General features: G+C 37.9%; 2 protein-coding genes across 3 annotated transcripts; both read right to left on the bottom strand.

The window, feature by feature from the left end:
• Nucleotides 1-10,833: 10,833 nt before the first annotated feature.
• On the bottom strand, nt 10,834-19,453 carry LOC145136963 (uncharacterized). The gene is made up of 20 exons (XM_079071103.1): nt 19,308-19,453; nt 18,273-18,738; nt 18,118-18,195; nt 17,728-17,971; nt 17,100-17,261; nt 16,756-17,000; nt 16,457-16,660; nt 15,043-15,300; nt 14,742-14,957; nt 14,563-14,655; nt 14,363-14,479; nt 13,221-13,532; nt 13,064-13,142; nt 12,807-12,958; nt 12,365-12,732; nt 12,096-12,284; nt 11,894-12,001; nt 11,757-11,826; nt 11,583-11,681; nt 10,834-11,097 (listed from the first exon to the last, which is right to left on the bottom strand). Exons 2-20 carry the CDS (start codon nt 18,726-18,728, stop codon nt 11,005-11,007), a joined length of 3,543 nt encoding a protein of 1,180 aa, XP_078927229.1. The 5' UTR covers nt 18,729-18,738; nt 19,308-19,453; the 3' UTR covers nt 10,834-11,004.
• A 12,272-nt stretch (nt 19,454-31,725) lies between these two features.
• LOC145137368 (uncharacterized) lies at nt 31,726-36,887 on the bottom strand. Of its 2 annotated transcripts, none has more exons than XM_079071508.1 (13): nt 36,744-36,887; nt 35,803-36,298; nt 35,648-35,725; nt 35,328-35,571; nt 35,062-35,238; nt 34,526-34,732; nt 34,193-34,437; nt 33,874-34,077; nt 33,699-33,791; nt 33,506-33,613; nt 32,713-33,033; nt 32,073-32,156; nt 31,726-31,973 (listed from the first exon to the last, which is right to left on the bottom strand). In XM_079071508.1, the coding sequence occupies exons 2-13, from the start codon at nt 36,286-36,288 to the stop codon at nt 31,947-31,949; spliced, it is 2,274 nt and encodes a 757-aa protein (XP_078927634.1). In that variant the 5' UTR covers nt 36,289-36,298; nt 36,744-36,887; the 3' UTR covers nt 31,726-31,946. The 2 variants fall into 2 exon arrangements, with proteins under 2 accessions (XP_078927634.1, XP_078927633.1); XM_079071507.1 differs by having other exon boundaries at nt 35,062-35,247.
• Nucleotides 36,888-72,089: the final 35,202 nt, after the last annotated feature.

The raw sequence follows: 72,089 nt of genomic DNA on the forward strand, positions 1-72,089 counted from the left end.
GCTAACTATTAATTAAACATAATGATTTCTAATTAATATATTAATCCATTAACATATTAATAAATCATTTATATTAATTTATTAATCTTATAAATTAATATCTCTCCTTTCATAATTTCCTTGTCCAGTTGCTAGGTTGAGGGCAACCCAAAAGGACTGTGCTGCTATCAATTCAAGTACATACCAATTATAGTTATGGGCTTAGACACCTAATCCAACACATATTTCCATGGATTTTATCACCAAATTGCCAAGGACCGCGAGGGGTGTCGATGCGATTTGGGTGATTGTCGACCGGCTGACGAAGAGCGCTCACTTCCTTGCTATCAGTGAGAGCTCTTCTGCAAAGAGATTGGCAGAGTTGTATGTGAGGGAGGTGGTATCGCGGCATGGAGTACCGATCTTGATTGTGTCAGACCGAGATGTACGTTTCACTTCCAGGTTCTGGAAGAAGTTCCATGAGTAAAATGAAAGTGGCTACACACTCACCTGATTTAATGAAAATCGGGCAGCAATTCGTTTCCTAATACGATTGTTTCTAATAAAACCGGGAGTTTTATTGAGAAACCGGGCTCTGCGAGGGTCGGGCTTCGAAACCGAAAAGATAAATTTTCCGGGCTTCACGGGCACTTCATGGCGTATTCCGGGGGTTATAATCGATACCGGGGCTTCGGGGGATGTTAAGATGTAGAAAATATGAAGAAAGGGGCTAAATATGGCAAAATTCCAAATCTAACCAGGAAGGCTCGCATACCCCTTCTATTTATATGGGTCCGAAGTCGGTTCTGGTGGTAGGGTCCGCAGGCGAGGGTGCGCAGGTGGCTGCACATGCGAAGGGGCTGCTGGCAGCTCCTGATTGGACCGAGGTCTAGTGGTCCATCTGCGAGGCTCGGAGGCTAAGGCGGTGCGAGGCTCGGTCCAGCTGCAAGCTTCGGATTGGGCCTCCCTTCGGTCGAATCAGAATCCGACACACAGCTACTGTTCATGCGAGGGAAGGCGACACGTGGCTTCGCATGACTCACCAATTTCGGACACGTGGCACTCTTTCAGCGAAGGTGACGTGGCAAAAACGTGACTATGCGAATTTTCTCGGTTTTCGCGCCAAAACTTCTAAAATCCATAACTTTCGCATACGAGCTTCGTTTTTGACGTTCTTTATATGCACGCGTAGGTAAAATTACGCTCTACAACTTACGTTTAGAGTTTGTCGGCTAATTTTGACTTTAAGTTTTATATTATTATTTTTAACAGACCGGGACAGGAAATCCGTTAAAAATTCATAACTTCTTCATTCGACGTCCGTTTTCGTCAGACTCTTTACCGTTGTGCTACTAATGATGAGACCTTCGATTCTCGTTTAGGTCGTGTCGGCTAAAAATCACTCGATCTAAAATTCGAGTTTTTAGCTGTCTACTGCTAAGCTGAAACTTCGAAAAATCATAACTTCCTCATACGAAGTCAGATTTGGGCGTTCTTTTTATCGAACTTCTCGGTTTAGCGAATACTACGAGTTTCGTTTAGATCACTAAGGCTAAAAAGTAGTTTATCAAAAACTCACTTTTTACGACATTCGGCACCGTGCCGGTTTGTCGCGAAACTTCGACAGGTCATAACTTCTTCGTTATAACTCGGATTTCGGCATTCTTTATATATCCGTAATCCTTGTCACGACTACTACAACTTTGTCAATAAATATCGGCTTTATCTAATATTTATTTTCGACGCTCATTTTTAATCTTAATTAATTAAATCCTAATAATTAAGCATAAAACACATAAAACACATAATTTTCACATAATTCCTTTTCATTTCTCCAAAATGAGTCACAAAGGTTAACCTAGACTATCATGTCAATATTAATGCCTAGCCTAGAAACACGGGCATTACAATTCTCTCCCCCTTAGAATGATTTCGTCCCCGGAATCACACATCAGCAAACAAATACGGGTAGCGACTCATCATGTCACTCTCCGTTTTTCCCCAGGTGAGATTTGGCCCATTCTTATGTTTCCAACGCACAAGCACTAAATCGACCATCTGGCGTTACAACTTCTTAGTCTTACGGTCAACGATTGTCTCAGGTTCTTCAATTAACCTCTTGTTTTCATCCAACCTTAATTTAGAACTGGGAATTATGTCAGGCACATCTCCCGCGAACTTCCTCAAATAACACACATAAAAGGTGTTATGAATACCTTCCAGTTCTTCCGGTAATTCTAGCTTGTAAGCTTGATTCCCGATCCTCTGAAGAACTTTAAATGGTCCAATAAATCATGGACTCAACTTTCCCCTTCTACCAAATCTTATAAGTCCCTTCCATGGCGAGACTTTAAGTAAAACCGAATCTCCAACTTCGAATGATATCGGTTATCTTTTCTTGTCAGCATAGCTCTTTTAACGATCTTGAGCTGCTAACATCCTTTACTTCAATCCGGCTTAAGTCAACTACTACATCGAACTTGGTTCTCTGAACCACGTAACAAACTCATTGTAGTCGGACTCAATTTGATATGACCTCTAGGGTCGGAATAACAATCATCTTCTTAGTCATTACCAAAACGAAGGTAACGAAGTACTTGAACAATAACAGAATCAATTTCTAGCTTCTTGGTAACCTTGTGACTTTCCTTGATCCAAGTACGAGTCCTATGCTTCCGGTAGTATAGGCCTCTACTACCATTCACACCTACTCATACTCGTCCCAAGTATTGTCTCGCAGTTCTCCAAGTCACCATACAAGAATTTCACATAGTCATTCAATTCATCAGATGACAAAACCAGGGTTTATATTATTTCTTAAAATAATTACACAGAGGTTCGAGTTTACCCTATACTACGCCTCTAATAGGCTACACCACGAGTTATTAACTGCATTACTACTTTATGTCTTAGTTTTGGGAATATAAGGTCCTTACTCCTGATCTCTTATATTTCCATCTGCTTCATTAAGGATCATTTGGAATGCCTTTGGTTTTGGCAGTGTGTTTTTCTTTGGGCAGTCTCTAGAAATATGCCCTTCTTCGTTACATTCATAGCACACCTTTTTGTTAGATGCGCATTTGTTGGCGTAATGCCCTGTCTTCCCACATTTGTAGCAAGTCATCTCCTCGCTACACTTCCCGAAGTGTTTCTTGTTACACTTCTCACACCACTTAGCTTCATCTCTTCCTCCAGATTTTGAGAATTTGCTTTCTTTGATGATCTTCGAAGATCCCTCATGCTTCCTTTTCTCTCCAACTTCAGCTCTCTCCAAACCTTTCTCTCTTATCTGAGTCTCGACATTCTTAGCAGCCCAGATGGCGGCTTTCAGAGTGGCTGCTTGTTTGACTATCGGACCAAAGTCCGCTGGTAAACCGTGGGCAAACTTGTTGACCTTGGAGAGTTCAGTTGGAATTAGATAGGGAATAAGCTTCATCTTTTCTATAAAACTAGTAGCGTACTCGATGACACTCATTCTTCCCTTCTTCAGATTCTGGAACTCATTGTTGATTTCCAGAAGGTCCTGCTTAGAGCAGTATTGCATTTTCAGTTGCACCGCGAACTCTTCCCACGAAATCTTGCTAGCTTCCCCCTTGGGCATCGAATCAGCTAGTAACTTCCACCAGCTCAACACACCAGATTTCAACAGAGGAATTGCAAGTGCGGTCTTTTGTTTGTTGCTACACTCACAGCTTTCAAACATCGTCTCCATTTCGGAGATCCAATTCATGACTTCCACCGGTGTCGGACTCCCAGATAGACACGGTGGTTTAGATGCCATGAAATCTTTGTATTTGCACCCGCGTCCATCAACTTCTCCATCCTGGTTGTTTTGTCTAACTATCGGTGGGTTGGCTTGACCAAGAGTCCCACTGTAGTTCCCTCCTACTGATTGCCCTTCATTCAATACGGGCTGTTCAACAGGTATCGTAGTTTCTTCCCTATTCTGTTGTAGTAATCGCCTGGTCTCCTCCATTTGGCGATCTAACATCATCTGCATCATTGCTTGTACCCCAGCCATCGTCATTGGCTCAGGTGCAGCTCCTACAACAGGTACTTGCTCAACTACTTGAGGTTGAGGCTGTTGATCCCTGTTTCCGTTTGCATTTGCAACTCCACTACGAGTTCTTACCATTACAATCTATATACCGAATAAGGCGAATTTAGGTCTTTACCCTCGATAGGTATTTAAATTCCCTTATCACTCCGAAACGTTTACATGTTAGTTCTAATATCGTAATCGTACGCTTAGAATCCTACACACATAAGGTTTCCAGATCCGGTCGACAACAGACCATAGATCCGAACAATTAATGGCATATATGGCAAACATATAGCATTTAGCACATAAAAACATTTTAGGCATCTTTCCTAAAATAAACTAGTGCTCGTGTCTAAAATATGGTAGACACTCATCTCACAATCATCACTTAGCATTCTAAGTTTAAGTCTAGAAATCCTACAATTTCTTAGTTCGCTTAAACTAATGCTCTGATACCAACTGTGACATCCCCTAATTTCTCGGCCAGAAAAGACCGATTTCGTTTATGCTTTTTAAAATAAAATCAGAGTAATCCTTTTAAAAGGTGTTGCGGAATTTGTTCCCATAAAAACATGATAATTATATTATCAAATCATTTATGAAGAAATGTATTTTATTCACTTAAACCATTGGGATGTCATCGTCAATACAGAAACATAAGCATAAACAGAACTTACACTCACTTACACTAGTGATCTACATCTCTTTTAATCTCTGTGTGTAAAGTAACTTCGTATCGATACTTGTGATACAAACAAACTGAGTGGGTCAGGCTTGGGAGCCTGGTGAGCATATAGGGTTTTCAACCCACAATAAATAATTTATTATGCTTAAACATCAAACAATCAACCCAATTACCCAATCCCCATTATCTTATTTATTTCTTAAGGATTTACCCTAAGAATCAAATCTCACTCATTCCTAAGTATTCATCCTAAGGAATAGGCACGAAGTCCATCGCTGCCCAAGGTTCATACAACAGGCACTACGTCACATAGTCGTCGGGGTTTATACAATAGGCACTACGTCTCATAGTCGCTAAGGTTTATACAATAGGCACTACGTCTCATAGTCGCCAGGGTTTATACAATAGGCACTACGTCTCATAGTCGCCAGGGTTTATACAATAGGCACTACGTCTCATAGTCGCCAGGGTTTATCTAATAGGCACGAAGTCACATCGTCGCCAAGATTTATACAACATGCACTAAGTCCATAGCTGCCAACATACTAAATCCATAGCTACCAACGTACATCTATACTGTACAAAATTCATAGCTACCAACGTACATCTATACTGTACTTCTATCCCTCATACTTTATCTACCCATGTTTTACCCAACATATTCGAAGATAAAATATATATACATTTTAAATCATTTTAAACATGTATAAAACATTCATTCAACACCCATCTCGAATAAACAAACAACATATATACACATAGCACATATTTTATATAAAATACTTCATATCTATGTGTAAGATGAAAGTGACTACACACTCACCTGATTTAATGAAAATCGGGCAGCAATTCGTTTCCTAAAACGATCGTTTCTAATAAAACCGGGAGTTTTATTGAGAAACCGGGCTCTGCGAGGGTCGGGCTTCGAAACCTAAAAGATAAATTTTTCGGGCTTCACGGGCACTTCGTGGCATATTCCGGGGGTTATAATCGATACCGGGGCTTCGGGGGATGTTAAGATGTAGAAAATATGAAGAAAGGGGCTAAATATGGCAAAATTCCAAATCTAACCAGGAAGGCTCGCATACCCCTTCTAGTATAAGGGTCCGAAGTCGGTTCTGGTGGTGGGGTCCGCAGGCGAGGGTGCGCAGGTGGCTGCATGTGCGAAGGGGCTGCTGGCAGCTCCTGATTGGACCGAGGTCTAGTGGTCCATCTGCGAGGCTCGGAGGCTAAGGCGGTGCGAGGCTCGGTCCAGCTGCGAGCTTCGGATTGGGCCTCCCTTCGGTCGAATCAGAATCCGACACGCAACTACTGTTCATGCGAGGGAAGGCGACACGTGGCTTCGCATGACTCACCAATTTCGGACACGTGGCACTCTTTCAGCGAAGGTGACGTGGCAAAAACATGACTATGCGAATTTTCTCGGTTTTCGCGCCAAAACTTCTAAAATCCATAACTTTCGCATACGAGCTCCATTTTAGACGTTCTTTATATGCACGCGTAGGTAAAATTACGCTCTACAACTTTCGTTTGGACTTCGTCGGCTAATTTTGACTTTAATTTTTATATTATTATTTTTAACAGACCGGGACAGGAAATCCGTTAAAAATTCATAACTTCTTCATCCGACGTCCGTTTTCGTCAGACTTTTTACCGTTGTGCTACTAATGATAAGATCTTCGATTCTCGTTTAGGTCGTGTCGGCTAAAAATCACTCGATCTAAAATTCGAGTTTTTAGCTATCTACTACTAAGCTGAAACTTCGAAAAATCATAACTTCCTCATACGAAGTCAAATTTGGGCGTTCTTTTTATCGAACTTCTCGGTTTAGCGAATACTACGAGTTTCGTTTAGATCACTAAGGCTAAAAAGTAGTTTATCAAAAACTCACTTTTTACGACATTCGGCACCGTGCCGGTTTGTCGCGAAACTTCGACAGGTCATAACTTCTTCGTTATAACTCGGATTTCGGCATTCTTTATATATCCGTAATCCTTGTCACGACTACTACAACTTTGTCAATAAATATCGGCTTTATCTAATATTTATTTTCGACGCTCATTTTTAATCTTAATTAATTAAATCCTAATAATTAAGCATAAAACACATAATTTTCACATAATTCCTTTTCATTTCTCCAAAATGAGTCACAAAGGTTAACCTAGACTATCATGTCAATATTAATGTCTAGCCTAGAAACACGGGCATTACAACAACATCGGAAAGGGTCCGAGCTGACTTGGGAGCCGGAGTTGGAGATGCGCGAACATCATCCAGAGTTGTTTACTGAGCAAGACTTCGAGGGCGAAGTATGATTCTAGTGGGGGAGAAATGTAACATCTGGATTCCCAGGTATCTTATTTTTAAGTATTTACCTTGAGTTTTAGGGAGGGACTCGGCGAGTAGGCGCTCAGACTCGCCGAGTAGGATCGCGAATCCTTGTCTGGATTAATGAGGGACTCGACGAGTCGATGCGTGGACTCGGCGAGTCTGCGCTGTAAAGTGAAACCCTAAATCTCAGGGCCTGAGCCCTATTTAAAGGCCTTTATGGCCTCCATTTGCGGCTACCAGTCCAGAGAGAGATACCCTAGCGATTGTGAGCGAGTTGTGAGAGAGTTTGAGCCTTTTTGATCATTTTTGGTGTGATTTTGCAAAGGAGAAAGTGTTTCAAGCAAGGGGAGGTCAAGAGGATTGCATTTCAATGGGTTTTCGACTTGGATCTTCAAGTTTGAGGTAGCTATTTGATCCTATCCTTCTGTTTTGCTTAAGGGCATTGAATTTAGGGTTTTCTATACCCTTTTATGGCTTGTTTAGTTGTGTATAGTGTCCCATTGAGTGCTAAACTCTAGATCTGGACCTTTTGAGGTCCAGAGAGCCTGAACCATGCTGCTTTTTGTGGTTCTATGGAGTAATGGGACATAGGTTGCCATGTTAGAAGGGATTTCACCAAAATAAGCATTGGGAGCATTGCATGTGTAGCAAGATTCGACCTTTACGTGTTTATTGGTCATGGGGAAGTCAGATCTATAGATTAGAGAAGCAGATCTGACCTCAAGAGGTCAGATGAGTGTTGTCATGGGAGGAACTCGCCGAGCCCATAAGGGACTCGACGAGTCGAGTCGGGTTGCCCCGCAACTCGCGACCTGTGACGACCCGTGGGGTATAGGGTTGACTCAGCGAGTCAAGTGAGGACCAGGGGCGAAGAGGACAAGCATGTACTCGCCGAGTCACTCTAGTGCACTCGGCGAGTCCGGTCAATGTTGACCGTTGACTTTTGTTGACTTTTAGGGTTTAGTTAGTGTTTGGACTTATGAGCCATTAGAGGGGTAGAATGGTCTTTTACCCTTCTTAGAGAACTTATAGAGAAGGGTTGGCCTAGCCTTTAGAAGTTGTATTAATTAGAGTAATTATTTATATGATTAGGGGAAGGCTAGTGCAGTATTTCAGAGCTCGAGGTTTACCGAGTTACCCGAGGTGAGTCTTCTCACTGTACTTTACCTAGAGTGGTAATTAGAGTTATGTGACAGAGTATCTTGTATGCTATTTATGTGATTGTGATACACTGCATTATTTCTAAGTGATTCATGCCGTGTATGTTCCAGAGTTACAGAGTTAGAACCGGAAGGTCCACAGAGTTAGGACCGGAGGGTCCACAAAGTTAGGACCGGAGGGTCCACAGAGTTATAGCCTCGAGTGGCTAATATGTGTTATATGTGGTATTTTGGGGAACTCACTAAGCATTTATGTTTACAGTGTTTTGTGTTATGTGTTTCAGGTACCAGTGAGGATCGCGGGAAGGCGCCGGCATGATCAGTACACACTATTGGAGTTTTATACATTTTGATATTGGGATGTGTTTTTATGGATTTGATATGTGATACATTGAGATTTGAGAATATGTATGAATGAGATTATATTTTTTAAAAGTGAAAAATTGTTTGAAAAATTACGGTGTTACAACTACTCTTCCAACTGGATATACTACAATTAAATGCCATACCTATTTATTATTTGAGACATTAATTAATTTGAGTCAAGATTTTTTTTTCTGATTTACATATGCTACAAATTTTGAAATGATTCACGATATTTTTAAACCATAGATCGCTAACTTTACATATTAATCCCTCCTATAAAACAAAACAGAACACAAAGAACTATTATATTATACCATAACTCAAACAACTTTTGTTAATTAGAAGAGCAGAATCACAATCAAAACAACAAAATAGAGCAATGAGATAAATTATTTTGATGAGTTATAGAACCCTAGATCACAAATTAGAGGAATTCTCCCAAAACAACACACAAATGAACATATTTCAAACAGATTCAGGAGAAGTCTCATGAAGAAAAAATTTGTATCTTGTATATTAAAAACTAGTTGTTGAAAAATTCAAACCTCTGTTTGGCTGTTGAAGACGTCATTTCTTCTTGTTGTTCTTGATTATGACCAAAAACTCTCTGAATGCTCCAGTTATCCTATCGTATAGCCATAAAACAAGATGTGTTAAATGATATTAATTTCACAAATTTAGAATCAATACATGTGTTGATATAGTTAATTGACCACATAGAAGTTCTCGCTCTTTTGGAGCACCTTCTCTTCGCATAAATGTTCCTGGAATCACTCCTTGAGCAAATTGTTTCTCTTGATAATTGAACTAAATCAGAAATTAAAATGAAAGCCTCTGTCAAAAAGTTATACAATTGGAAAAAAGAATACAAACGAAATGGAATGAAATATACGTACAGTGAGAGACAAATTAAACGGAACTGTAGAATTTCATACCATAATTGCAGGTGAAGCAACGTGTTTACGGAGACAGATCCAATGGGAAAGCCGATAGAATTAAAGAATTACAGGCGAAAAGCATTTCTAAGTACAATATATGTCATCATGAAACACAAAATTGGTCATAGATCAACTGAAAATATAAAAAACCTAAACTCAACCGTATAGAAAAAAAATCAATTAAAAAGGAAAATAAAACCTGGAGAGAAAATAAAAGCTATATATTATAGAGATTAAGAGATAACGAAGAATACTTTAGAGGAATTAGTAGCGATCACAGAATCTGAGTGACTTCCGTTGGAATTTTCCTGATTTGTGTAATCTTCGTAAGAGCAAAGAATGTCGTCGGATGCAAAATCGAATCCCTTGGACGATCCAGAATCCATAAAGCAAAAAAAAAATCGGTTGAAATCGGCAATACGGAGTAAGATAATCGGGAGAAATGGATCTTTTTCAGGGTGAAGATTATACGGAAAATCAAAATAAAGGATTATGGTTTGTGTGTGTGTATGTATATATATATATATATATATATATATATATATATATATATATATATATATATATATATATATATATACAGAGAGAGAGAGAGAGAGAGAGAGAGAGAGAGAGAGAGAGAGAGAGAGAGAGAGAGAGAGAGAGAGAGAGAGAGAGACGTTCAACACCTTTAAGGTTTTAGTTCCAATAACACCCCTGCATCAAAGAAATGAAGATACCCCCGTGTGTTATTTTCTCATTTATTTACAAAACTGCCATAAGAGATCTCAGCCCTTTATTTTTTTAATCTTATGGTGTAGAATTAGTTCTTAGGTTCTCGAGAAACTATTAGTTCTCTCTCTCTCTCTCTCTCTCTCATATATATATATATATATATATATATATATATATATATATATATATATATATGATTTTATTATTTAAAAAATTATAAACTAATTCCCCTCCCCTCGCACCACCATCAGCTTGTCGCCTCCCTCCATCTATTATCACCATCATCGCTACCCTCTCCACCATCTTAACCCCACCTTCATCCACCTTAAACCCACCATAAGCAATACAACGAACACCCCATCCCACCCCTGTAAAACTGAAAAAAGTTCAAAAATTATACCTTACCTTATTAGACTTAACAAAAAAAAAGCTAAACAACTTAGAGTTAAGGACCATCCTTTAAAAGTTTTGAAACCATAAAAACCAATGTTGATGACCTAAAAAGTTAAAAGGATTAAACTCAAATTTTTTTGGAAACCATAGGAACCATTTTTGAAGATTTGTCTATTTCTAATAATAACAATAATAATAATAATAATAATAATACAACACCGAAAATCATTAAATACAAATTGTGTTTAAAAAAGTCAAATATTGACACACAAAATGTTTGTCATAATATTTAGTCATTATACAATAATCCATTGTACACAATAACATCATATGTCATACTAATTAAGAAACATTTCAAATTAAGTTATCAAAAATCTTGTTTGTCGACACAAAATATCACCGGAAAATAAAATTCGTCACAAAATACGCCCATTCTTCGCGAAGTTCATCAATATCAGCATCCGTGTACATATCCTTGCCGCCCCCAACCTGTAAACAAATCAAATTTGTATCTCACTGTAACGAGGGAATAGCATGCAAGACTATATATACTATTCATCAATTTGACAAAGTTTTTATACACTTAGTTTATTTTATTATGAATAACTCGTATATTTAACAAATAAACATAAAATGATCATTTCAATTCCTTTCTTATTAGAGCATCGTCATTTCAAATAAACGAAAGTACATTGTTGTTTCTTGCATGTATCCTAGTGTTTAGTAAGTAGGATGCTATATTCAACAAATAAACATAAAATGATCATTTCGATTCCGTTCTTATTAAAACATTATACTTTCAAATAAATGAAAATACATTGTTGTTTCTTGCATGTAACCTACTGTTTCAATTATAGCAGTGACAGTATGATGTTATAATTAACACATCATTATTTGCATTATAGCATATGTGTAAGTAGGATGCTATAATTAACAAATCAATAATTTAATAACGATACAAAAAGTTTACTTACATTTTTATTGATCAACACTTCAACTCCTTCCTCAACTATCTCTTTCATGAACTTTAACATATAGAAGCCACATTCAGTACCTCCCGGCTGACGAGGACACTACATAATTACATAATAAATGATGTGTCAAAATGAAGTTAAACCTGCAATTTCAATAATGACTTAAGTACTCACCGTAACATTGATCCAGTTGAGTTTAACCTTTTTATTGGATCCACTTTGTGTAGCGTACAAGACCATTGCCCTATAAAAAAAATGATGAAATATATCAAACAATATAATATAATGTTTCAATAATTTATATTACTTACGCTTCAATAATGTTCTTCAACTGCGAATTGACATTGTTGGGCCTCAGGGAATCAAGATAATAGCAAGTAGCTGTTTTCATGTCAAGTACGGCCAACACCCAATGTCTTCTATACAAACCAAAAACCAAATTAAGTAAAAAAGGTATTAGTTACTAAAATGGATTGGTAATTATTGTATTCATAATCAAATGGAAAACCAAACCCAGGATTGTAGGGCAATAGGATGAGGTCATTGTCCTTTCTTGTAGACAACCGATCTGCAACGCTTTTACTTGCATCAGCGATATTTTTCAATTTGTCTTTACGTGCGCGTGGCGAGATTGCAGTCGGGCTCACAAAACAAATTCCATGATCACTTTTTGGCCCATTCTTGATTTGCTCAAACAAGTACCTGTTAACGTACAAAAACAAAATTGATTAAAGTAAACTGTGTTATACGAAAAGTTATTTAAATTAAATTTAAGCACTTACATCATATAACAAGTAATAACAACACCGGTCAGCTCATCCAATGTAAAAACCACTTCAAAATCTTCATAAGATAAGTACGTGTAACTCTCGTATCCAAATAGATCGTCCTCACACTGCACTTTTATAGACTCTGCCTTTAAAACTTGTGCATCAACCATACGTGCAGTCATTTTCAAAACACGATTATTTTCAATTCTTATCCTTGTCCTCATCTGTGCTCTCGTCCTCCTCCTTGGCGAGATCTCCGTTTCTTTTCCTTTCTCCTTTACCTCATCTGACTCTCTTTGCCGTTTTTCTTCTTTTTTACCCTCTAATTCTTCTTTTACAAGTTTTCCATGTTTTTCCATTGGTTTCCCCACCACTTTTTCCTATAAAAAAAATATAAATAAATGCTTCAAATTAAACCCATATAAATACTTTAAATGAATGAAAATAATATTACCAAATCAGAGCATCGAATGACTAGATATCTCGGCCAGCTCAGTATGTGCCCAACTGCATCTTTGACCTTCACAATGAACTCCTCTTCCAGTGGAACCGGTAGTAAAGCTTCTCCTTGTACAGATGTTTCCATCATAACTTGAATGTTTTCATCTGTAATATGAATGAAGGTAAAACTAAGATCCAATTTTCTAAACAACGTAAAAATAAGAAAATAAACTAATAACTATAAAGCAAATATTTTTCGTAATGTAATACCCGAGACACTGTCCTTGGTTATGGTTCCTTTAGCAACTATATTTGTGGCAACATCAAGCGCAAGATAACAAGAATTATCCTACAAACATATAATATGTTAGTTGCAATTAAGTCTTAGTTTTAAAATATAAAGCAAGCAATTTAAAAAGAAACATACAAGTGGTTGGTCTTGTAAATCTTCATTGCCCCACATTTGGCGACTTGCGCCTTCAGAAACAGGATTGACACCTCTTTTTTTAAGTTTCTCTACCTCACCTTCAAGCTTGTTGAAGCGTTGATCCAACTTCTTGTTCTCAAGGTCCAAGTATTGCTTAACAGTTTTGGGTAATAAAAAATATTGGTGTGGTGCTACATATTTACCCATCCCACGTACACGCCCACGGTTTTCTTGAGTACCTAGTGCTTGTGTAAGCACATCATTTGTTCCATATGTAACCTCTCCACAACTTTCCGAATTCTGCAGCTTATCCTGTAATGTAATTCGGATACAATTAAAGATTATCATACTTTACAGTTTAAAACACATTCTAAAAAGAAAGGTGAAAGCTATCATACAATATACTTTTTATATATATCATCCACAGAATTTTTTTTGTAATAAATTGTTTCCTTGGAGAAGATGCTACAATCAGATCAAGTAAACAATTTTTTTTTTTTTTTTTTTAATATACAGGGATCAAAAATGTATTTTGCAACATAAAATCCCATTGCTAACAGGTTGGAGGGTAGAGGCATACAAACAAAGGTCAAGTATGTTGTTATTGCCTAAACTTTTAAATTTTAATGGGACAGATTATGAACTTTTGTTGCATGCTAATTTGCTATTGTTGATGATTCTGAGCTTTTAAAAGAAAATGGATAGATATTGAGTTTTACTGGAAACGTAAGTACATAGTATGGTGCTTATAAGACTCAAACTGTTGATTGATTCTATTTTGGCATTTTATATTGTATAGGGCATATAAAAAACCCTAGAAATAGGGGCCAAACTATTCCATCTTGCACCTAAACCAAAGAAAATCACCAACCTGACCAAACTAACAAGGTTTTTTAAAAATATTTAAATATGTTGTGTTGTGTTGTGTGTGTGATGCTTATAAGTAGGATGCTATAACTTTGATCTTTGCTGTGTGGACATGGATACAGTCCCTGTACACAACAAAAATAACAGAAATGGTCCAATTGTAGTTTTAAAGTGTCCTAAAACACCCTTGTGATTTTTTTCACTGTCTGGAGTAGGTGTATAAACAAATAGCATGATATACGAATGAATTTAAAATCTAAATAGAATAAACTTACCATTTTATCAACAATCACCTTGACGTCAGGGTCGTAACCTCCTTCTTTTGTTTCTCTTGCTTTTTTCCACAACATTGTTCTATCAATCTCCTCTTCTGTCTTCCCCGTTTGTTGCATCTAAATTATCAAGAATAACATATGATATGTGAATTAACATAAACAGATACAAGTATAAACTATTCGATTAATTTAATTCATACAATCTCAACAACGAGTCTGGCATATCCTTTTCTGCTCAAACGATGATTGTATTTATGATGTGCACGGACTTTTTTAGCGTCATTACTTTTTTCCTGCATTAGAAACATTAAAATTGTGATGCATGTTTTTAAAACTCAATGAACATTGGACAAATACAGACACAAAAAGTTTAACAAACCTCCCACTTGTCCGAAAGTCTTTGTTCTACAAAAAGTTTCCAGTCTTCTTTCTTCAAGAATGGATACTTATCGGGAGGATTGAGTAAATTCGCCTCAGGGTCATTTTTATATTCCTTAATGTATTTATCATATAGATGATGTTTGAAGTTTCTCCACTTTTTCCCAAGCGATTGGAGAGTGTGCTTCCGACTTTTTGGGTCAAGTACAAAATTCATCTGAAACATAAAACTTAAAACAATATTATTTTCAACAAAAAACAAGATAATTATAAGTCAAGATCAGATGCTATGTTAGACTTACCAAAACACATTGCCATAACTCTTCCTTTGTTTCCTTACTAACATCCTTCCAAGAGGCATATGTTATGGGCACCATTGTTCTTGCTACGAAGCCCTCAAAAGTAGCGAGTTTTGCTGCTTCATCTCCAATTGGTACACCTTTTTTATTGTAGGTAATTACTATTTTCTCTTTAATAGCTTTTAATTTTATCATCAGAGCTCTTTGTTTGGAGTCTTCATCATGATCCGAAGAACCTGATTCCATGTCACGAAAAGCAACCTGTTTCAACATGTGTTGATTCAAATAGCATAGTTAGTTACAGTATACTCATGCTTTACTTAAGCATATGTTATGTTTATTTCATACATCATACACCCTTGTTCATACTATAGAAAGATCTAAAGCTTGTATTTATGTATGAACACAAGCGAAATATAATTAGTCATAGTTACAAAGGAATGGTGGCATTACTTTTCCAATACTCAGATAAAGATGAAAGATATAATTTTCTTTTCTCTCAACATTTCAAACGGATTGGATGTCAGGTGTCAGATATATTGGCTTTCATGTTGTTAGTTATATTTTATCATGTTTGTGCTATTTGAGCATTTACACCCCTTTAATTAGTTTACAAAAAAGATTTTAGTTATACCATCATTATCATATACATATTTTAAAACTTTTTGAATTTTCATTTGCACTTTTTCAATGTAAGTACATATAAGGTTTTAGCTATGTCACTTTTTCTATCTTATACTTTATAGTTTCAGTATGTTTACGTAATTTATCAAAAAATATATAACAGAAAGCATGTCTTAATTTTATTTATATATATTTTTACAAAGAACTCATCGATATCTAGAAAGAGCGATAATAAAATAAAATACGACATACATAAGACAACATACATAGTTGATGAAGTGTACTCAGTGTTTTTCCTTTTTTTATTATGACACTAAAACATGACACACATTTTTGTATGTCATAAAATTAGTGTGTGGAATAGTTCGTATGTCATTAAAGGCCTATAATCTGCTACTTGACTGAATTTTATCCTAGCACAAGTAGCTTTCAATTTGGTAGAAGTATTCTGGAAAATTGGAGATAAAGTATACATCACTGACATACTTTTACTTTCATTTATTTGTTTATGATAGCATACTTGGCTTTCATTTCTTTCTATCACAACATTTTTCTGACAAAAAAAAAACTACCAAATTATAGCATTGTACTTTTTTTCTTTTTAGGACATCATACTTTGAAAAATCCACATGTTGCTTTGTATTTGGATGGCATAACTATAAGTAACTAGGTTGATTTCTGAGACTACAATGTTGTAATAAGAGTAAATAAAAGTGGGATGCTATTATAAACAAATCAATGAAAGTACGTTGCAATTAACCCAATCTTTAAATTCATGGAATATGACACAAACCTGCGATTTCTCGGAGCTCCACTGAGAAACAAGGGCCAACCACTGATCAGGTGGGACCCGCTCATCACGGTCTGCAAGGCGATCTTCATCAGTCTCGTGAACATCATAATGATTAGCCTTAAGGTGGGACTTGAAGCTCCTCCAATTTTTCTTAATGGACAACATCACCCATCTTCGACAATCGGGGTCAATATCAAACTTGGTCTACAATAATAATAATTATAATATATCATTTAAAATCACCAAAATAAGATAAGAAAAAAAATGTGAAAAGGTTTCTTTAGTTTAGATTACCCTACCAGAACTTCCTGCCACATGTTGTCTTTGTTCTCTTGTGGGATTTTCTTCCAATCATAATAAGTAAGGGGAGCAAAGTTCACATCACATGCAATGACACCCAACAAACTGGTTAATTGGGCTGCCCCAGGACCCACGGGCTTCCCACGTTTATTGGTTCTGATTTTTATCCGTTTCATTGTGTTGACTAATTCAGGGGAAGGGGTGGGTCCTTGAAATCGGCGCTTCTTTTTAACAACTGCAGATTCTGATTTTCAGCCAATTATAGTTATAACCAAGTTACACATATGCTTTATTTATTATAAAAGATAATGAATTTTGTAGATATGTAACAAGGATTAGGTACCAGGGTTAGGCTCATCTTCTTCTGTTGAAGATGAAGATTGTGGCTGGTTGGAGTTCTGATGGGGTTGACCAGTCTCCTTTTGCTGCAAATGAGCAGAATTATTGGCAACTGAAGTTTGTGGCTTGTCTTTCTCTTCTTCTTTGTGCCTCAAGACAGAAGACTCTGCTCATCAAAAAGCGGAACCTTGATCAAAAATGGCGTCTTGCAAGTGTTTATATCATCTCAAAAAACCAAAAAGCTTACAAATTTGTAATTGGTTATATAAGGTAAACATGGTTTTGAAGTTTTCATGGTCTACAAAACTAGTTTTACAAAAAGTAATAAAGAAAAAGAAAAAGAAGTCTTGTCAAACATGTTTCAGTTGTGTTGTGAAACAAAATGAAGAAAATGCCAATAGAAAAAGTATTACCAAACGACGGTTAAAGATCCTATGTTTGGAATATATAATCTTATTTTGCTAATGAAAGACACCCATAAATACCATAGGAAGAAATATAAAACTATAGACTTCATTATCATGACCATGGTAACTTCTGCATTCATAAAAATATAAAAAGAAAAGGTAGAAAAAAACAAGCAAAGTAATATAAATACATGGAATAAAGAAGGATAACAAAGTGGCCCTTACCAACAACAGGCGGTGATTTTTTGCTTTGTAATTTGGCTGATTTCCAGTACTTCATGAAGTATGCCTTCACCCTCTTCATGAGCTCCAATATAACATCACCCTTCTTATTATACTTGACACAATTAGACCAAATATATTCTACATCCTTAAACACATCTCCTGAATTCATGTACTTTACGCCATTCTCAAGGTTGTTGCATATCGTACCAAAATCCATAGGTGTCTTGATAACATCAAAGTAATCCTGGTTCAACCTCCACCCAAATCATTATATGATAAAAGAATGCATAACAAAAACAATGATTCTATAAATACGAAAGAAGAAAACATCACTAGACACTGTTAACAAAAGCATGTATTTACAGAAAGAATTTGAAGAGAAATGCTTACAGGAATTCCAAGTGCAACGGGATCTACAGGTTTGTTAAATGGTTCGGCTGCATTCAATTTCATGGTCCTTCTGATTACCTAGTGTAGAAAAATAACATCTATATGAGTTTGTACAAATAAGACTAATGTACGCTATATGATATAATAAACCATACTCTTAATGCAGCATTCAGTTCTTCCTGTTTATATTCTGGATTTTGATGATGTTGGCTTTCGTTTTCCTCATGATCCATGTCAGCATGAGGTTGCTTCATCTGTCCATTGCTGACTGAGTTACCAACCAAGCTCCTTGAAAGGTTAGCTAGGCCACCAGCATCTTTGGTAATCTCTTTAATAACACTTGCAATGATTTGACTCAATGCATTTGGATGACTTAGCATCTCCCCATAACCAGTTTTTTCTATCTCTGAATCTTCTTGTGTGCCCCTCTTGATGGTAGTACTAGTACTTGGATTTACAGTTTCCACGCGCAGTGGTGTAGCATCTTCAGGTTCTTCTGATTCAACATTCATCACATGATTTTCTGCCACTAGAGCAGCACTATTTTGGAGTGGCTTCTTTGCCACTGGCATTTTAAGTTTGTCCTTCTTAGCTGCACGTTTCCGCTTCATTGTTATGTGCCTATAAGCAAAGTTGAATAAGCAGAAATTAAATTTAATGACATTACAATAAATATGATTAGCTAAGCTACCAGGCGAAGATACAAGACTGGATTTATGAGAAAACTAAAACCAATGAACACAGAGAAGATATCATGAAAAAATTCCAACTCCTTGCTGCCAATTGCCAAGAACATTACAAGAATCGAGCTCATTACACAGATCAGTACTACTGAGCTTCCAATTAAATGAAGTTTTTATCATAATGTTTTATCAATCCCTTTTCTCCAGTCAGCTATTGATGCAAACAACACACCGACTAACCCAATCTTAGGGTTTGGGGGTATTCACAACGATATAACTTCGTGTCAAAGCAATTCCCTAACATACATTCCCACTTAAAGGTAGAAAAGGGTACATGCAATTAACATTAAGCTACTGAACGTTATCTCGTATGAGAAACTAAACAAAACAAAACTTAGCAATTTGATGAAAAGGAGGCATAAACGATCGATAATGGTACAAATTGAGTAGGGGTGATGATAACGCTAGTAGATTGTAAGCTTAAGAAGTAGACAATGAAGTGTTTACCTGTTCTAGGGTTTTCTACTTGTATCGGCGACCTGGAGAGAATGTCAAGAAATGAGGAAAGTATGCTGAAACGCTGCTAAAATTATTAGCGCACTTCTAACACCTATCATCGTTACTTAAGTTTTTGTCGAAATTAAACAATATCTACAATGAAAAAATATACAGCATTTAATATGATATACGCTTTATTAAAAGGTACATAAATGATCATGACATTTGTCTATCACAAATTTACGACATATATATGATCATGACATTTGTTTATCACAATTTTACAACATATATTTAAGATAGACATTTACAACATCTAATTACGACTAAATATTTATGATAGACATTTTGTAAGGGTGTAGTGTTTTATTTTCTTGACAAAATTGCAAAAATATCCATGTGGTATACATTTTTTCTAAGGTTAGTTTAAACCTCAACTTTTTTGGGTTGGTGATCATTTTGAGTTAGTTTATTTGCAGTTTTGGTTTCTGTCCAAACTAAAAAGACTATTATATCTTTAATGAATTTAGTTTTCATTTTTCTTTCACTTTTTAAAATTATTATTATTATTAAATATAAAACTAGGCTCACATATTCACCCTTTGTGTGTGTGAACGAACTCTTCCTTCCCCAACCTCCATCTAACATGCCTTGTCACCCCTATCTGTTAGAGAAATCAACAATCTCAAATCAAACGATCAAGAAAACAATAAACCAAAATACCCACCGATGGATTTTCCCAGTTCAACAGGTCACCCCCACGCCAGTAAAACCAAGCATTTAGGAGGACCCTCAATCATACTTCCCCAACAACCATCATACACCTATTTTCTAAGAGAGGCATTACATCGAACATTTGGTAGGCAGAAAATCAATATATGTCATTTTAGTTACAATACTGATATACCCATAGCCATTGACCTTCAACCCTATAACAACAACCTCTGCCTTTAACCAAAACATCATCTAATGCATAATCTTCATCTCAGAAACCAATATTTCCACAACCGGCCACTTGCCCTGTCTATCACCCTCCCTACATCCCAATACCACGTTATTCCTCTATTCTAGCAATCAGTTTCTTCATATATCCAGCCTTCATTCACCGCCAAATAACCATCACCAGAATTCTAGTTCACCTTTTCACCTTCATAAACCACATTACCACCAGCCTTTCAGAATCACACCACCATCACCATCTCACAACCTACGCTTCCACCACCAAATCAACATTATACCATCACCTTGCCATAGTGACAGGGATGGGTTGGTAGTGGTCGAATAGGAGGCGGAGCTCTGGCAACTTTTGTGAACGGACAAAAGAATGAATGATGATTGAGTTTCTAATCCATAAATAGGTAATTATCTAGTTTCCTAATTATCCATTTGCATCATTCTAGATTACCCTAATAGGGTATCAAAATCGTCCAAGCAAGGAGGTTTCTAGAATCTCTCGCTTACTCAACTATTGAACAATTATAAAGCAACCCTTGTAAAATTAATTAAATCCAGTTGATCCCAAATTAATTCTAATCAATTATTAATTAATTCTAATTAATTTCAAACCAATTATTTAACTATCGATCTCATGTTAATTTATTAATAGTAAATTAACATATCAGTTATCTATTTCCAATTAATATATTAATCATATAATATATTATCAAATCATTTATATCTCTTTATCCTAATATCATTTCTAGCTATTTCTGGTTATGAGGGCAACCCAAAAGGACTTTGCTAATTATTCAAGATTATACTAATTTAGTTATTGGCTTAGACACCTAATCCAACATGTATGTGGGGTAAAATAGACCTGTTCGGTTAAAAAACACTGATTGAGTCAGAAGGGACTCTGGGGTGAAATAGACCCGGGGGTGAAATAGACTCGTTCGGTGGAAAAACATCAATTGAGTCGGAAGGGACTGTAGGGTGAAATAGACTCGTTCGGTTGAAAAATATTGATTGAGTCGGAAGGGACTCAGGGGTGAAATAGACTTGGGGGGAAATGGACCTGTTATAGCCTTGCGTTGATATTTATGTATGGTATGTAGTATTTTGTGGAACTCACTTGAGTTGTGTTTACGGTTTTTACATTTAAATGTTTTCAGGTACTTTTGGTTCAAGGGGAAGAGCTCGACGTGATTGCATTTCTTCCACTAGAGATTCCACATTTTAGTTTTATGATATTGTGATGTTGGTTTGAAACTACTTTTAATAATAGAACAAATTACTGAAATCGTCCCTGTGGTTTGGTTAAAATTGTGCGTTTGTCCCTAACTTTTATTTTGCACTTGGACCATCCCTATAGTTTCTTTTTGTTACGTTTTTCGTCCCTACTAGCCATAAAAAGACTATTATACCCTTACTATTTTTTATTTATATTTAAAAAACTTTTAAAGATTATTAAAAGTATTTTATAGATTGTTAAAAAGGTTGGGCTCCACACGTCCCCACCACCCCCTGTCTACCCATTCCCCTCTGTAACTTGAAGATATCGATCGTAGTTCAAGGCTTCAAGATATACCTCTCTCCCTCTGAACCCCACCTTAAATCAACGATCTTCACCTCAACTCCCCATCGGAGCCTTTTCCTCCCGAAAGTCGCAGCCTCCATCAGCCATCATGTGAACAGCTCCTCCAGATGACTGTAACCCTAATGCCTGAAACTTGCAACTGTAAAGATGCTGGAAATCTGCAACCCTAACGCCTCCGGAAACCTGCAACTGTAAAGCCACCGAAAACCTGTAACTCCATTATTTTTCTCCGCCTTCGCACGTTCCCGTCTAATCCAATTTCTTCTTGTTCCGCTGACCTCGTGGATTTCACCTGGAAAAATCGATTTCATCATCTGGAAAATTGGTCTTTGATTTATGGGATATCTGGTGAGGTGTTTCATTTTCAGATTAATCCCAATGTGTTTATTCCGGCGACGTCATCGATTTCAAATACAAGAATTTGACTCCATTTGTTTTTCGATTTGATTTGGGATTTTATCACCGATTTTAGGTTAGGTTTACATTTAGGTTATGATTTTCGGATTTGATTTTGATTTCCGTTTATGTTCTGATTTTACGGTTTCAGGATTTGACTTTGGCTAGGTTTTAATTTCAGAATTTGATCTTTGTTTTGTTTTGATTTATGTGTTTTGATCATGGTTTTGGTTTGATTTTGATTTGGTCAAGGTGATGATCAATTGTGGTTGCAGGAAGTGAATGCTAGTTATTGTCGGAGGTGAACATGGTGGTTGTTGGATGTAAATGGGGTGTCACCTGATGAAATCGATGATGTGGGCGGACTGAATAGGCGGGTGGTGGTGTTGCCGGAATAGGTGGGTGGTGGTGTTGGTTATCGGAGGTGATGGGTGAGGGGTTGGCAGTTGGTGGCTAGTGGTCATCGGTGGTGTTTTCTGGTAGCTGGTGGGTTTTTTATGGTAGTAGGTGGTGGTGATGGTGATGGTGATGGTGGGACCTACTATATTAATACATCTTTTAATAATTAATAAATAATATCAAAAAAGTAAAAAAAAAAGTGAAAAAATAAATATAAAGGGTATTATAGTCTTTTTATGTTTACGAGGGACCAACAACGCAACAAAATCAAACAGTAAGGATGGTCCGAATGCAAAATAAAAGTTAGGGACAAACGCGCAATTTTAACCAAACCACAGGGACGATTTCAGTAATTTGTTCTTAATAATATGATGATATTTTATGAAATGATATTTTGATGGTTTTGTTTGATTTTAAACTGAAAATTTTACTCGGCATTTTAGGTATGTTACATTTAAGTCCTTACTTTAAGTCTTTATCCCATGGGTCTTACCACTTTAAGAATCATGTTTTATCAAATCAACTATAAATGCTTTCTAAGAACATAGTTTGTTGAATAAATTGATCAAAAGCAAGTGTTCTTTTATGGTCTCCTTGGATATTTTATAAAAAGAAGAGCTAGTTTTTCTATAAAAACTTTTCTAATTTTTATAACTTATAAAACAAATAAGTCCATATAAGACAAAAAACCCTTTTGGTCTAAGAAGATGAACATGACATAACAAATCATACCTTATGATATATTATGATATATTTTGATACTTAAAATTAAAAATTGAAATAAATAATTTACAATTAACTACAATATATATATATATATATATATATATATATATATATATATATATATATATATATATATGTATATCAGGAATCAAATTCTTATAAACAATATATTTGCATCAAGTTGTTAGTATGACCATTTAGGATCATATATTAGTTAGCAATATAATTTTATAATGACTCTTGTGCATATAGATCTTTCAGGTGGCGGGAAAAAATGAACGGACGGCGCTGCATCATTATTTATGATTATAACTCTCTCGTCGTACGTGTACACTGGAGCCCTAGAGCGGCAAACAAGGAATATATGGTTGAAGTTGAATCTCAATCTCTCTATTTTTTTCGGAATCTCAATGAAACCTACTTATATATATATATATATATATATATATATATATATATATATATATATATATATATATATATATATATATGATATTTTCATATTATTCATATATTTAGGCATTATTTTAATATATTTAAGCTATATTTTGGAAAAATGCAAAGATATTTGGTACTTATAATGTGAAATTGTATTTTGCAGGCAAAAAGGGACATTCTCAAGAAAAAGGAGTTGAAATTTACAAGAGTTGGATACTTGGAAGAGTGGAGCTGAAACTAGGAGAAGAAGGATGAAGAAAACTGTAACATCCATAAATTCAAGCCAATTTAGAAAATTTTAAATCATTTAAAACCATTCAGTTATTACAATTTGTTTTTAAAATAGTTTAAACATCAGAGTTCCCAGAAATCAAAATATCAATCGAGGAAGTGTACGGTCATGCCTTCGCCTTCCCGCGGTCATCCGCTGAACCTGAAACAATAAACTGAAACTATAAGCTCGAAGGCTTAGTGAGTTACCCCCAAAATACCAACGTCATATCGATATAACCATAACATATAACATATAAGTAAACAGAACAACCATGCATCTCGAGTCTACAATGTGACTGGTCCGCCCGCACCGGGCCTTCAGTCCACCTGGTCCACTCTTAGAGTCTACAGTATGCATAATGAGCATTCAGCCTGACTGGACCCCCTCGCAGGCCTTCAGTCTATGTGGACCGCTCTCCGAGCCTTCGGCACATCTGGACCGCCTCACAAGGCCTTCAGCCTATCCAGACCGCTCGCTGGGCCTTCGGCCTGACTATATGCCCTCCTGGGCTTGCAGTCTATCCGGTCCGCCCTGGGTATGTTGGCCTACAGCACGAAGCAGGACCCGCCTCAACCCAACCCCCATACCAATTAAACAATCATGTGCACATAAATATCATACGCTAGCATGTATATAACAGATAATCATACCGAACTGACAGATTACTAACACAACAACCATCCTATAACCAGGATACCGACCTAACCGGTCACTAACATAACCTCGTCCTATATATATACCAGGATACCGACCTAATCAAGTCACTATGCATAACACCATCCTAACTACCAGGATGTAAATCAATAAAAGCATATCATGCAATGAAACCGGATACAAATCCGATAAGGGTCGGCATTGGTGCCTTATACCCTGTTGATACAGTGAGGATAACTCACCTTGAAATGCCGAACTGAACCACGAAAACGCGCTCCTGAAACACTGCCCCAAACTCCAACACCTATAACCACCAATGATCCAAACTCATAAATTTCCAACTTCCCAAAATGCCCCAGAAGTCAAATAGACAACCCTTGGCCAAAGTCAAAGTCAAAGATCAAGGTCAACAATCCATGTTGACCCGACTCGTCGAGTGCAGTCACTGACTCATCGAGTCCTTCCAGAACTCGAGTAGTCGTGAAAACCCCCCACTGACTCGTCGAGTTTCCTGCAACTCGCCGAGTTCCAGCGTGTCCAAACTTTGGGAAAACCCAAGTTGACTCGCCGAGTCACCCCACTGACTCGTCGAGTCCATGCAGAAGTCCTTGCACGACAATCTTCATCGGACTCGCCGAGTTTACCATGCAACTCGTCGAGTCCCTTCAGTCCACTATCCATTCAGATGCTTTTTAAGCCACTTTAAGGTTCCAAACTGCAGATCCAGCTTCCCAAGGCATGTTTATCACGTAAAGTTGCAAACTTTACGTGCATGCAAGGCTCTAAAGTCTTATAATGTCAAAACCAAGCTTGAAATGGAGTTCCACACTTAAGGAGAGGTCCATACTTGCTAAAGCTGAGAGCTTTATGGACTTAGAGTAATGATGAATCCTAATATTATGTGTTAGTTTCTCACTTTCTCTTTTTATGGATTTTATGAAGTTGCACTAGCTTGTGTTTGATATATCAAAGCCTAGTATGTTAATAGTTTCGATCTTTGTTACTTAAATTCCAAGTTTAGTGTAGTTGAATGATCACTTTAATTGCATGAACCTGTTTACCTAGTTGTTTATGAATCTTAAATTGCTAAAGCTAGAGATCGGCCAAATCCTATATTAGGTAATAAAAATTGTTGTCTTAACTGTGCTAGAGAACATAATTAGATCATAATTTGTTTTGGTTATTTGTCTACATTATAGATAATTAATCTTAGAATTATCATTCATAGCCCAACAATATTAATAATCAATTTAGTGTCTACTTGTGTAAGACTATTGCATAGTAATTCATGAATTGATGAAAAACATTAGGAGATCGGACCAAGACTTCTAATTACATTTATATTGGTAACCAACTGAACTAATCCATGTGTAGAAACTATCCAATGGAAAAAGGGTGATTCAAAGCTAAATGTAAGTGTCTTATTATCTTGATTTACAATCATCTTTAATTGTTTGCTTTGTTTCTAGTAATTGATTTAAGTTAATCTGAACTTGCAAAATCAGATAGAAACCCCATATGTTAGTTGTTTTTTTCTTAGTTTTACTTTTAGTAGTTATTTTAGCTAAAAATTGTTCCCTGTGTTCGACACCTGGCTTACCTAAACTATTCTATAATTCGACTAGGTACCCTGCCTAAGTGCGATTTAGCTAGTTAAGTTCGTTATGTTTATAAATTAAAAGCTAGTAGGTATATCTTTGCACATCAATATATATATATATATATATATATATATATATATATATATATATATATATGTAACATCCCAAAATTTAAGGCCAAAAATTTCATTTTAATTAAGTTAATATAAAAACTGATAGTATAAAACATCCATAGTGTCATCCCATATCAAAACCAATATGTCAATAATCAAAACATGTCATAATGAAACATTATCAGAGTATACTCCCAAAGATCTCATGTGCTAAAAACATAGTGTGATGCGCTGCTATCATGCCGACTCCTTTCCTTTTGAAGAAGAAGTACCTGAAACCAAAACTGAAAATCATAAGAACGAAGCTTAGTGAGTTCCCCCATCATACCACATATCATATAATAAACATACTGTCAGGCATATCTAGGTGCCCGGCCTACCCTGCTGAGCATATATGGGTGCTCAACCTATAAATGTTAGGCATACCGGGGTGCCCGACCTACCCATGTCAGGCATATCTGGGTGCTCGACTGTAACGCCCTGTTCCCAATCGCTTTTGTAATTCGGGATTATGGCCTGAAGATAGGTTATCATAAGGCTTAGGGCCTTTGGAAAAGAGAGATCTAAACCCGTTTGGGTACAAATAATGTATTGGAGGTAATATGGGAGTTTGGGTTGTGCATTGGAGCCAAGGGGCATATCGGTAAAGTGGCAGTTTGAGCTCTTTATGAATTTTGGATTTTTGTTCGGAAGGTTTTGAGGTGAGGATGAGTTGATAGATGTGTAGAGCTTCCCGCCACATTTTAGTGGATATAAAGAACGTCAAAAACGGAGTTGAAACGAAGAAGTTATGGCCGTTTGAAGTTTGAGTAGTTCGGGTGAGTGATCGTTGACTTGTTGACCAAGTTCATTTAAGGCTCACGACGTGAGCATGAAGGGCTCACGACGTGAGGAGCGTCTAATGCACTAAAACCCTAATTTTCGGGTATTTAAAGGTATGAGATGATTAGGGTTGCTCCTCCTCAGCCTCTTTCACTCCCAAGACCACTGGAAACCCTAATCTCAACCCCTATTGAAGTTCTTGGCCATTTTGGTGTTATTCAAGAGATTTTGGAGGCTTTGAAGCTCATTAAGGAGAAGAATATCATTGGTGGTGCATTGGTTAGCTTCTGGGTTTCATCATCAGCTAGTTTAGGAGCTTTTGGACCCTTGTAAGTCCTCAAGTTCATGCCTTTCTTTTCCTTGCTTGCTAGATCTAAGTTTCCATGCATTTATGGCTTGTAATGTTGGCTAGCATGCATGGAGTCCATAAAGTTGGCGACTTTATGGATTATGATGGCATCTTAAGTCTTATATGTTCTAGATCTGGATTTTGGTCATGGTTTTGGACTCCAAGTTTGAGTCTTGGCCCTTTTTCCTTCATATATTGGACATATGTGACTGAAAAGCTTCGATTTGTATGGTCCTTGGGGTCAAGGAAGACCCTCTAGACTTTCCCATGTTAAGGCTTAATGGATTAGGAGCTTAATGCTTATTTTTTGTCAGATCTGGACTCACGACGTGAGGAATGAAGCCTCACAACGTGAGCACATAGTCGGGGAAGTTTCTGGTCTGAAACCACGACCTCACGACGTGAGCATGAAGAGCTCACGACGTGAGCAACCCCTGTGCATGTTTTGAACTATTTGATTGTGGGATAGCTTGGTATTGGACTTGTCTTTTAGTTTGGGCTCATAATGGACTAAGGATTTTAGAGTAATGGACTTCTGGTTGGGCTTGCCTTGCTGGGTTTGCCCTAATGGGCCTTGGATGATGAATTGGGCCTTAGTGGGCCCAATTTGGAAAAATCATTGATTCAGAGAAGTAAATGGGCTTTAGGGAAAGGCCTATGTAAGGGTTTGGGCCCAATTTTGAAAATTAGGTCATTGATGGGTTTTTATGGATTATATAGTTTTGGGCCTTAGTTATAGTCTTGTTGGGCCAGGGGTAAAATGGTCATTTTACCCTAAGATTTGGATTATGGTGTTGGATTAATGTCTAAGTCCATAACTATAATTGGTAAGACTTGACCCGACCCGGCATGGTCCATTTGGGTTGCATGGCATCATGCATTTGGATAGACTATAATGAGAGAAATAACACTTAAGGTTGGTTAATATATTATAAGTTCTAATATATTAATAAGGTTATTTAATTAGTATTGATCAAGAATTAATTTGGAATTAATTAAGTGATCAAAAGGAGACTAATTAAATATATGGGTTGATTGTGTAAATCATTCATTCTTATATATGTGGGCATGTGATCCAAGATTCCTTATGTTGGACTAAGTCCATGGGGTGACCCATGGATACTCCATGGAGGTTAAAATCCATGGAGCATAAGGAATGGGTAAAGTTATGAGTTACATGGTGTAACCCTAATAGCCACCATATAAAAGAATCCCATGGCTCAAGAAATCGTGCACTAATGTGTGAGTGTGAGGGCTAGACGATTTCAAGGAGTGTTCAAGTTTCTCTCAAGTTATTCCAAGTGTATTTGGTGTTGTGTGAACCATTTGAGGTGTCACACTTGGGGCACTAGGTACTCAAGCTTCATGAAGACATTCTACATCAAAGAGGTATGTATTCTATCTTGTTATATTTATTATTTTGTATGCTAGATTAGGATAATACCTTGGATGTTCATAATTGTATGTATAATAGAGAAAACATAGATCCAAGGTATTTAGGGTTGCATGTACACTTAGGAGTGTTAGAATGCTCATAACCCAACAGTGGTATCAGAGACTAGGCTTGTTTTCTTGTATACTTGCAAAAGTAGCTGAAAAATCGAGTTGGATGCATATATTCGATTGTTTTGGCTGGAATTGGACTAGGAACATTACCCTAAGATGTTTTTGGACTTATAAACTTGTTTTTGATGTGGTAATGTTCATGCTAATCCAATTTCTAAGATAATTGTCATAATTTCAAGATTTGTATTAGTTTGTATGTTCATGCTAATTTCTTGAAGATTGATGATTTGAATTATCTTGTTCTTATGAGGTTCTTAGATTAATAGAAAAGTTGTGTGAAATAGTTGTTTTCAATCCATTTTAATCTAAGAGTTGATTCCAAAGTGTGTTTTTGTAACTTGTCCTCAAGTTATATGAAAAGTCACATTTAAGAATCATAAAACTCATAAAAGTTGGCAAAGGTTACAAAATGAAGAGTCCAGTTCTAATTAAATTGTTTTATGACTCCATAACTTGTCCTCAAGTTATGGAGGTTCAAGAGTCTCTTCATTAAATTAAAAAAAAAGGTGTAACCTTAATTAGTTCCATAAGTTACAATAAAAAAAAAGTTATTTTTTTTTATTAATTAGTTTAAAGTCTTCCATAACTTGTCCTCAAGTTATGGAACTTTGAACGCCTGTGCTCGGAAATTTGAACGCAACCACCCACCTGGTGGTGCACGGTGACGACAACAACACGGAATGGCGAGCAACAGTGGCGCTTACGGCGACAGTGGGACAACCGGAGCAGTGAACCGAGTAGCAGCCGGAGGAATCGATGTCGTTGACGGCCGCATGGGCGGCGACGGACGTCGGCTAAAGCAGCGGCCATGTTCTCCGATTTCCAAACTAGTCTCGAGTCGCCCTTGATCTCGCCGGAACAAGGCCAACAGCGGCATCAACAAAGCGGGGGCTTGTTCGACGGCGGCTTCGTCTTCAACGGCGACATTAATGCAACAGTGGGAGGAAGGTGGTGCGACTTCAACCGAGAATAGCGGCGGCTGCACCACAGGTTCGTTTCTCTGGCAGTAGGATGGTCGTGGTGGTGGATTCGGTGGTTTGCGACCTCAACAGCGGTGGTGGTGTGGCGCCGGAAGTCGTATAAGTGAAGGTGACGGCCGGATGTGAAGGGAGATATAAGGTGGCGGTTGAAAAAAAAACTTCCTAGGGTTAGGGTTATGGGAAAGTGACGGGTTTATATGCTCCCGTCTATTTTCAAAGTTTAGCCCATATTAACATTTTCAGTCCCTCTTCCTCTCATTCTTTTCAAATAAGGTCCATAAATTACCATTCAGCCCCTTAACCTCCAAAATCTATTCAATATAAGTCCAAATGATACCAAACACCCCCTAACTTCTGAAAATCTTTACAAAATAAATCCCGGAATTACACTTGAACCCCCAAAAATCCAAATTATATTATTTGGCTTCCCAAAACCAACACCCCGCTAAATATTATGGAGGATTTTAAGACTACTATTCATTTATTAATTTTATCTATTTATTTATTTAATAAACGGGTGTTACAATATATATATATATATATATATATATATATATATATATATATATATATATATATATATATATATATCTTTTTATAAAAACTAAAAGTTAGTTTTATAAAATATATAAGACAACATGTGGGAAATAGAAGGAGTGTAAGACACTCTTCGCTCTCTCGGATATCAGTGGGTATTATGATTACTTGCACTTAGCATATTACCAAAATGGGTAAGGAACTTTGGTTTTTGTCCATATTTATATAACCATGTTTTGTTTTTTGTACACATTTAACTAGTAAACTTGTTTGACTTGTTTATAATAGGGTAATATCACCGTAATTACCGGTCATATTACCCTATTTTGAACAAGTCAAACAAATTCAATGGTTAAATGTGTACGAAAAAAACTTGGTTACCTAAATGGGGACAAAAACTAAAGTTTGTTACCTTTCTAGGTCATTAACCCTACCTACTTTTTAAGATATTTTATACTATCTTTCATGAAGCATGGCAATAGATTTTATTTACACATGAATATATATCATGAACATAAGCTCTTTTATCTTGAAAACAGGTTTCGACTTGCATCCTTGTTTTCACAAAAAAACACTACTCTGGTCTGGGCCAAAGTTACTAGCTTCCTTGAACTTAATTACAACCATAAGTTATGGTGACACCCCATTTTTTCACCCCAAATTTTATCCAATCTAAACTTTAGACATACTTGTTTTAATATATATGTTTTAAAATGGTCACCATGACAAAAGCCTAATTGTTGATATGTAAAATTTCATAAAAGATGTTCAAAGTTCAAATCTTACACGCCCATAATCAGTGTTATGTGATTTTATCCCAGGAGATGGTTCTACATGGGCCACCCAAAGGGGGGCGGACTACCAATTTTTTTATGTTTTAAAACGATAGACAAAGTTCCGGCTCTTGTTATATTTTTAAACCAATGTTGTTCTGTGAAGAAAACAAGTTCCTTACCCAAATTTACCACTAACCCTAAAATATAATATATAAGAAAGAACGTAGCTACCGTACTATTTAACTTGGTTTGCAAACAAATTTAGAAGAAAAAAACTACACATTAGTGTATACTTATCCAAACTTTTTTGTAATAAGATGCCGAAATAGTCTTTTGTGAGCAACATTTTTACTTTAAAAACCCTACTACTGGGTGCATCACAAATATGTTTCGTTAACAAGTTCATCTAAGACATCTTTTTTAACGAGATATCAAAATAGCTAACAAAATATAATACACATGGAGATTATCTTTTCCTTTCCTACCTTCTCTTTTTCCTTCCGCGAGTCTGCAACACAAATCCACACTCATAAATATGTAATTATGTGAAGAAAAAAAATATCAAAATTTTCAGATCTAAAAATAAGAATATTAGACAGAAAGCCACCTGTTTGGCAGGAACCTCATGAATAGATGTAGAGGTGGGTTCTGATTGATTGGGTGTACCCACCGGAATCAAAGTGCCATCAACCTAATGGACGCATGTAATCGAAATTAATTAAAACTAAAAACAGAGCATCTTTTAGTCCCTGCTTATTATGCAGGACATGTCAGAACAGTACAACTTGTACCGTGTGTTTGACATGCATTGGACCAAGCACTCAGACTGATGTGAATGAGACAAAAATTGCAACTTTTTGTCCTGCCCAAAAAGGTAGAAGAAGGTGGGTCAGGACTTGCTCTCAATTTCTCATTTGTGCAAATGACGTAAATACCCTTATCATCAAAGATAGCCCTAGAAAGCTTGTCTAGTCCCGTCATGTCCCCTACAACAAAAGCAGCCGTAGGCTGCATTTGTTAAGTGCTCATAATATGACGGGACAGGATAAGCTTTCAAGGGATAATTTTGATGATAAGGGCATTTACGTCATTTGCACAAATGAGAGATCGAGAGCAAGTCCTGACCCACCTTGTTCTACCTTTTTGGGTAGGACAAAAAGTTGCAATTTTTGTCTCATTCACATCAGTCGGAGTGCTTAGTCCAACACAGTACAAGTATAAAACCAACCAACGGATGGGAAACTTACGGTATTGGGGATGTTTTGAGGAGGGGAAGCCTTGTGCAAGGTAGACATCATTGAGAGCATTTGAGACATCTGAGCAGACATCTGTGAGCATGTTTGTTCGAGTGATGCAAGTTTGTCCTTCATTTGAAGAACTTCGGCATTCTTTTCCGCAACCATATTCAACGCCTCAACACGCGTAGAAACTTCAGGGCCGGGACGAGAAGGGGTAGTGGCATTTAGTCCGTACAAGGAGACACCGCCTTTTCTATCCACCCCCATTACCCGCTCATACACATCATCTTTTATTTCATTCTTGTTACCATCTGTCTCTCGTAGTTGTGACTGAAATCAACATCCATTTAATTAACACATAAAATATAATTTTAAAAAGAGTAAGTTACACGAATGGTCCCTATGGTTTGGGGTAATTTGCACGTCTGGTCCCTAACTTATTTTTTTAACTCGGAAGGTCCCTACAGTTTGTTTTTGTTGCGCGCTTGGTCCATGTCTTACCTAAAAAGACTATTTTGCCCTTGATTTTTTAATTTATTTAAATAAGATGGGGTAGGTAAGGTAAGGTGAAGTGAGGTGGAAGTGGGGTTGGGGGTATGTTTATTTTAAAATCAAGGGCAAAATAGTCTTTTTAGGTAAGACAGGGACCAAGCGTGCAACAAAAACAAACATTAGGGGACCTTCCGAGTTAAAAAAATAAGTTAAGGACCAAACGTGCAAATTACCCCAAACCATAGGGACCATTCATGTAATTTACTCTTTTAAAAATAATAAATACATATTCGCGTAACATGATTCTTACAATCACAGCAGCTGTGGCTTCATTGACCGGCTGACCATTTTTTCTTGTACGGGTCAAGATAAATAGTTCTGCCCGTGATGGTTCCTGCCCGTCAGTCCTTTTTGCCCTCTGTCATAATTAAAAAGGGTATATCGGTCATTATGAAGGTATCTATATTCTATAAAATAAAGAGAATTACAATGTTGTTAGTTACCTCCTCTTCACGTATTCTAGCAAAGCTTTTTTTGCCCGAGGTGTGACTAAACTTATGCCTAGCACGATTGGCCTTATTTTTCGCACTGATACGCTGAAACATTGCAGAAATTTATAAATTTTTTTTTCAATTTAACAAATGAAATTTATAAAAATGTGAGAGACAGAACACAAACCTGCCATTTTTCAGAGCTCCATTGAGAAACAAGAACTGCCCACTGATCAGGAAGGACCCTGTCATCACAATCTGCAAGGCGTTCTTCATCGGTTGAATGTATGTCATAATGAGTAGTCTTGAGAAGAGACTTAAAGTTTCTCCATTTAGTTCCAAGTGACATCAGCACCCAACTTCTACTACTAGGGTCAATATCAAATTTCATCTGTAACATATACATGAAATATATTATTGGACATGACCAAAAGAATATAAAAAAAGCTGGTCACATGTTCTCTTTATTCTATGACATTAATGATTCAAAAAATAAAAATCCATACCAAAACTTTCTGCCACATGTTCTCCTTATTCTCTTCTGGCACTTTGCTCCAACTAGGATAAATCAAGGGAGCCAAGTTTCCATCACGTGCTGTGAGACCTAAAAAGCTGGTCAACTGTGATGCCTCTGACCCCACGGGCTGCCCGAGTTCATTGGTCAGGACTTTTATCCGCCCGACCGTATTCAACAATCTAACACAACGTGTGGGCCCACGACCTTGGCGTTTCTTTTGAATACTTCTAGAATCTTTTTTCAGACAATTATGGTTAGTAAAGTTCTTTTTTTTTTTTTTGGTAAAAGATTATAATAGTAGATTGTTAAAAAAAGGAGTTACCAATGTTAGGCTCATCTTGTTCAGGGGAGGATTGTGGGAGGTTGTTAGAGCTCTGTTGGGGTTGAACAGGGTGCTGCATGTTGATTGGCTCGGGTTGATTTTGTAGTATTTGGTTAGAACCAGAGGCGTTTTGGTTGGACAAATTGTTGGTGAGTGGGACAAGTGGGAAGTCTTTTCCTTGTTTCTTGTGCCTTGAGATAGAAGACTCTGTAAAGGAAAGGACAAAATGGTCAAAAACATTTCCAATTGAACAATAAAAGTTTCAAACTTTTGTCCAAATTAACCATTTTGACCCGATAATACAAGATCCAAATGGTTAATTTGGAAGAATGTCTGAAATTTGTATGGTTTGATTGGAAAACTTTTAGTGGTTAAACCGTAAAACTGCCAAAATATAATGATTTTTTTTCTTCATAATATACCCTTCTAAATATGTATCGATTCCAATTTATATGGCGGAGGGAGAATTTAATTCATGTGTACAGTTTGTCAAATTGGAAAAATATAACTAAGAAGCAGTGAGCATATATCCATACCTGCAACACCAGAATTTGCATTTGTGAATCCTGGGACATGATATTGCTCATTAGAGCTCAATCCAGGCCTATTCTCTTTGGATGAGGGTGGAATGGATTGTACTTGGGTTAACCTTTTACCAGCAATAGGAGTAACAGGGCTCACTGAATGCCCCTCGTTATGCATATTGTGTTGAACTGCAGGTTCTAATAAAAAATTGCTTTTATTAAAAATATACAGCATAAAAAGATAATAAAACTAATTACAACACATATGGGGTGCTTACTAACAAAAGTTGGTGATTGTTCACAGTGTAGTCCAGCTGCTATCCAGTACTTTGTAAAGAATGTCTTTACCCGCTTCATGAGCTCCAAAATATGATCACCCTTCTTATTATATTTCACACAATTATACCAAATATATTCTACATCTTTAAACACGTCTCCTGAATTCATGTACTTGAGACCATTCTCAAGGTTGTTGCATATTGTACCAAAATCCATTGGTGTATCGATAACATCAAAGTAATCCTGGTTCAACAAAAGCACATGTTTTTAGAATGTAAAAAAAAAAAAATGCTAAATTACACATAAGCAAGAAGCTTACAGGTATTTCAAGTGCAACAGGATCTACAGGTCTGTTAAATGGATCAGCTGCATCCAACTTCATTGTCTTTTTGATAACCTAAGATAGAAAAAGGGCAATCTATAAGTGTAAAGCAAGGATGTATAATTACAAAAGATGGTCAATGTAAATTATACTGATAGGGCAGTATCCAATTCTTGCTGCTTGTATTCTGGATTTTGATGTAGTTTGCTGTTGTTTTCATCAATATCCATGTCAGCATGAGGTTGCTCCATTTGTTCATTGCTGATTGAGTTCTCAGCCAAGGTTTTTGTCAGGTTAGCTAGTCCACCAGCTTCCTTAGACATGTCTTTGATAATGGATGCAATCATTTTGCGCAATTCATTTGGATGATTCTGCATTCTCCCATAAACAGCTTTTTCTATCTCTAAATCTGCTTGTCTGCTACCAGTTCTTGGAGTTTCAGTTTCCATATGCACAGAGGTGAAATTTTTCTCTGTTTTCTCATCAGATAAATATTTTCCAACAGGTTGAAAATTCATGCTGGTTTCAGGTACTTCTGGTTCATCATTTTCTGCTACTAGAGTAGCATCAATTTGCACTGTCTTCTTCGCCAATGGAGTTTTAGCTTTGCGCTGCCCATATGCACGTTTCCGCTTCATTGTAATGTGCCTGGCGATGAAACCAACAAAAGCGACAAAAAACTGATCAGATAGTTTGCAACATGCTAATCAACGAATCAACACAGGTAACAAGCTACAGAATTACTATTACAAACTCTTAATTTTTGGTTAATTCGTTGATCTTAGTCATCCACTCCAAACTCCATGTCTATGTCTAGTACCCGAAATGCTCGATTTTCTAGGATTTAAAACTTTGTAGATCAACTTGGAATAACATGTACATACAGAAATGTAGCTGACTATCAAAATCATACAAATTTGTTCCAAATTTTGCGACGTCTACTGATTGTTATCTTGTGTTGGAAAGTAAACACAAAAAACTTAACAAATGGATGGAACAGAGATATAAACAATCGATAAAGCTATAATTGAGTATAGATAATCATAAACCTTAGTCGATTGAAAGCGTTAGAAGTAGATGATGAAGTGTTTACCTGTTGCTAGGGTTTTCTCGGCGACTTGGAGAAGATGTCAAGAAATGAAATAATGAGTTGGATTTTGGCTCGAGCCCCCTTTGGTGACGCCTTACAAACTACTCCCCTCCCGTCCCATATACCGATTATTGTTTTATGTATTTTCATGTAATCAGCAAAATAGAACAAGTATTATTTTCGTGTGTTATTCGGATATTTTGTTTTTCTTTTTTATCAATATAATTTTTTTTGAAAGTGTGTATCCAGTATTTTATTATTAGGGGCGGTTGTAATGTCCCAGAAATAATAACATAAAATTTTTGTTTTTAGATTAATAAATCGTCAATACATATCATTCTCATAAACCAGGGTAATCAACATTTATCAAAACATTATCAAATCAGAGTAAATCACATAATGTGCGTATGTGCTTTGCAATCATCCCAAGCTCTTCCATTTGAAAATCGAAGTATCTGAAACATAAACTGAAAACCGTAAGCATAAAGCTTAGTGGGTTCCCCCACCATACAACATACTAAAACAACATACTGCCACGAACATTTGGGTGCGCAGCCTACCCCTTCGGTCTATTTCGACCGGATGGTGTCGAGCATATCTGAGTTGCCCCTTCGGTCTCTTCCAACCGGATACTGCCAGGCATATCTGGGTGCCTGACCTACCCCTGTCAGGCATATCTGGGTGTCTGACCTACCCCTTCGGTCTATTTCAACCGGATATCGGGTCTATTTCACCACCTACCACTACCACATAATATCATAAGCAAATAATCACATAAACATCAACAAACACTGGCATACCAGACAATTATCACAAAGACAATCATCTTACTATAAACATCAACTAGTGGGCCGACATTGATGCCTTCGACCCACAAATACAGTGAAGGTAACTCACCTCGATCCATTGCTAATCAGATAACACTTGGCTGCCGAACCGGAAATCCCACACTAACAACAAATAAATTCCAATTAATAATTATGTCATAATCCAATAACCGTGGTCTCAACTCATAAGTCCCGACTCTTAGGGTAAAAGACAATTTTACCCTTTCCTTAATGGGCCCAACCCAAACTTGGCCCAAGGCCCACTAATGGCCCAACAACACAACTCGAGGCCCAAACCAACCTAAGGCCAACTCAAGGTCTTGAGGCCCAACCAGAGCCCAAACAAATAATTCATAACCCAAAGAAACAGCCCATCCTAACCGAAGCCCAAATTACCGAACCCAAACCCCAAATCGAGGCTTACTTCTTGTTTTACACACTCGAGGGTAAAATACCATTTTAAGTTCAAACTCTTACCACTTCATTTTAATATATAAATTCTTGGCATATGATAAAACGCTGTCTCATATAAATTAGTGCTTGAAGATAAATTTCATCTCTAATAAAATTATATGTCACACCATTTGCAAGACTCGATAAATGTATTTAAATTGATTTTAATAAAATTATACTTACTGTCTAATTAAAAATGGGTACCAATCTTGAACCAATAAACTTTAGCCCAAGATAGAAAATAGCCCACGCTAGTTAACCCAATAATATTATACCATTTAATTTAGCCCAAATACCATTTGTAAGCCCACCGCATCAAGCCCTGATTCTAAATGAAGACCATCAAAGTCAAAATTAGTCAAAGGTCTTATACCTTTATTTTCGTTTCTAGAAATCAGAAATAGCCACAGGACTTCCAAAATGAGGCGTTTCAAGAGTCCTAATGGTGACCTCCTTCAACGATGAAGTTCATCTTCTTAACCATTCTCCTTCTCGCAAAAAACATCCCATCGAATGCCTCCTTACTCTCCGTTAAAATCGCAAGCAAAACAGGAACAAAAAAGCACATAACTCTGGTATTTGTTTGAAATCTCCTCCTATCATTTTATGCCACTGTCCGGAGACCATCCACAGTGGGTCGTCCATCCCCTCAGTCGACTACGTTCGCTCGCGCATCCCTCTATCTCTTTGCTCACGCCATTAACCGATGTCATCGGAAACCATCGATAATCTCATCGGAAAACTTGATGGGATCGGAGTTCACACACACACACAAACACTCGACATGCCCTTACGATCCTCTTTCTCACTCTCCCCAAATCCCTAATGCCTTTAGATGCTAGCATTTAAATGGGTAAATATGGTAGAGATCAAATGCCTTTTAAAATGATCGGGTAATGCAAGCTATAAAACGGAAAAAGGCTTCACAGATTGCGTCGATGTAGAGGGGAAGAGGACAAACAAGATTTTGGAAATTGGCAGTTTTGATCCTCGACCTTTGGCGTATTGACAGGAATCACCCCCACTCTTGATTCTCTTAACATATATAGTTTCATGAATAACAATACAGACCCTGGACTTATAGAATCAAATTATTATTTATTAACCTTAATAATGTGCTTAATCAATCTTTTAATTTAGTAAGTCTCATTTTAATTAATCTAATTTATCTCCTTCCGTCTATAAATGTCTTTTACTCATTAACTCTACTTATTTTACCACACTAGTTATCCTTGAATGAAATTATTATTCGAATTATTTAGGAACCCTCGAAATAGCTAGACACAAAACAAGGTGTTACAACTCTCCCCCACTTAAATTAGATTTTGTCCTCGAAATCATTCCTTACCATCCTCGACATGCTAGACAACCTGAGCAACACGACCACAACCCCGAGCACACCACAACCTTCCCAAGGCAACCGAAACCAACCGTAGCAGGGCTCTCCAACCCGAAGATGAACGAATCCTTTTTCAACCTAAAATAACCCCTTGCAAAACAACCACGTCTACTCAACCTGAAATCTGGAGTCTTAAGATGGTCTGACTCCCTCATAGACTGCCCATACTGAACCATTGTTAAATCCATTCCGCTTATCCCCCAGCTGACTACTCATCTTCTTGCAACTTGAGGTTCCCACTAGAAAACAGGATCACATACAACTTATTGCTGCAGAACACTTTTACTTGATAGAAGGCTCAGATAATCCTTCGAGTAGAAGATTCTGTTGGATTAAGTGTCTAAGCCCATAACTATAATTGATATGTACTTGATTTGATAGTAGCATGGTTCTTTTGGGTTGCCTTCACTCTAGCAACTTGACAGGATGACTTTTGGAGAGAGATGTTGAATTTATTATTTGGAATAATGAATTGATTTATTAATGTATTATGAAAATAATATATTAATTAGAATTCATGTTATTTAATTAGTATTTAATCATAAATTAATTTGGAATTAATTTTGGGATTAAATGAATTGATTAAAGGAACAATGGTTGTTTTGAAAATCATTGATAGTTGTGAAACTAGGCTATTGGACTTCTTAGATGGGAGTGGATGAAAAATATAGGGAGACCCTATAGGTTTCGTCCAAGGCCTTTAGATGAGGAGTCAATGGGTTGCTTAAGCCTTAAGCAAGAAATTAGGGTTTCCACCAGAAAACCCTAGCAGCCCACAACTATATAAAGAACCCCACCACCTATGATTTTCGGCCAATGATTAGATTTTGTCCCCCACTTAAATTAGATTTTGTCCTCGAAATCATTCCTTACCATCCCCCGACACGCCAGACAACCTGAGCAACCTCGAGCACACCATAGCCTTCCAAAGGCAACCGAAACCAACCGTAGCAGGGCTCTCCAACCCGAAGATGAACGAATCCTTTTTCAACCTAAAATAAACCCTTGCAAAACAACCACGTCTACTTAACCTAAAATCTGGAGTCTTAAGATGGTCTGACTCCCTCATAGACTGCCCATACCGAACCATTGCTAAATCCATTCCGCTTATCCCCCAACTGACTACTCATCTTCTTGCAACTTGAGGTTCCCACTAGAAAACAGGATCACATACAACTTATTGCTGCAGAACACTTTTACTTGATAGAAGGCTCAAATAATCCTTCGAGTAGAAGATTATGTTGGATTAAGTGTCTAAGCCCATAACTGGTGGGATGTCAAGTCCACCAAGCAAATTACACCCTTTGGTTGCAAATAAAACATAATATAATGGTAAAAAAGGGTATCGATCCTCGGGGAAATGGTTGTATTCAACTACTAATGCAATCTATTAGAACTAGTGCAAATAAACTAACTAACTACAATTAAACTAAAGGGGGGGGGGTGTTATGATTGCTTGAAAACTAAAAGACTTGAATAACTAAAAAGCTTGCAATTAAACAAGATGGTGGGATGTTCAAATGTTGGGAACAATTGGTTAACCAAGGCAATTCAACACAATGAACATTTGTGTGTTTATCATTAGGATTCAATAAAAAGCTTATCATTCATCCCAAATTGGTTATAGCAATCATGAAGCATGATATGCCAAGATTCCTCATAGGTAGTATGGAGGTTGGGGAAGCCCACAACACACCTTCTTAATCAAAATCAAAGATCCAATTGAAGCAATTGAACCCAAGAAGTTAATTAGCCTTAAGAATGAAGGAATCCCCAATTCCTAGAGGATGTCAATGCTTACACATCCATAAAGGAGCTATGATTCATAAGCTAGAGATGATTTCTACCATCATAAAGCTCTTGTTCTAAGTAAATTCAATGATTCATTGCAAAACCAAAGAAATAAACCAACAATTGCTCATTCAAGTACCAAGCTCATGATCAAAGTATCAAATAAGCATAAGAAATAAGAACTAGAATCATAAACATGAGATAATTGATAATCAAACATGAATCCTTAAAAAACCCACAAACATTCAAATGTTTTAGCCAAAGTTAACCAAAATAGAGAGATTAGCCACTCATGGCAACAAAATAACAATCACAAAAGTCTAATTGCATAAAGAAACTACCAATGACTTGGAAAGATGAAAAGAAATGGGTTTCAAGCTCCAAAATCGCCTTCTTCAGCTCTCCAATGGTGTAAAATCGAAGTTATGGCTGCTAGATCTGATCCCCCAAGGTAATGGCAAGCCAAATGACCAAAATGCCAAAAACTGGGCAATTGCGCGGGTACCCGCGCGACGGAAATTCCACCCGTGCAAGTGCTGCTAGAATGCTATTGGCTCATTTTTCCTCCACTAACCATCCCACTACCAAAGATTCCCTTGGTCCCCTCCATATCCCACATGATTCAAATTAACCAATCATCTTTTTGCTTCAAATATGGATGCTCCAAGCCCAAATTAACAATCCATGATCCATCTTCACAAGCTCACTTCATCCAAGTCCTTTAACTCTTTAAGGCCCAAGTCTTCTTTTATGGATCCGCCAAGCCCAACAATGCCTCGAGAGTCCACTAAGTCCAACTCCAGTCAAACCACAACCGCAATGAGCTCCAAAACCCTGCAAAATTCCTCATGCAAAATAAAAAATCCCCGATACGATCCATGATAAAGAAAATAAAGAATATACAATGCAATACTAATAAAAAGAGCTAAAAATCTAAAATAAACTAATAAAAATAAGGAAATAAAATAAGCTATCAAATCACCCCAAGCTTAAACCTAACCTGTCCTCAAGTTAGAACAAGACTAAAATGAGCTCGAGATGAGCTAAACTAAAAAGGAAAAAAGAAAGATAGCATAGAACTTGGTTAACATCAATCAACATGGTCAGAATTAGTCCTTCATGGACCCTACGCATCTTCAAAATGTTCCCCGCTTTAGAGCCATAAACCAAATTCTCGACCACTAGATGGGCGAATAGATCACGGCTAGATGTAGTCGCGGTGTGCAAGACAAAGGAAACAGAGATGCGCCCAGTGGGGGGCACTTTAAATCACCAATGCAGATCATAATTCATGAAGGAAAGGCGCCTCTTCACACACGATGATTCTTATAGTTGTCAGGCTAAAGTGTATAATACGAAATAGGGTTTTGCAGCACGGCCTCCGGGCAAACATCCGGTTTCAGAGGCTTCTCCCTTGTACTGTCCTTTACAATTTACCGTCTCATCGTCAAGGCCTTTTCTCACCAAAAATCAAAAATAAAATAAAATAATAATAATTCTACTTAACCTAAATCTAAACTTAACAACTCAAATTTTCAATTTTGATCTTCTGTTATTTGGTCTTCAATCTCCTTGTTGCTTGACATTCAGCTTTCTCGTTTTTTTTTTGTTTTTTTTTTTTTTGCATGAAACTTGAACTTGGATTCTTGTTCTTATTTTTTTGTTACTATTTTTCTTCATTTTTCTTCTTTGTTTTTGCTGCTTTTCTTTAATCTTCTTCATTGTTTCTTTTTGTCTTCACTTTTCCAATTTCTTCATTTTTTTGTGTTTTCTTCTTAGAAGGTTTAAGGAATTTCACCACGTAACATAGGATGGAGGCTAACATGACCACCTAATGATCATTGACAATGTGCCAAGATCAACTAAAAAGGGTGGGATATGACTCAAAAATGGGTGTTACCGAAAAAAACTTGGTCCCAAAAGATGTGAATTGGGGGACCCACTTCAAAGTTCATCAAGCACCTCAATGCAAGGTGTGATAAACAAAATCTATCTAACTATCTATTCTAGACCCCTAAAAAATGATGACCTATCTTAAAAAGGTGGTGAGAATCTAGCTAAGTAAGGCTCGGACGAGACTCGGGAATACTAAGGGGTACTCCCCCCAAAACCAAGATGCGAGTCTTCAATATCTTTAATGTCTTCAAAATACCTTATCGGGATAATCTTTGCTCGCACACATTTGCATGACCAACCACATCCCTCCGCACCTAGACCCAATCAAACTACCTGCATCTGACCCCCACAAGCGGTCTCAAAGTGGTATGTGAGGCTCAAAACGTGTCCCATTTATCAAATACAAGGAATTCCATATCAAGACCAGGGACCAATCTATGATTCAATACTTATGACTCGACGCTATGGTACCTGTAGAGATAAGAAGACAAGAGAGAACAAAAATGCATGAACTTAAACTAGAATGCATCTAAAAAGAATGAAAATTAGAAAAGAAAGAAATAAAATATGCAATATTTTTGGAATTTTTATGAATGACCTAAATGCCTTACTCTAAATGCAACTATATACAACCTAAATGCAATAAAAAATATATATATAAGAATACCTCACCCCAAACTTAAAATGAAGCATTATCCTCAATGCTTAGGATGAGAGTAAGGAAGGATCATACCGGGATCAAGATGGTGAAGGCACGCGAGGACGGTATGGAAGCAACACATGGGTCGTACAATGATGAGAGGGGCCCCACCCTGCAGGATCGGACAGGAGAAATCAGAATTTCGACAGACAAGGGTGCGAGGTATATACCCTTTTGCCTCCTAACCAACGTGAGTAGGCGTATCGTTGATTGTTATCTTTGGTTGTGGTTGAGTTAGATGTACCTTCAAGAAGAGTTAAATGCCATCTGCATGCCATGATTTTGGGTGGAATAGTATGGGGTCGTCTTCTTGTATATTACGGATTGTCCAGTGTTTGATTATCATTTTGGGAATGGTCGGGTTTGGTTCAAGATTCGGTACGAGGGAATTATGTCTAGGTTCCGGTAACCTTAGCTATTATGTTTGGAAAGGCTTTCGGGGTTGTCAAAGGAAGAGAGAGTTGATGCTGAAGTTTTGATTGGAGCATCCGACAGTTGGACTTTCGAGATCTGAGTGTGATATCAGTTTGGGCAGCTAGAGTCACTGGCGTTGTTGGGATTCAAGAAGTGTTAGCTGGTTTTCTAGAGTCGTGTTGTTTGGTAAGAGTTATTCATGGTGTTCTAGCTTTGGTAAGCACCGGTCGTCAGCAAGGTGAGCGTTGGAACGTAATAAGGATTGGGAATCCTGCAATTTTCGTGTGCAGAACGGGCTTAGTTGAATCTAAGTGGGGGAGAACCGCCCAGGTATCCGGGTCAAAAGCTAGGGTGAAGGTGTTGTAAGACTACGGGGGAGCCGTAGCATTCACTAATGTTCAGATTGGGGTGAAAGTGATGTAAGACTATGGGGGAGCCGTAGCATTCACTAATGGTCAGTTAGGGTATAGTGTTGTAAGACTACGGGGGGAGCCGTAGTATTCACTAGCGGTATAGAGTGTTGTAAGACTATGGGGGAGCCGTAGCGTTCACTAGCGGTAGAGAGTGTTGTAAGACTGCGGGGGTGTCGTAGCATTCACAGATTCTTTCAGGTGATTTGGACTAGGGTAGGCTAGTTCGCAGGGTTGTGGGAGAGTCACAACTTAGTTAGGATCAGGACCCAAGGTGGTTGATCGATCAGTTATCCGGGGGCAAGCCCGGGCGTGTATGGGAGTTCAGGTTGGAACCGGTAGAGACTGCTGGGCTAAGGATTGGACCTTGTGATGCAGGATCTTGTAGTCGAGTGGTGCATGTTTCTGTAGGGCTACGGTTGGGTAGCCCTGTTTTGGGATCTCATAGGAACCTGGTGGTTGGACCGAGTGCAAAACTGGAAGTCTCAGGGAATCGACTAAAAGTATTTATTAACCAGTCAAGTAAATGATGGAGGGAGGTCATGGTGCATTATGCAAATGCCAATTCAAGGATCTCTGGGTAGGAGCAACAATTCGGATTTGGATAGGAACCCAAATCGGAATTCGTGCAGGATCTCGTTTCAGCGAGATGGGATGTGGGGCATCTATATGACAAGGGCATTGAGGGCAGAATTCCAGGTTGGTGAACGGGTTGGTTTGATGGTGCTTTAAGTCATTGGGATGTGTCTCGGGTGGATCTAGTTGTTATGGAGCCACGACATGTCAGAATCAGGAAACGGTAGGTCGAAGGAGACCGGGTATGATATAAGACTACAACTATTCTGGTAGTACTCACCTTGTTGTGCCGGATTCAGTGGCGACAGGTTTTTTGCTTATCTCGATAAGGATGGATCAATTGGATGGAAGGAGATAGGGCAGTTATGGTTAGACGAGGTATCCTTCGGAGGTCGCAGGGGACTGCTGAGTGTGGTTTGGCTCAGCAATCGGGTAGGTGTATGGTGTTCCGGATAGTTGGTAGACAAGTTGGGGCCAGGGAGGTCCCCGGTCGTTCTTCTGGAAAACAGCCATATGGCAGCAAGAGGAGTAGGAGCGACTTCATTGATTTGGGGTCTGTGTGTGAATTGCTTGTATTCGTTAGTCGCAGTTAATCGGTGACTTTGTTCTTTAGGAAGCCTCAAGGTATTGCGAGCGGGAAGTATTCTGTTTAGACTGGTTTTCTCGTGGAACTAGTTCGATGATGAGTCGATGTGGGCAGTCTGTCAAGGAGACAGACCATCTCGAAACTTCAGATTTCAGATGAAGCAGATGTGATCAGGTTGCAAGTAATTCGTTCATTCTTGGATTTCGCGTTGCCGAAGGTGTCTCCCTGGAAAGGGATTATCAGGTTTCGGAAGAGAGGCATGATGGGGCCTCGGTCTTCAGGCCGTTCAGGATCTCAGCCCGGGTAGGCAATGTGGCATATCGCTTGGACCTGCCAGAGGAGCTTATCCAGACTCACAAAACCTTCCATATATCTTAGCTTCGGAAGGGTGTCATGGTCGAGTCCGCAGTCGTTTCATTGGATGACATTCGGATGGATGAGAGTCCGAACTATATCGAGAAGCAGGTTGTGATTCTTGATAGGAAGACCAAAGGTCTTCAGAATGGGGAAACAAGATTGGTATAGGTGCAATGGCAGCACCGAAGGGGCTCCGAATGGTCTTGGGAGCCGGAAGAGGAGATGCGAGATCATTACCCCAATTTGTTTGAGTCATCAGACTTCGAGGACGAAGTCTAGTTCAAGTGGGGGAGACTTGTAACACCTGGTTTGGATTGGAAAGGATTTATGCATGGACTCGGCGAGTTGGGAGGTCAACTCGTCGAGTAGGGTCGTGAGATCATGAAACGCGGAACAGGACCGACTCGGCGAGTCGAAGGTCGACTCGGCGAGTCCAAGTTGTTTAAAGAAAACCCTAAATTTTGGGTTTGCCCCCTATATAAACGTCATTATCCGCCCCAGTAGCCTCCCTTAGCACCATAGAAGAACGTTTACGGCCGCAAACCCTCTTGTGAGTGAAGCAAGATCAATTGGGAGTTTATCCTTGAGATTTTGGGGAGGATTCCAAGCTTGAAGAAGAAGTATCAAGGGAAAACGCTAGATCTAGCATCTAGTTCGTCTTGGGCATTGATTTGAGGTATGAATCTGTTACCTTAAGCATAAATTCTATTTGAGAGTTGTGACCAACTTTGAGGAAATGGAAGCAAGCTTAGATCTGGACCTATCACAAGGATATGGTTCCAGATCTGGACCTTCTTAGGCCCCAAATATCATAAATTTGTATCTTTTATTGAGCTCATTCCCTCTCCATGCATAAGAACCTTGTTTGAATGTTAGTTTTGGTGTTATGGCCATGTGAGATCCTCTTGATCCTCTTGCAATGACTATGCACAAAATTCACAAAGACCTGGCAACAGACATTACAAAGTATTCCAGTGGAGATCAATTCCATGGAACCGAAGTCTCACATTCAAAGTACATTCCTTTGAATATCATTCTTGCATAAAAGTTTCTAACTTTCTCATAGATTCTTAAAATCCAACTCCCAATATGGAAAACATTTCCATATTCCCATTTTGACTATCACTTCTGAACAAGAGCTACCTCTTTTCAGAATATGTCAATATGGCCCTCTCCAAAATTTAGCATCATACTTCCAACTGTCCATGAGAAACCAATCTTAGGTAAACCTCAGATTGTTCTCGACAATTGCTTAATCATTTCAGTCATATCCGATTCTATTCCTTTTTTCCTCTTAATGCTCTAGGCATTTTTGAAAATTTAGAACGGATAGATATTGTAGCACATGTGATTGATCCTATACCCGAAGCATATGGGACACGATTCATGATGTCTCACATAAAGACATGATACTAGATCAGTCTTTTGCTACAATATTTTTATTTGCCATGTTTTCAAAAATCGACTATGAAGAGGGATGTCGTAATCATAATCGAAATTTGAGAACGCAATATATATAGAATTCCCTCATGTTGAACCATTCCAACATGAAATTCATATATATATTCTTGACTAAAGATGATTAAAATCTCAATCTAAACTTTTAGGATTGAAATGAAGTATAATCTCCTCTCCCTTAATTATAGCAAAACAACCTTTTTTCAAGCGAAACTTTTGTTTTCTGTAATTAACAATACTTATCATTATGCTCCCACTAGCATAATAATTATTTAGCATAACAATTATGCTCCCACTAGCTTTGACATATACTCAGAAATCGACTTCTAGAAATCAATACTTTATTGACTTTCATCACCAAAGTTTAGACTTCTGATACGAGATGCTTCGACAAAACTTTATCTAAGCTTCTCACACTCATACATCTTTCCTTAGATAGCTCACATGTGTGTCTAAACAATTATAAAGAGGGATACCGTAATCATAATGTTTAGACCTTTTTTCCATTTCTCACAAGTCCATGTTAGTGTGCCGGTTAACCACACACGCTCCACTAACGACTTTGAGAATACAAATATCACAATTGCTATCTACTTAAAATCTACTTAATGAAAGCGTTTCCTCACCATCATTGTCATGAATCGGAAAGAAACCTTGTGACACTTAGATTTTATGGTGTATGTGTTCCTATCCATATGAATTCTTCAAAACCATAATCACAAGACAAGGTTAGTAACAAACTCAAACTCATATGAATTGAACTTGTTCAATTTCTTGCCTCTTGGTAGTACAAGGGCCCACCATTGCTTCCAAGTTGTTATGCACACAATTGAGAACTCACATAACTCATATACATAGACAACTTTACCGGAATAGGCACATAAACAAGAATTATGTCAACATGATAGGTTACAAACCTCAAGTCGTGTGCTAGCGATAAACAATAGGTTTTATCCTTGATTAGTTCTTGAAACTTTCAAGACCTTTAAGACTCCCACTGTCGTCTTGACATATAAGTTTCTCTTTGTCAAGAACCATTCTTTGACAACCAAACAAATATTCAAGAATTAGTGCGGATTCTTATCAAGATAAACACTTCACACAATTGGCCTTAGTTGGTCTTTGTTTTCTCCAAAACATCACAACTTGCCAATTTCAAATGTACAAGAGTAGAAAACATTTTACTCTTACATTTGACAAGTGTTATAAACCTTCTTTAAGATGTGTCACTCAAGTTACAATCTTGGAGTATGACTCTAAGACTTGTTTTTGGAACGAAGTATGACTCATCTTCTCGATTTTAACCACTTCAATAATTCATGACTCCTCTTCTTAGCCATAAGAATGCACTAAGATGTCCCTAGAGGATGAATTGTGATATGGTCTCACAATCATTAAGATGATCATAAAACATGATACTAAAGTACTCTCCCATCTTTTCAGATTTGAGAAACTTTTATCTTTCTGCCTAATTTGATTCTTCCCATTCGCCCTGCCATACATTAAAACTTTTCCAATGTTTCAGAATTATACTTAAACTATTAAGTATAACCATATTTACTAAACTTTAGTAAATCATGACGAATAGTCTTATCGATCCTTTTGGTGAACTTTGACCTGCACACACCCAGTGTACCCGATCCTTTAGTCTTTCACCTGACTCACATATACATGTGGTCAGGGAATCAGTCTTAACTTTCCAAAAATGAAAATCCTCATTCATCATGCAATACAACCTACATGATTCCAAGTTTCGGTCCAATTGAAACTTGGGTGATGAGAATCTTTCCTTATTTGGTAAATTTAGACACTACCACATACGAAAGAATCAAATTCATTATTGCTAGAAACATACAAACATTAACTTTTCATAAATGCTATTGCAAGGAGATATAAAATAAAGTAAAACAAAAAATTTTATTTATTTATAAAATGCGAAAAAACTTTTTCCTTACAATGCAACTTTAAATGGAAACTTTGCTATTACATATTTCCTAGCAATCTATCATAACTCCTAAGTAGTAGCTCAAGAATTCGATCTTCGAGTGCATGAACCTACTCGACGAGTAGGATGAATATATGCTTGGACTCGTCAAGTCCCCCGACGGACTCGGCGAGTCCACTGTCCAGACAACAAGCTTTTTCGATTTTTCAACAGTTTGCATCAAGTATTCAAGAAAACAAGCCTAGGCTCTGATACCACTGTTAGGTTTTGAGCATTCTAACACTCCTATGGTGTACATGCAACCCTAAAAACCTTGGATCTATGTTATCTCTAAAATACATGCAAATAAGAATTTCCAAGGTTTAAATCCTAACTAGCATGGCATGGGGAACTTGAATCATAAAATTACTAGTATAATGACATACATTTTAGTAGTGGTTGATTGCTTGGAGTTTGAGAGCCTAGCACCAATAGTGTGGATGCCTCAAATGGAAATCACAAATCACCACAAACTTTGGAAAACTCTTGAGAGAATAATGCACACTCATGAATTGGCCACCACTCTTGTACACACACAACTAGTGCCAAATCAAGTGCCAAGGACTCCTTTATATAGTGTGGAGGATTAGGGTTACATCCATGTAAACCCTAATACCCATGACTCTTACTTTCCAAGGATCCATGGTTTAAAAGCTCCATGGACTATCCATGGACTCCCATGCAAGCCTAGCCCATTCCAAATGAGTATTAGCCGACACTATATAAAATACAAGAGCCCATATTTAATTAGTCACCTTTTTGATCACCAAATTAATTCTAAATTAATTTATGATCAATACTAATTAAATAATATGATTTCATATTAATATATTATAACTTATAATATATTAACAAATCATAAACATATTATTCTCAAAAGGTTATCCAAATCGTTCGGGTGAAGTGCAACCCAAATGGACCATGCCGGGTCGGGTCAAGTGCATCTCAAATATTGTTATGGACTTAGACACCTCATCCAACAGAGATTGCGGATGACCTCACCGTGAGTGTTGCGAGGGTTTATCGGAGGAGCGTTCTGAATGTGTTCGGGGAGATATTTCCTATCGATTTGGTTCCGATTCCTTTGTGGAATTGAAGGTGATCATCAGGATGGATTGGTTGGAGCCCAATGGGGCCATTATAGACTGTGAGCGTCAGCTGGTGAGAGTTCGAACCCCAAGTGGGGGAGAACTTATTATTCATGGAGAGAGAGCCTCGCATGGGCCAACTCTCTGTCCGGCTGCGAGGGATATGAGGCTTCTTCAGCAGGGTTGTTCGGGGTTCTTATCTTATGTTTTAGACACAAGGGTTGAGGCCACACCAGATTTGAGCAGTGTTCTGGTTGTGCGAGAGTTCCCCAATGTATTTCCTGAGGAGTTGCTAGGGGTACCTCTGGAGAAGCAAGTGGAGTTTCGTATTGACTTAGTTCCTGGTGCGGATCCGATAGCCAAGGCATCGTATCATCTAGCTCCGCCCGAGATGCAGGAGTTGTCTACGCAGCTTCAGGAGCTGCTAGACCGAGGATTTATTCGTCCGAGTAGTTCCCCGTGGGGAGCACCGATTATGTTCGTGAAAAAGAAGGATGGGTCACACATGATGTGTATCGATTATCGGGAGCTGAACAAGATAACAGTGAAGAACTGTTATCCGCTTCCGATGATGATGATTTGTTCGATCAGCTCCAGGGTGCATCTTGGTTTTCCAAGATTGATCTTTGGTCGGGGTATCACCAGATGAGGATTATGGATGAGGATACACCGAAGACGGCCTTCAGAACTCGTTATGGTCATTATGAGTTTGTGGTGATGCCATTTAGGCTCACCAATGCTCCAGCAGCATTCATGGATCTCATGAATCGGGTTTGTAGACCGATGCTAGATCGGTCTTTGATCGTCTTCATTGATGATATTTTGGTCTATTCTAAGACCAAGGAGCAGCACAGGCAACATTTTAGGGAGGTATTGGAGACCTTGAGGATGGAAAGGCTATATGCCAAATTCTCCAAATGTGATTTTAGGTTGCGTGATGTGCAGTTTTTGGGGCACATCATCAATCAGGAGGGTATTTTGGTCGATCCGGCCAAAATCGAGGCGGTAATGCGTTGGGAGGTTCTGAAGAACGCATCCGAGATCCAAAGTTTCTTGGGTCTTGCGGGGTACTATCAAAGATTTATTCATGATTTCTCCAAGATCGTCGTACCCTTGACCCGATTGAGCAAGAAAAGCGTGACCTTTCGGTGGGGTCTAGATCAGCAGTCGACATTCGAGACCTTAAGACAGAGATTATGTGAGTCCCCGATTTTATCACTACCCGGTGGATTGGATGACTTTGTAGTGTACTGTGACACTTCTATTTTGGGATTAGGAGCGGTTCTGATGCAGAGGGTGTTGGATTAGTGTCTAAGTCCATAACTATTTTGGTATGTACTTGACCCGATGGTGCATGGTCCTTTTGGGTTGCCTTCACCAAAGCAACTTGATAGGATGAATTATGGAGAGAGAGGATTAATTATAATTTATTAATATATTATGAGAATAATATATTAAAGGAGAAATCATATTGTTTAATTAATATTAGTCAATAATTAATTAAGAATTAATTTTGTGGCTAAAAGAGATTAATTAAACTTAGGGGACTAGAACTGTCAATTGTGTGATAATTAAATATTGGGCTATTGGACTCCTTATTAGAGGAGTGGACGAATTCTATGGGGAAACCCATTAGAAATCGTCCAAGGCCTCTAAAGGAGGAGTCCATGGGTTGCTTAGGGCCTAAGCAGTCAAATTAGGGTTTCCTTGTTAGATAACCCTAATAGCCTCACTATTTAATCACTCATAGGGCACCAAAAACGTGGCTATCTTATTCTTTAGGGTTTCTAGACGTTTTTGAGTGCCTCTCCTCTTCTCCTTCTTCATCCTCTAGCTCTTGGTGTTTGTGAGCCATTAGAGGAGTGACATTTGTGACTCTAAGCTTTTAGAAGCCTATTACTACAAGAAATAGATTGTTATTGCTACATAACAATCAAGGTAAGATCTAAACCCTATTCTTATGTTTATATTGATTATCACATGCTAGATCTAGGGTTTATGGCTTTGGATGATTATTGCATGCTCATTAGACAAACTAGATCCAAAGCTTTATGGTTTGCATGTACACCATAGGAATGTTGTAGTGCTCAAAACCCATCAGTGGTATCAGAGCCTAGGGCTGTTTGTTAATGAATTCGATGCTTATTTGATCGAATATTGCCTGAAAATCGAATTTTTGAGGTTCTGACTGCTTGACTCGCCGAGTCACTTGGTGAACTCGCCGAGTCGGCTGTACTCGACGAGTCCATGCTTGACTCGACGAGTCTAGGGGTCTGGCAGCTTATTTTCGCGATTTACTAGCTGTTTTGGCTTGGGATACTTACCATAAACGTTTTTAATTAGTAAAATCCGTTTTTTATTGATTTTGGGTGAATATCCTTGCCAAAATAGTAGATAATTTCCAATTAATCAAATATTTGTTGCCTTATAAGATAATGTTTAATTATTTTAGTTATTTGGTGAAGTATTTTGCAAGTAATTGGACTAGGTCAAAATTAGATAACCAAATTAATTGTTAATTGCCTTATTTGAATTGTTTATCTAGAATGTTCTTGATAAAGTTTGGAAAAGTTTCAATTTTTCACCATTTAGGTTTTATAGTTTAAATTTGAACCTTAAAAGTTTTAGTTTTGAAATTTAAATAGTTAAACCCTAATGTTTTGAAATGTTTCAAAACTTGCCCTCAAGTTTTGGAATTTAAATTTTTGATTAAAAGTTTAATTTTTGAAATTTTAAATTCTAAAACCCTAGTTTTGAAAAAGTTCAAATTACACCCTTATGGTTTTATTAAGATAATTAAAGGTATAATTAAAAGAAAGTTAATAAATCCATTTTGATATGGTCTATATTTAATTTAAATTAAAAGTGTAATTTATAAAATTAAACCACCTAGTATTTTAAAAGTGTAAAATAGACCCTATACTATATATAACATTAAAAGTCTAATATTATATATGTATAACTTAAACTGCTAGTCTTACTGTTAGTAGGCCTCATTCACGAAGCTGGCCTATAAAATGGCGATTGAATGGGTATCCACTCTTACCCACCGCACTCTTGACTAGTGGAGGGTCGTTAGCCGAACGGGTAGGATAGGGCAAACCCCTCTCCTCATTAAAAGTATAATGAATAAAGTAATTAAATGTTTTTACTAAATTCCCAAATCTTAGTTACTTTAGGAAAAAGTGAAATCGATGCAATTCCATGGAATTACACTTTGTACCCTTGTCGAGACAATTAGTGGAGCGTGTGTGGTTAACCGTCACACTAAGGTGGGTTTGGCATTGGTAGCGAAGGATGACTCGATGTTTGTCATAGATCGATGGAGCGTGTGTGGTTAACCGGTACGTCGATTAGGTGATTGTAACATTGAGGGCACCACGTACATTCGCATGGTTATTCACACCTTATTTGTGATCCTCGACATCCCAGTCACAAATGAAGGGTATAATCGAGATTAAACATGACGTTGAAAAGTTCAATGAATCTCAAAAGATCTAGGAGTTTCAATTCATTTAAAACTTAACCTTCTTTTTGTTTTTCATGGTGGAAATTGGTAAATCGTCATTTACCTACCTTCAAATGTTCTGCGAGTTGGATTACGGCATCCCTCTTCCAATTTGTAGGATATTGTGTTGGGTCCTAGCCTTAATATCTCATTTGGGTGTTTTATTAAGGACTCAATCAACTAAACTTGAACTTTCTCCCGTTTCATAGATGTCAAAGTCTGACAACTATGGTCTTCCTAAATCTGTTGGAAAAAGGTTTTCCATGTGAAGATGATGTTCCACGATTGTATTGTGGAAATGGAAATCATGCTTCATTTCCTCCACCTCCTCTAATAATTCTCCCTGACCCACATGTTCGAAGACTTGAAAAGTTCAAGGTCATTCAAGCCCTATTGGCAAAAGACATGAAAATGGAAAGTCTATATGCACTCATGTCTTAGATAAAATATTACATATTGATAGATTGGGATTATTAGGTGTCGATGTTTAAAGTAAGTTGGCTGTTGACTTGGTTCTTAAGTCACTTCCAGAATCATATGGTAAGAGAGTACTATATGATGGACCGCGACATGACCCTTATTGATTTGACTTATTTGCTTATTGCTGCTAAATCAGAAATGATTTGGCGCACCGGTCAGCAAATTTGTCTGGTAAATCAATATCCCAACCTTCTATGGGCAATGGCAACATTGGAATTCCAGAAAAGTTTTCTCTACGCAAGAGAAAAACTGAGTATGAGATAGTCCCGTGTACCATTCCATAAGAATCCATGTGTTTCTACTACCAAAAGAAGGGGCATTGGTTACGAAGCTGCCCTGACTACCTGAGAGATCTAAGAGATGGGAGAGCCAAGATGTATGACTCTGCATCAGGTAAAATCCACTATCTAACTCGATTAAGTTCCTGTTTGGAGATTCTTAATACATGATGTGATAAGATTACATTTCGATGTTTTTGAAGGATCAAAGAAAGGAAAGGAAGCTTAAAAGGAAAGAAGTGAGCTAAATCTGATCATGAAGAAGTGGATCTTGATCGCATGATTCAAAGATCGGATTATTTTAGCTACTACTTTAGAGTTAGGATAGATTGCTAAATAATATTTGCGTAGTTTCTCATTTGTAATCACGTTGTAAGGACAATATTTTTCCGCAATAAAATAAATTTTGATTTATCTTATTTATGTTTCCTTGCAATGGATTTTATGAAAAATTGGTGTTTGAATGGTTCTATTGTTAGCAATATTATGAATGTATTTGATTATTAGTTATGTTATTTGTGGAAATGTCATAAATTTACCAAATGAGGAAAATTTCTCATCACCCAAGTTTCAATTGGACAGAAACTTGGAATCATGCAACTGGTATTGTGTGATGAATGAAAACCTTCATATTTGGGAAATTTAAACTAATTCTTTGTTCACATGAGTATGTGAGTCAAGTGAAGGACTAGGAGATCTGGTACACAATGTTGTGCACTGGTCAAGTCCACCACAAAGAACGATAAGTTTATTCGTCATGATTTACTAAAAGTCTAGTAAACATGATTATGCTTACAAGATTAAGTGTAATTCTGAATCATTGAAAAGTTTCAATGAATAGCAGAACGAATAAGAAGAATCAATTAGGCAGAAAGATAAAAGTTTCTCCAATCTAAGAAGAATGGAGAGTAATTTTGTATCGTGTTTTATGATCGTCTTGGTTATTGTAGGAACCATATTACAATTCATCATCTAAGGATACCTTAGTGCACTAGTTTGGCTAAGAAGAGGAATGGTGAATTGTAGAAATGGTTAAGTCAATAAGATGTATCGTACTTCGTTCCAATATCAAGTCTTAGAGTCATACTCCAAGAGTGTGAATTGAGTGACATAATCTTAAGTAGGAATGTTCTACATTTGCACATTTTGGTAAGTTGTGATGTCTTGGATAAGACAAAGACCAGCTAATACCAAATTGTGTGTAGGTTTGTCTTGATAAAGACATACACTGACTCCTGAATATTTGTTTTGTCAAGAAATGTTTCTCGACAAGAGAATCTTATATATCAAGAGGTCAGTGGGAGTCTAAAGATCTTGGAAAGTTTCAAGAACAAATCAAGAAGTAAACCTCTTAAACACGAGCACACGACTTGAGGATTGTAACCTATCGTGTTGACAAAATTTTAATTCTGTGCCAATCCAGTTGAGTGATTATGCATATGAGTTCGACAAGTTCTCAATTGAATGCATAAGGGCAAACACCTTGTTCAATGAAAGTACAATGACTGGCATAGGTGAGTTGCTAAATATCTTGGAAGCAATGGTGGGACCCTTGATGGCAAGAAATTAAGAATGAACAAGTTCTGTCCATAAGAGGTTGAATTTGTCACAAACATTATCTTACGATTATGCTTATGACAAATTTGCATGGATAGGAACACATGCACCATAAAATCTAAGTGTCATAAGGTTTCTCTCCTTCATGAAAATGATTGTGAGGAAACGCTTTCACTAAGAGAGATTTTAAGGAGATAGCGATTATGTAAATTGCATTCTCAAATTCGATTATGATTACGACATCCTTTTTCATAGTTCGAATTGTGAGATTTGGCAATTTGTTTGAACAATCGAGACTTATTGCTATAAGTTTTGGAATTGTTTAGACACACATGTGAGCTGTCTAAAGTAAGGTGTATGAGTTTGAGATGCTTAGATAAAAGCTTATCAAAGCATATCGTATTAGAAACAATGAACTTTGGAAGTCAATAAGTATTGTTTTCTAGAAGTTTAGCTGGTTTCTGAATACGTGTCAAAGCTAGTGGGAGCATAAATGTTATGCTAGTATGGATATAATCATCATGTTAGTGGGAACATGATTATTATTGCAAGTTAGCAATATTAATTATAGAAAACAAAAGTTTCACTTTGCAAAGTTGCATAGGTTGAAAAGTTGTTTTGCTATAATTAAGGGAGAGAATGTTATACTTCGTTTCAAATCTAAAGGTTTAGATCGAGAAATTTTACTCAAATTTAGTCAAAAAGATATATGGATGTTATGTTGAAAGGATTCAACATAAGAGAATTCTATATATGGAAATATTTGTTGTGTTCTAACACTCGATTATGATTACGACATCCCTTTTCATAGTTCGAATCGTGAAAACATGGCAAATAGAAATATTATAGCAAAAGACTGGTAAAGTATCATGTCATTGTTATATTCGACCGTTCTAAAATTTTCCGAATGCCTAGGGCATTAAGAGGGAAAGAGGACTAGAATCGGATTTGACTGAATTAGTTAAACAACTGTCAAGTATAATCTAAAGTTCGCCAAGGATTGGTCGCTTGTGAACAGTTGGAAGTATAGTAATGGAAGGACCATATTGACATTATTATTATTAGATATGATTCTATTAATAATGAGTTGTCATATGGAAAATATGGAAATGTTTCCTTATTGTGAGTTGGACGTTAAGAGTTTATGTGTAGATTAGAAAAACTTTTATGCAAGAAGGATGTTCAAAGGAATGTACTTTGAATGTGAGACTTCATGTCTATGGAATTGTCTTGTAACAATCTCCAATAGAGCATTTTGTAATTTCATTGGCCGAGTCTTGGTGACTTTTGTGCCATGACATTACGAAAGGAATGTTGCATAAAGTGTTAAAATCTAACATATTCTATAAGTGGCAAGAATTTGGTATTCTTACACTTGTGGTAAGGATTGGGAATTGTAAAATTAGTGTGATTGAAAATGTTATTCAATTATACTATTTCACAGAGCAATTACCATAAGTAAACATAGTGTGCATGCTAAGAGCATGAGACAATTGTCGTTATAATTCAAGTAAGAAGTTGATTACCCGAAACAACAAATAATGAGTAATCAATATGGTGATTAAATAAAAGTGTTTTATTTATACTCAAAAGTTTGGGGCCATATAAGATTAGTATTATTCTTGTGTTTCAATTTGCATGTTTTGACTTCCTAAATAATTGAGTTATTTGAGAATAATCGAATTATTTGAACGTTCCACAGTCGCTCATACTTTGGGAGTAAATATGAAAGAAGATTGTCATGAATTGGTGTGTAGATTCTCTAAAGTGTATTAGATATAGCAAAAGTTTGCTACAACGTTCATGAGTGCTTACGAATATGATTTGAGCATTGGATTAAACCCACGCTCACTTGAATCAGTTCATGGATTTTTATCACGAGTGATTGGTGAGACGATAATATCTTATGTTCTTGAAACCGAGATGTGTGAGTTGTATCTTGTGAGTCGGTTGCACATTGATAATATGTAAGCGCACCAGTAACATGGTGTTATAAAACGTATTGTTGTGTGTGATTCGGTGAGTGAGTACAAGTGAGCATTGAGTCGAAGTTTATCCGTTCCTTTTACCCAATGTGGGATAAAAGCGATATATGTGGGCCCCTCGATGATTTAGTGATGACAAAGGAAAGTGCTCGGCCGGGCCAAGACTGATTTGATTTGTTCAATTAGTCAGTTGTCATAAATCAGAAATCGGGAAACGACACATAGACTGAGAGAATGATTGCAATCCATGTCTCACGTCTATACGATATCTAGAATGGAGGAATATATGATCCCTTGTCTAAAGGACACGTTTCTGATAAGATCAGAGTTGACAGAGGCTTTGCGGATCAGGATCTGAAGTCATATGCAGAATAGTTATTAGACTTATCCAAGTGAGAGACTGTTGGATTAGTGTCTAAGTCCATAACTATTTTGGTATGTACTTGACCCGATGGTGCATGGTCCTTTTGGGTTGCCTTCACCAAAGCAACTTGATAGGATGAATTATGGAGAGAGAGGATTAATTATGATTTATTAATATATTATGAGAATAATATATTAAAGGAGAAATCATATTGTTTAATTAATATTAGTCAATAATTAATTAAGAATTAATTTTGTGGCTAAAAGAGATTAATTAAACTTAGGGGACTAGAACTGTCAACTGTGTGATAGTTAAATATTGGGCTATCGGACTCCTTATTAGAGGAGTGGACGAATTCTATGGGGAAACCCATTAGAAATCGTCCAAGGCCTCTAAAGGAGGAGTCCATGGGTTGCTTAGGGCCTAAGCAGTCAAATTAGGGTTTCCTTGTTAGATAACCCTAATAGCCTCACTATTTAATCACTCATAGGGCACCAAAAACGTGGCTATCTTATTCTTTAGGGTTTCTAGACGTTTTTGAGTGCCTCTCCTCTTCTCCTTCTTCATCCTCTAGCTCTTGGTGTTTGTGAGCCATTAGAGGAGTGACATTTGTGACTCTAAGCTTTTAGAAGCCTATTACTACAAGAAATAGATTGTTATTGCTACATAACAATCAAGGTAAGATCTAAACCCTATTCTTATGTTTATATTGATTATCACATGCTAGATCTAGGGTTTATGGCTTTGGATGATTATTGCATGCTCATTAGACAAACTAGATCCAAAGCTTTATGGTTTGCATGTACACCATAGGAATGTTGTAGTGCTCAAAACCCATCAGTGGTATCAGAGCCTAGGGCTGTTTGTTAATGAATTTGATGCTTATTTGATCGAATATTGCCTGAAAATCAAATTTTTGAGGTTCTGACTGCTTGACTCGCCGAGTCACTTGGTGAACTCGCCGAGTCGGCTGTACTCGACGAGTCCATGCTTGACTCGACGAGTCTAGGGGTCTGGCAGCTTATTTTCGCGATTTACTAGCTGTTTTGGCTTGGGATACTTACCATAAACGTTTTTAATTAGTAAAATCCGTTTTTTATTGATTTTGGGTGAATATCCTTGCCAAAATAGTAGATAATTTCCAATTAATCAAATATTTGTTGCCTTATAAGATAATGTTTAATTATTTTAGTTATTTGGTGAAGTATTTTGCAAGTAATTGGACTAGGTCAAAATTAGATAACCAAATTAATTGTTAATTGCCTTATTTGAATTGTTTATCTAGAATGTTCTTGATAAAGTTTGGAAAAGTTTCAATTTTTCACCCTTTAGGTTTTATAGTTTAAATTTGAACCTTAAAAGTTTTAGTTTTGAAATTTAAATAGTTAAACCCTAATGTTTTGAAATGTTTCAAAACTTGCCCTAAGTACACAGGGTGTAAGTCTGTGTACGCTCAACGTACTTATGTGCGTAATATGGACGCGGAGACCACCTAGTATGCTGGACGTACCAGAGGGTACGCTGGGCGTACTAGGCAGAGAATGTAAACCCTAATATTTTGAGGTGACCCTATTTAAGGAACATGATGGCCTCATTTTCAGCCACCATTTCCAGCCTCCAACTTCTCTCAAAACCCTAATCTCGTTTCCATGGCTTGTGTGAGTGTGGTGGCTTATTTGAGTGTTTTTGGTGAAGCTCTTGGTGAAGAAGGAGTATTGAAAGAGGATAACTTGTGCTTCTAGCTTGTAGATCTGAGTTCTACCCTTGTTGGTGCATCTTTCAGAGGTATGAAGTTCGAAACTTGCTCATTGTTGTGCTAGTTCTTGTTTTGGGTCCATTTTTAGGGTTTTATGTCCCAAGATTGGAACCTTGTGAGTTTGGTGAACTCCAGAGAAAATCTGCTGTCCTTTTAAGTGTATTGGGTTGCCTTGATTCGTAAGATGAGAACTTGGTCGTCTAGACTTCTTCATGCATGTATTAAGAGGATTTAAGAGAGTCTTAATGGTTATTTTGGAAGTTGTCCTTTTAAGTGCCTGCCTACCCACCGGTCTATCTCACCCGGTCACGGGGACTATTTCACCCCTTACCACTATCACATAATAACAAATCATAATCATGTTGTCAGACATATCTGGGGTGTCCGACCTACCCTTCGGTCCTAACGACCGAATCGGGGGACTATTCCCCTCCTACTACCACTATCACATATAGCATATCATACTGGCACATAGAACACAACAGGTAGTAGCAAACCAGACATTTATCACAAAGACAATCATCTCAACTATGATCAACTACTAGTGGTTCGGCCTTGGTGCCTTAGACCCACTTCTACTGGAAGGTAACTCACCTCACACCGCTGAAGTCCCGCAGACCCAACCCCAGCTGCTGGATGACAAATTCCCGAACTGTCAACAATCAAAATAACACCCAATTAATAATTGGGTTCCAACTCATAATCATAAGTCCATGCTTGGGGGTAAGAGACTATTCTACCCCTAACTTGGCTTGATTCAAGCCCAATGCCCAAAACTCAACTATGAGTTAAAGCCCAACATATGGCCCAATTTTCCAAATTGGGCCCAAGCCTTTACATTGCCTTATTCTAAGGCCCAACCAAAAAGTCCAGTCCAACATTTGGTATTTCTAATGGCCCAATGTGTCATAATCATAAAGGCCCAAACAATGGCCCACCTATGGCCCAATTTTCCAAATTGGGCCCAAGCCCCTTACATGGGCCTTACCTTAGGCCCATTAAATCATTCTAAACCCATTTGCTTGTTCTTGGATGGCCCATCATTATCCCAATCACCAAAGTCCAATAGAAAGGCCCAACTGAGATTAGGGTTTCACATAAAATGACAATTAGGGTTAAGTGAGAAACACTTAATACATATGGTGTGATTGGGCTTAATACACAATTCCATTCCAATGGCCCAAATGTGGGTCCCGATAAGTCCAAGGCCCATAAATCCAGTGTTAGGGTTTTCCAAACCCTAATTAGGGTTTCCAACCCATCTTAGCCCAAAAGGCCCAATAGCTAGGTCCTTTGATCAATTAGGGCTCATTAGGCCCATTTGGGTTTTAGTCCCTTTGTCTAAACATCCAAACGAATCAAACACGACAAGCACACTTCCACCCAACACGACGGCTGGAGGCGGCAGTCACCACCTCACGGTGGTGGTTAGGGTTTCATTTCATTATTCCGATTTCTAATTACATTTTACAATGCTAATCTCAACTAAGCACACACAATCACTAAGACACACACACACAGTGGTTCATGGCGGCAGCCACCACCTCACGGTGGTGGCAGCGGCTTCCTTGCGATTTCCGGCTAGACTAAACATGCACTAATAGAAATACATGCACACACACCCGCTATATGGTCACAAAACAACTCCAGCCACCCACCTGATGGCTAACGGCGACGACATAGGCGGCAAAAACGGGAAGGCGGCGATGATAGCCACCACCTCACGGTGGTGGCAGGGGTTCTCTTGATTCCTAGCCAAGCAACAACACCCCCGCAACAACCCTTGCTCGGACTTCCGGATGCAACCACCACTTGGTGGTGCATAACGACGGTAGCAACGCCTCGGAGGGGGAAGAACAACAACGCTACAACGGTGCTTATGGCGGCTGGGGCCGCGACACACGACACAGTAGCCCTTCGGGATGGCAACCGATGACCTACGCAACGGAAATGAGCCCTCCGGCGACGACATCAATGATGTAACAGTAGTGGCGGCGACGACAACAAACCCCGATTACAACAACGGCTACGAATGTTGGTTCCTCCGACAATCGCAACGTCGTCCAGGTCTTCGCCGGTGACGGAATCACTGGTGGGTTGAGCAACGGTAGGGAGATGGCGGAACAGAAGAAACGCGAAGGAGGTGGCAGTTCCACCGGAAATAGCAACAACGACGTCCCAGGGTGAGCTCCATCCAATTTCCCGCGACTATCACGTCTAATGGAGGTTTCCGTCTTCGATGGGACGGCACAACGGTGGCTCGACGGTAGGAGAAACAAGAGGGTGGCGGCCGGAAGTCTAGAGGGTGGATGGTGACGGCTGTAAGCATACCTAGGGTTAGGGTTACACAAAGGGTTATATACCCGGTGCCTCCCCAAACTTATCTCCATAATAACATAATCGGCCCCCCTCTTCCCTCTTTTCATTCAAAATGAGTCCCAATTTTACCCTTTCAGCCCTCAGCATTGAAATCCCTTACGATTCAGGTCCAATATTTACCAAACAACCCCTTAGCCCTAAAATCTCTTCAATTGAAGTCCCATAAGTTACCATTTAGTCCCTGCCTTCATAAATACTTACAAAATAAATACGAAACTTACACTTTTAACCCCCAACTTCTAAAATTGTGACAATTAGTTCTTCGAGACCATCCTTTGATTTATAATTATTTATTTTAGGGCTACTATTTGTTCATTAATTAATTTATTTATCTAATAAATAAACAGGGTGTTACACGTTCATAAATCATTCATCATCTCTCACATTAACCGTCCGCTGCATCGCGCGGGTACACTACTAGTATATATATATATATATACACACACACACACACACACACACATCTAACTTATTTTTTATCTACAATCTCATATCAAAACATTTAATTTCAAATCTTCAAAAAATTACTCTTTTCATTAGTATGGATCAAAACCCCAACAGTCCTCCTCCAAGCACAAGTACACCTCCACCTCTCGGTTTTGCACAATACGAATTGTACGCAAACATCCTCAACACTCAGGACAACTTTTTCAATCTCGCCTCACCCCCACCACAATTCCCTACAACCCTTCCACAAAACTTTTTCAACCCATTTGCTACAATGCAACAAAATACCACACAACCACCACCCACCCAATAAATAGTACCCGAGACGCAAGCGGGGGAGAGCCTGAAAAAAAAGGCCCAGAAAGGGAGAGCACGAAGGAAAGGGAAAGCGGTTGCGGTGGAGCAATCGGAGGACGAACCTCCAACATGGTGGACTGCGGAGGAGGAATACGCGTTGGCAGTGGATTAGTGCGGGACATCAAAAATGCCAACGCAAGGAAACGATATGAGAAAAGTTGTTTTTTGGGAAACCGTGATCGGGAAATTTCGTACCATTTTCAAGAAGGGTGAAAAGTATCACAATCACGACATGTTGAGTAGCAAATGGACTCAAATAAGCAAGAAGTGCACCAAGTTCAATTCTGTCTACAACAAACTTTCCTCGCACAAGCAAAGTGGTGCGACCGATTTTGACGTTTATAGAGCGGCGATGGACCAATATCATGTCGAGACCGGTCATGTTTTTGAGCACAAAAAGATTTGGGAGATTGTCAAGGAAAACCCACAGTGGAATAAAACGGACACATTTACGGAACAACAATCGAAGAGGTCTCGCAGCTCGGGTTCGGTCGACGTTTTGGACGCACGCACGAACATTGACCTCAATGCGGACACAGATGAGATACCGGACGACTTGAACGACCTTGATAAGATCAGCCCGCGTCGACGAACGATAGGTCGCGACAAAGCGAGACGTGCTCAACGACACGCTGGGGAAGGCGAAAGTAGACATCGAGAGCAAGCCGAAACGAAACAAAAATTTGACGATCACAACGAAATTACGCGTAAAAGATATGAGTTGCAACAGGAGCATTTGAAGTTCATTCGTCGTGAAGCCGAGGAAGATCGCACTGCGAAGGATTTGACAATTCTTCAAACTAGCGAGAAGAATATGCCACCGAGACGGTTGGAGGTGCTCCGAAAAATGAACGTGTCACACCCCCAAACTGGAACGGCAGAAACGTTCGGGGGCAGAGGACGTCATGTTTAGTATCACAACACATGCATCATAGTAATCAAAGTAACAAACAACCATTTCATTAATATGAAAGTGTTTACAAAGTATGTGGTTCACAAAAGATTGACTCCAAAAGTAAATAACAAAACAAGACATGAAGCTACTATACTCCATCTTCTGAATCCCAGTGCGCGTACCTGTCTACTAGTTTCCTGAGAATACAAGTTATTTTGAAAGAGTAGATCAACATTTAATTTGGTGAGTTCATAAGTATTTAAGTGATGAAAAGTAAGTTGTAAGTTCCTTTAGAAAAGTTCTCCTGTCTCCTCCAGAAAATCCTATATTTTCTGATGTGATGATTGAAAGTAAAAATGACTCTACAATTCCTTCTATGAGTACTAAATGGATACAAGTTATATACAATTTAGAGTAAACAGACAATCGGTTGTGTGAATCTGCACTAAGCCTACAACCAAACAAGGAACAGGGAATGAGGCGGAAGTCACACATCCCATTGTTTGTTAGATCTTTACTGTATATAACCTGGTGTATTCATTTGGTACTTACGGGGTTAACTGTAATAGTTCTTTATATTTGATGAAAACATTCTTTAAAAAAATCATATATTTCCTTTAGTAAAAATAGTAACCACAAGGGTAAATTACACGAATGGTCCCTATGGTTTGGGGTAGCCTGCGCGTTTAGTCCCTAACTATTTTTTTAACCCGGACCATCCCTACAATTTGATTTTATTGCGAATTTCATCCCTATCTAACTTTAATTTACTATATTACCCTTATGTATTTACTTTCTAATTAAACTATTGTTTTTTATTTTTATAAAAAATTAACAAAAAGAAAAGAAATGAGGCTATCTTCCTCACATTCGATTCTTGTCTTTGTCCTTCATATCTCTCTCACTTCCGGTGACCGTATCCGACAACCACCATGTTTCACGTACGACAACCACGACCACCACCGAAATTGAGCTCTAGAACCCCTGACAAATAAAAACCCCCTTCTGAAACTATCATTTTCTGAAAACCCAAATCCATCCTCTTCTGAACCTTCGAGTTCTGTAATCCCAAGGTCAGACGACCAAACCATAGATCTCTTTGTTGCTTTCGTTGTTTCCGACAAAGATAAACCCATTTTCTCTCTCACGTCGTCTTTGCTGGAGTAGAGAGGGAACCCAAAATCAAATCTGCATTTTTTTCTCTGATTCACGTTTCAAAGAGGCTGAGTGGATAAGCATGTTTTCGAGAAGGCTTTCTTATTGAAATTTCTTATTAAAAAGTGTTGGAACAAAGTTCTAGTAGGATCGATAGATTCTAAGCAGATAAACAATTAAAGAAGTAATTAAGAACACAAGAATGGCTTTAAAGATGTCGAATGATTAAACTTTAACACCTCAGAAGAGCTCGATTAAAAACTTCGACTGTAGAGGTGTTTAGGGTTACAAAAGCAATAATCACTATAATCACGTTAGTTTCTAAGGCATACATGCATGCACTATTTATAGCTAAACCCTATAATAATCACGGATGGACAGGCCCAATCCGGATATACAAATAAGCCCATGACGCAACATGCAATACCCAACAATCTCCCCCTTTGCGTCAATGGAGCCGAAAGCTCAGTTCGGTTGAGCTATAGAAGACTTCTTGACGGTCTTGAACACCTTCGGTATGATGGCCAAAAGAGTATGACGAAAAGTGATGTACCACCGAAGCATGTCCGTGAAGTTCTTCTTATCCGCCTCAGAGTTCTGCTTGCACCGATGAATGATACTGATAATGTGCTCTAAGTAGTCTGTTGAGAACAGATGTTTGTCAACAAGAGCGAACAGAAAACGATTGGCTTCGCCTCTTGTGAACATTACTGTAAGATGTGTAGAATCGATTTGCCCCATCTTCATTTTATTCACATCTCCAGGTTTTGCTGTTGGCTTTACAGTCGATTTCTTGTTCATTACTTTTGCTATCTCCTGATCCATTGCAGCTACTTCATGGATATAGGAGGCCAACATCCTCTTCAAATGATCCAGGATCGACTCATATTCTTTCGGATTGGTGAGCAGAATGTTAAACAACAGGATCCAGTCATGAGGATTCAAATTTGGAAGATCTGCCAGGGATATAACCGAAACCGACTTTGCTGACCCTCGGGTGATTTTGAAACTGACATTTATAAATTTCCCGGCAGGCGAAGGTTTCAGTACCTTGACAGTAACAATCTTCTGTGCACTCCATGTCAAGTACTGAGGCTGACCGAACTTCAGATAAAAGTCAATAAGTTCACGATCAACTTTAGGATGTGGGAACGGAACTTCAACAGTCGAATCAAAGCAATGAAATGTAAATGCCTTTCGTGTTATAGGCATGTCGAACTGTGAGTCCTTTGAATTTTCGCAGTCAAAAGAAGCGACAGGTTCCAGCCAGTAGACGCTTGGAAATTCTATTGCCTCTTTGATAAACGTTTCTCTTGTCCAGAGAGGAAACAAGGCCTTTTTGCAGTCTAAGGCATCTTGTTCTTCCTTGTTCCTTCTTTCCCTTTCTTCAGCTTCCTTCGCAACCCGAAGGGTTTCATCCAATTCTTTATCCCTTTTCTTTCTTTTTAGGGCCTCAACGATTGTCTCTTCTTCTTCATCACTATCATCATCTATTCCCTTCTTCTTATCTTGGTTACCAGAACCCGAAGCTTCATTACCCTTCGGTTCGGTTTTAACTGTGACCGTCGGTTGAGTAGCACCTTCTCCCCCTTGTTTTGGAGGTACGAATCTTTCCGAAACACCCTTCATTTCATGTAACATTGCAAGGGCAGGAAGAAGCTTTGAAGTCAAATGATTCCTGATTGTCAGAGTAAGTATGGGATCATGAGCACCAAGAAGATTGGTAAGCATATCCTTGACATCCCCAGCACAGCTTCTGAATACTGCTCGTTTAGTCTTCAACAGTGAGATTTCCTTTTCAGCTTGAGCCAACTGTACTTTCTGAACGTCAATAGTCGAGGCTTGGCGTGAAAGATCTTCTTTCAAAGCACTCTCCTTTGCTAAATCAGCTTGGAGTGTTGTAAGATGAGAAGTCACGGAGCTAAGTAGAGAAGTGTTCTCAGCTTTAATGGAAGAACGAACAGCCTCAAACTTAGTTTGCTCCTCTTGAAGTGACTTGGATAAGGAATCCACTGAAGAGTTCACTTTGGATGCATTTGAATCAGCATGGCCTTTGAGTGATTCGAGAAATATCTGAGTACTGTGAACAAGTTCTGCAACCTCAGCAGTGGCCTTCTTGCAAGAAGAAGTGGAATCCTCAACAGCCTTCGTCGATTTGTCAATAGCCCCAGTATATTGCTCAAAAGCGGTGTCCATAAAAGCTTTGAGCACAACATCGTTGTAGGACTTGTTAGCCGCAAGCAGTTGATCAAGCTTCTCATCAATATTCTGCAATTGTTGTCTTGAGACAGGAGCCTTTTCATCATCGTCGGCTGGGAGTTGATAGGGACTGTAATAAGTCGAGTCAAACTCAACATTATCACCACCGAGAGTGGCACCAGAATCGGTTGAAGGTGAGGATGAAAGAGGTTTAGAAGTAACAGGAGGTTTGGTTTCAGTATTCGCCCCCGTATCAGATACGTTGACGGTAACTGTCGGTTATGTGGTAGTGGTGGTAGTTGCTTGGGAAATGATAGGAGGTGGTAAAGGAGTTGTAGTAATTGGGATGAAACTAACTGGTGGTGGTGGAATAGAAGTTGTTGTTTGAGATGTGGGAGGTGGTGGAATAGGAGCTGTTGTTTGAGATGTGGGAAGTGGTGGAATAGGAGCAACCAAATTGGAACAATTGTTTTCGGTGGAGATGGAGGAGGTGTTGGAATCGTGTCATTAAGAGGTTCGGTTGGAGTTGGTGATCGAGGAGGTGTGTTACCTCTCGGTGAGTCATGATGTTGAATTTCCTCTTCCTCATCCTCCTCATCATTGTCTGAGCTTGAAGGGGAAAGACTCTTGGATTTCCTCGCCATCTTTTTAACCTTCTTTGGCTTAGAAGAATCACCCTTGTCAGACTTTCGCTTCCTAGACTTGGCAGGCTTAGATGAAGCACCTTCGGTTGTTCCTTTCTTGGTAGTAGCCCTTTTGCCTCGGTTTGCAGGCTTCTCCACAACTTCCAAAGCAACTTGTTGTTCATGAGTCAATACCCTCGGTTCCTTGGGAGGAAGCTTGCGGTAATCAGCCATCAACTTACTTTCAGCTGATACACACCTGTACATCGTCTCAGGTATGGAACCATTATGGGTAAACTTTGTGGCATCGGAGAAAATGATTTTCTTCGTGCGAAAAGTAGCCACAGATGAGACCAGGGCATCCTTCATAACTGGAATTTGCAACGAATCAATAGCTCTTCGTGTGATGATGGTCCAAAAGCGACCACAAGAAATTTCAGAGTGTCTCGTTGAAGTATTGAGACTTTGCACCACTTGTGACCAAATAATCGACCCATAGTCGAGATTTATCCCATATATTGGACTCCAAGTTTGAGTCTTGGCCCTTTTTCCTTCATATATTGGACATATGTGACTGAAAAGCTTCGATTTGTATGGTCCTTGGGGTCAAGGAAGACCCTCTAGACTTTCCCATGTTAAGGCTTAATGGATTAGGAGCTTAATGCTTATTTTTTGTCAGATCTGGACTCACGACGTGAGGAATGAAGCCTCACAACGTGAGCACATAGTCGGGGAAGTTTCTGGTCTGAAACCACGACCTCACGACGTGAGCATGAAGAGCTCATGACGTGAGCAACCCCTGTGCATGTTTTGAACTATTTGATTGTGGGATAGCTTGGTATTGGACTTGTCTTTTGGTTTGGGCTCATAATGGACTAAGGATTTTAGAGTAATGGACTTCTGGTTGGGCTTGCCTTGCTGGGTTTACCCTAATGGGCCTTGGATGATGAATTGGGCCTTAGTGGGCCCAATTTGGAAAAATCATTGATTCAGAGAAGTAAATGGGCTTTAGGGAAAGGCCTATGTAAGGGTTTGGGCCCAATTTTGAAAATTAGGCCATTGATGGGTTTTTATGGATTATATAGTTTTGGGCCTTAGTTATAGTCTTGTTGGGCCAGGGGTAAAATGGTCATTTTACCCTAAGATTTGGATTATGGTGTTGGATTAATGTCTAAGTCCATAACTATAATTGGTAAGACTTGACCCGACCCGGCATGGTCCATTTGGGTTGCATGGCATCATGCATTTGGATAGACTATAATGAGAGAAATAACACTTAAGGTTGGTTAATATATTATAAGTTCTAATATATTAATAAGGTTATTTAATTAGTATTGATCAATAATTAATTTGGAATTAATTAAGTGATCAAAAGGAGACTAATTAAATATATGGGTTGATTGTGTAAATCATTCATTCTTATATATGTGGGCTTGTGATCCAAGATTCCTTATGTTGGACTAAGTCCATGGGGTGACCCATGGATACTCCATGGAGGTTAAAATCCATGGAGCATAAGGAATGGGTAAAGTTATGAGTTACATGGTGTAACCCTAATAGCCACCATATAAAAGAATCCCATGGCTCAAGAAATCGTGCACTAATGTGTGAGGGTGAGGGCTAGACGATTTCAAGGAGTGTTCAAGTTTCTCTCAAGTTATTTCAAGTGTATTTGGTGTTGTGTGAACCATTTGAGGTGTCACACTTGGGCACTAGGCACTCAAGCTTCATGAAGACATTCTACATCAAAGAGGTATGTATTCTATCTTGTTATATTTATTATTTTGTATGCTAGATTAGGATAATACCTTGGATGTTCATAATTGTATGTATAATAGAGAAAACATAGATCCAAGGTATTTAGGGTTGCATGTACACTTAGGAGTGTTAGAATGCTCATAACCCAACAGTGGTATCAGAGCCAGGTTTGTTTTCTTGTTATACTTGCAAAAGTAGCTGAAAAATCGAGTTGGATGCATATATTCGATTGTTTTGGGTGGAATTGGACTAGGAACATTACCCTAAGATGTTTTTGGACTTATAAACTTGTTTTTGATGTGGTAATGTTCATGCTAATCCAATTTCTAAGATAATTGTCATAATTTCAAGATTTGTATTAGTTTGTATGTTCATGCTAATTTCTTGAAGATTGATGATTTGAATTATCTTGTTCTTATGAGGTTCTTAGATTAATAGAAAAGTTGTGTGAAATAGTTGTTTTCAATCCATTTTAATCTAAGAGTTGATTCCAAAGTGTGTTTTTGTAACTTGTCCTCAAGTTATATGAAAAGTCACATTTAAGAATCATAAAACTCATAAAAGTTGGCAAAGGTTACTAAATGAAGAGTCTCTTCATTAAATTAAAAAAAAAGTGTAACCTTAATTAGTTCCATAAGTTACAATAAAAAAAAAGTTATTTTTTTATTAATTAGTTTAAAGTCTTCCATAACTTGTCCTAAAGTTATGGAACTTGAAGATTTTTTTTTTTTTTTTTTTTTTTTTTTTTTTAATTAAAACTACTTTAAACTCATAATTTATGGAATTAATTAGTTTTGAATAGTTTCAAAACTTGCCCTCAAGTTTTGGAATTTGAAAAATTTTCACTTATGAATACTTTAATTCCAAGTTAGCCCTTAGGATTTTAAAAGTTAAAATTCAACCCTTATACTTTATAATATTATAAGTTAATAATATTTATATATATGTATAAGAGTAAAGTCAGTCTTACCGTTAGTAGGCCTCATTCACGAAGCCGGTCTATAAGGGGGGTATAAGGTTACTGCCTATAAAATGGCAGTTTAATGGGTGTCCACTCTCACCCACCGCTTCCTTGACTGGTGGAGGGTCGTTAGCCGAACGGGTAGGACAAGGACTATAATTCTCCTTTCATTAAAAGTATTAATGATAAATACTAAGTAACTAAACTCTTATTAATACCCAATCTTAGTTACTTAGGAAAATGTGAATTTGGTGCTAACCCATGAAATTACACTTTGCACTTTGCTTAAGTCGTTAGTGGAGCGTGTGTGGTTAACCGGCACACTAACCTGGACTTAACAAGGTAGGCAAAGGGTAACTTAATATTTATCATAGTATCGGTGGAGCGTGTGTGGTTAACCGGCACACTGATTAAGGGGTAAATATTAAGGGTACCAAGTATATTTGCATGGTTATTCACACCTTGTTTTGTGATCCTCGGCATCCCAGTCACAAAACCTGAAGGGCACACTCGAGATTGAAACATGCCTTTGAACAGTTCAATGAATCTCAAAGATCTAGGACTTTCAAATCCAATTAAAACCTAATAAATTATTTGGTTTTTCATGGTGGAAGTTGGTGAATCGTCATTCACCTACCTTCAAATATTTTATAGCTTGGATTACGGCATCCCTCTTCTAAGTTATAAAATAGTTTGTTGGGTCCTAGC

Source organism: Lactuca virosa, chromosome 9, assembly GCF_052849685.1.
Source record: "Lactuca virosa cultivar CGN04683 chromosome 9, Lactuca_virosa_CGN04683_v6, whole genome shotgun sequence".
In the NCBI taxonomy this organism is placed as follows: Eukaryota; Viridiplantae; Streptophyta; class Magnoliopsida; order Asterales; family Asteraceae; genus Lactuca; species Lactuca virosa.

Coding starts and splice junctions, on each gene's coding strand:
- LOC145136963 (XM_079071103.1), bottom strand. CDS start 18,728: ATGAAGCGGAAACGTGCAGCTAAGAAGGACAAACTTAAAATGCCAGTG. Junction 18,196..18,272: donor AACTGAATGCTGCATTAAGA/GTATGGTTTATT, acceptor TTTCTACACTAG/GTAATCAGAAGGACCATGAA. Junction 11,827..11,893: donor TTGAAGAACATTATTGAAGC/GTAAGTAATATA, acceptor TTTTTTTTATAG/GGCAATGGTCTTGTACGCTA.
- LOC145137368 (XM_079071507.1), bottom strand. CDS start 36,288: ATGAAGCGGAAACGTGCATATGGGCAGCGCAAAGCTAAAACTCCATTG. Junction 35,726..35,802: donor AATTGGATACTGCCCTATCA/GTATAATTTACA, acceptor TTTCTATCTTAG/GTTATCAAAAAGACAATGAA. Junction 35,248..35,327: donor ACAATCACCAACTTTTGTTA/GTAAGCACCCCA, acceptor ATTTTTTATTAG/AACCTGCAGTTCAACACAAT.